The sequence below is a fragment of the Oncorhynchus clarkii genome, chromosome 24, assembly GCF_045791955.1.
Source record: "Oncorhynchus clarkii lewisi isolate Uvic-CL-2024 chromosome 24, UVic_Ocla_1.0, whole genome shotgun sequence".
NCBI lineage: Eukaryota > Metazoa > Chordata > Actinopteri > Salmoniformes > Salmonidae > Oncorhynchus > Oncorhynchus clarkii.
In genome coordinates, this window is record NC_092170.1 from 39,421,722 (window position 1) to 39,477,108 (window position 55,387).

At 42.5% G+C, this 55,387-nt stretch overlaps 1 protein-coding gene and 2 pseudogenes across 1 annotated transcript; 1 reads left to right on the forward strand and 2 right to left on the reverse strand.

Annotated features, from left to right (window-relative positions):
- Positions 1-1,302: 1,302 nt before the first annotated feature.
- LOC139382530 (extracellular calcium-sensing receptor-like) lies at positions 1,303-47,267 on the forward strand (annotated as a pseudogene).
- On the reverse strand, positions 9,093-14,600 carry LOC139382542 (extracellular calcium-sensing receptor-like). The gene is made up of 8 exons (XM_071126643.1): positions 14,535-14,600; positions 13,276-13,379; positions 12,617-12,911; positions 11,799-12,088; positions 11,287-11,567; positions 10,939-11,147; positions 10,224-10,569; positions 9,093-10,009 (listed from the first exon to the last, which is right to left on the reverse strand). The coding sequence occupies exons 1-8, from the start codon at positions 14,583-14,585 to the stop codon at positions 9,093-9,095; spliced, it is 2,493 nt and encodes an 830-aa protein (XP_070982744.1). The 5' UTR covers positions 14,586-14,600.
- On the reverse strand, positions 27,159-50,589 carry LOC139382529 (extracellular calcium-sensing receptor-like; annotated as a pseudogene).
- Between the last annotated feature and the right edge of the window lie 4,798 nt (positions 50,590-55,387).

Genomic DNA, 55,387 nt, shown 5'->3' on the forward strand with positions numbered 1-55,387 from the left:
CCATGAGCCTCTCTTATATTTCCCTTACTGTCTAGTCCTCTTGTCACGCTGACTCTACACAGAATGTCACAATTGTAATCCTAATGGCAGTCTGGCTCTACAGAGTATTTCCCCTTAAGTCTAGTCCTCTTGGCACGTTGCCTCACAGTTGAAGTCAGAAGTCTACATTCACCTTAGCCAAATCCATTTAAACTCTGTTTTTCAAAATTCCTGACTTTTAATCCAAGTTAAAATTCCCTGTTTTAGGTCAGTTAGGATCACCACTTTATTTTAAGAATGTGAAAAGCTTTTATTTCTTTCATCACAATCCCAGTGGGTCAGAAGTTTACATACACTCAATTAATATTTGGTATCATTGCCTTTAAATTGTTTATCTTGGGTCGAACGCTTTGGGTAGCCTTCCACAAGCTTCCCACAATAAGTTGGGTGAATTTTGGCCCATTCCTCCTGGCAGAGCTGGTGAAACTGAGTCAGGTTAGTCGGCCTCCTGGCTCGCACACGCTTTTCCAGTTCTGCCCACAAATGTTCTATTGCATTGAAGTCTGGGCTATGTGATGGCCACTCCAATACCTTGACTTTGTTGTCCTTAGGCCATTTTTGCCACATCTTTGGAATTATGCTTGGGGTCACTGTTCATTTGGAAGATCCATATTCGACCAAGCTTTAACTTCCTTACTGATGTTTTGAGATGTTGCTTCAATATATCCACATAATTTTTTCTCCTCATGATGCCATCTATTTTGTGAAGTTCACTAGTCCCTCCTGCAGCAAAGCAACCTAACAACATGATGCTGCCACCCCGTGCATTACGGATGGGATGGTGACTTCAGCTTGCAAGCCTCCCACTTTTTCCTCCAAACATAACGATAGTCACGATCTTTGTCCCCATATGCAGTTGCAAACCGTAGTCTGGCATTGTTAAGGCGATTTTGGAGCAGTGGCTTCTTCCTTGCTGAGTGGCCTTTCAGGTTATGTCGATATAGGACTCTTTTTACTGTGGACACAGATACTTTCGTACCTGTTTCCTCCAGCATCTTCACAAGGTCCTTTGCTGTTGTTCTGTGATTGATTTGCACTTTTCGCACCAAAGTACGCTAGTCTCTAGGAGACAGAATGCGTCTTCTTCCTGAGTGGTATGATGCCTGCGTGGTCCCATGGTGTTTATACTTGCAACCTATTGTTTGTACAGATGAACGTGGTACCTTCAGGCATTTGGAAATTGCTCCCAAGGATGAACCAGACTTGTGGAGGTCTACAAGTTTACTTCTGAGGTCTTGGCCGATTTCATTTGATTTTCCCATCATGTAAAGCAAGGAGGCACTGAGTTTGAAGGTAGGCCTTTAAATACATCCACAGGTACACCTCCAATTGACTTAAATAATGTCAATTAGCCTATCAGAAGCTTCTAAAGCCATGACATATTTATCTAGAATTTTCCAAACTGTTTAAAGGCACAGTCAACTTAGTATATGTAAACGTCTCACCCACTGGAAGTAAGAAACAGTGAATTATAAGTGAAATAAACAATCTGTAAACAATTGTTGGAAATATTACTTGTGTCATGCACAAAGCAGATGTCCTAATAGACTTGCCAAAACTATCATTTGTTAACAAGAAATGTGTGGAGTTGTTGAAAAATGAGTTGTAATGACTCCAACCTAATTGTATGAAAAACTGCGACTTCAACTGTGTATGAAAATGTTTATTATATTATTATAATACATAATATGATGCATTACAATATCAATTGAACACATGCACTTCAATGTTATATCAATTCAATAAGGAATAAAGCTTTTCTCCAACAACATGGAAGTGGTTCCACTCTGTAGGCTACTGCTAATCACATCATTTAGCAGGTCAAATTAGATTTTTAAATATATATATATATATTATCACTTTATTTCAACAAGGAACACAGTCTGAGACCAAGGTCTCTGTTACAGCTGGGCCCTGGGTATACATGTTTACACATACAGCTTATGTACAATGATTAAAACAAGACAAACAAAACTATCACAGATAACACAATAAACATACAGCAAGAGATTTAATTTACCGTAGGTTATTCTACTAACAGCACAAGAACTTGTCTTTCCTGAAACAGTTACAAGCAATTAAAAAATACAACTGCTCCAATAACTATTTAAAATGCAGCACAGTACTGTCTATTATCGAGGGCATTAGTAATATCATTTTAACAATCTAGATTTCACCAATCTCTCATAACATTGGAATATCTAAAGTGAACCTGTGTCATGTTACTAGTTACAATGTCACTAATGATTACCTGTTAAATTGTTGGTAATCTCTGTCAGAGTAGTCCTACCTAACTGTATGATAAACCATATAACTGAACGTTACAATGTTTTTTCCACTCAATCATTTCTTAATAACGTATATCATTGGATGTCTTCTCCATAAGGTGTTTCTTGGTGTTCTTCTCCGGCCGGAACAGAATAATAAAGCATTTAGGAACAAATAATAGAAAGAACAACCCAAAGCTAGAGGTGATGATGGCAAAGATCTCCACAGCTACAGTCAACTTCCCAGGAGAGCTGACATAAGCTGGGATAAAGGTGATCCAGACTGCACAGAATATGAGCATGCTGAAGGTGATGAATTTGGCCTCGTTGAAGTTATCAGGCAGCTTCCGAGCCAGAAAAGCCAGCACAAAGCACAAGAGAGACAGGAGTCCGATATAGCCCAACACAGCCCAGAAACCAATAGCTGAACCCACATCACACTCTAGAATGATCTTTTCCTTGTAGGTAGTGAGGTTTTTAATGGGGAAGGGAGGGGACAGGACCAACCACAGAGTGCATATCAAAGCCTGGACAAACGTGAAGGACACTACAGTCAATCTCTGCTGTGGAGGACCAAACCATTTCATGACATTACTGGCTGGAAGTGTAGCCCTGAAGGCCATCAACACCACTATTGTTTTCCCCAGAACACAAGAGATGCAGAGGACGAAGGTGATCCCAAATGCTGTGTGACGCAGCATACAGGACCACTCAGAGGGCTGGCCAATGAAAGTAAGAGAACACAGAAAACACAGAGCCAAGGAGAAGAGCAGCAGGAAGCTCAGCTCAGAGTTGTTGGCCCTGACGATGGCCGATGTTCTATGGCGGTAGAAGACAGTTGCCGTGGCGATGGCCAGACAAGCCCCGCCCACAGAGCAGGCGGTCAGGATGATTCCGAGGACCTCGTGGAAGGACAGGAACTCCACAGGCTTAAGGACACAGCGGTCTCTCTCAGCGTTGGGCCAGTACTCCTCGGGACAGATCAGACAGTCTGAAGAATCTGACCAGGACAATGTGACAGACATCAAATGTTAATAATAATAGATTCACTACTATGCCTTTGTTGTGCTGTTAATATGAATAAACCACTACTTAGTAAACCGTGATAGAAATTACTACACAACTGTTCCTATAGTCCTACCTGTGTTATTACTGATCTCTCCCTCTGCACATTGGATACAGTCATAACAGCATACAGGCTTTCCTTTCTGTACAGCCTTACGAGTGCCTGGGGGACAGCTCTCACTGCACACTGACACAGGTACTTGTGAACTGTTCTTTACCCAGGTGATTTCCCTCTCGATGTCAAGCCTCTGGTCAGGAGGCAGGGACCCATCATAGAGCCCCACTGTCACCAACTCCATCTTCCCACTCTCCCGTCTCTGCCAGTTGACCAGCTCATAGGTGGCCACTGGGTCCCCGTTGGCATCGAAAGACACCTGGTACCCGTTACGAGAGAAGTTCACCCTCCTCAATCTCTCCAGGACCTGGGGGTTGGAAGGTCAAGGGAGAGAGAGAGAAGGGATGTGAGAGAAGGAGAGAGGTGTAGGGAGATGGAGATAAGGGAAGAGAGAGATGAGTGAGGGGAAGAGAGATGGAGCGATAGATGGAGAGAGGGGAAGAGAGAGATGAGAAAGGGGAAGAAAGATGGAAAGAGAGAAATTGAGAAAAGGGAAGATAGATGGAGAGAGAAACAGAACATAAATTCAACTCAAATTTATCAGATGTGTTACTTCAGAAGAAGTTGTAAAGTATAATGAGAACTCTACGGCCTTCATACATGTAGTCTATATAAACATATTTATCAGGAAATTATACTACAGACTTGTCATTCACCTGTGTTGGCTTCACATTAAGGTTTTTGTCACAGTTCACAGTGGAGTTTTCTCTCTCTTCACAAACGATGCTGTGGATGGCGTGTGCTATGGCATAAACAGCTTTATACACCATGTTAGTGACACGCAGCTGGGATGTATCTGTGTAGGGGGCCTGTAGCTGCTGTATATCCTCACTGCCATCACACACCTTCTCTTCAACCCCAACACCTGTAGAGGTCCCTACAGACAGACAGACAGACAGACAGACAGACAGACAGACATGTAAATAGATAGATAGACTGATGGATGCATGGATGGATGGATAGATAGATAGATACATAGATACCTGTCTCCAGCCGACAGCCAAAGGCTCCCTCCCAGAACTCAGTGAGCGTGGGAGAGTTGGACACCTTCTGTGGGGAGAGGTCCAGGAGGAAGTCCCTAAGACCGGGGATGACAGAGCGTTGGATGCCAAATCCAATGGCCCCGGCACACAGACCGAAACGCAGCATATCTGGGTCAGTGACCCAGGACTCGCTCCCAATCCACTGGCGGGGCGGAGAGGGCAGGCGTTCCATTTCCCTCAACAGGATTTTCATGTCCCAAGAGGATACAAATGCAACCACCACCCGGGCTGTGGAGCTGGGGAACATGATTATATCATATGCTTATTATGCTGGTCATGATTGTCATTCACTGGAATGTCTCAGTGAAGTGAACATGAACATTAGTATTAATCAACACTTTTGACGTAATTAAGATATGCAAATCATGTTGGTCTCACAGGGTGTCAGGGTAGCCTAGTGGTTAGAGCGTTGGACTAGTAACTGGAAAGTTGCAAGTTCAAACCCCTGAGCTGACAAGGTACAATTCTGTCGTTCTGCCCCTGAACAGGCAGTTAACCCAATGTTCCTAGACCGTGAAAATAGGAATTTGTTCTGAACTGACTTGCCTAGTTAAAATAAAATCAGCTTTTGGAAAAGAGAGAAATTAATGAGAATAGTATTTTTTTTATAAATATGGTCTTGCATTTGTGTGAATGAAAAGTTCAGAAGTAGTCATGGATCACCTGCGGATCACGTCAGCCAACCTTTGCACTCTGCTGAGTGGGTTGGTACGGGAGAAGGCTTCAGAATACTCCACACAGATACCTTCCTCTTGTGCTGCCTGTAGGAAAGCAGCCATCCCGTAATTACCGTAGTCAGAGTCGGAACGGACCGCCCCAATCCAGGTCCAGCCGAAGTGCCTGATGAGGTGGGCCAGAGCGGCAGCCTGGAACTGATCACTGGGGATGGTTCTGAAGAAGGTTGGATACTGTTTCTTATCACTCAGACACGCACAGGTGGAAAAGTGGCTCACCTTGGTAAAAACAGACAGTCGAAAACATGAGAAAGAACATCATGTCGGCCAAACGAGTCTCAGGTATTGGTTACTTCCTACTTTTTTTGTTTAGCTGTGTGGTATGAGGTTAGGGAGACATTAATAATGTATTGTTTTTCATTGGGCCAGATTGAAAAGGATACACATTTCTACCCGTTTCTATCTTAGTTGTTCTATTCATATTGATAATAGTATTATAAGACATACTGGTGTTGTGAAAAACATGAGTAAAAGGTGTCCCATAACAACTGGTCTCCCATAACAACCTAGCCTATGAAAGATTGTCCTCAGACCATGTTTTAATGCCTCTAGATGTTCTCCAGACTCATAGTTCTCAGTATATGTTCAAATGCCTTTCTCCTCAAAATTTCACACAGAAATGTATATTCCTGAAAGAGAGGCGAATATACAGTAGGAATACAGTATGTTAAAAGTTTAACTCCTTCCTGAAGGAGAGGAGAATATAAAGTAGGAATACAGTAAATTTAAAATATGCTAAATGATTTCTTTCCACAGTAGTTTACCTGAGGAATTCCAAAAGGTCCGATGATGCGCAACATGCTGATGGTTGGCGTGGAGCCAGACTCGCCCACGATAGCTGTCACTGTAGGCGACCCCGAGCACTCTTCTCCGGTATCAAACATGGGATCCAGGCCGTTAGCCAGCTGGAAGGCCACATTCATGGCCATGGGGACCGTGGTGCACGAGTCGTGCACTTGATAACCGAGTGTGACACCTGGTAGAAGGTCTGAACTGTTGTTTATCTCCTCAACTGCGAAGACCATGGCGCGCGAGAAGCGCAACTCACGGGAATCCAAACTGTAAATAGAAGATAGGTGAGTGAGGACCACTTGACTAAATGGTAAACTAGCCTATAGATTATATGGTTAAATGAGGGCAAACATCTTAAAATCTAGCCTTATTTTCCACACTGTCTACTTGCCTTCACATTTGATAACTGTAATTGAGGACATTGTTGTATTGCCTGCATTTGAAAATGTGACACTTTGTAACAGTAGGCTTTATCTACTCTCTCAGACACAAACACTGTTTATCTGTCTTTAAACACGGTTTATCTGGCTTTAAAACACTGTTTACCTGTCATTAAACACACTGTTTATCTGTCTCTAAACAGTGTGTCTCCGTGTCTTTAAAACACAATTTATCTGTCTCCCCACACAGCCACAGTCCTGTCCCCTGCTCCCTCTTGCGCTCACTGACCTCCCTGTGCACTGCAGGGGCTCAGGCAGGCTGGTGTAGCTGTGTTCCACAGTGTGCATGTAGTTGTGGATGGAGAAAACACCCCCGATGACAAAGTCCCCGTCCTGGGAGAACGCCGGAGGACGAGGGGTGCCTTGGAGCCTGCATCTGACAGACTCCAGCCCAGAGGCAGAGGCAGATGAGAGCAAGGCAAGCCCAGCAGCAAAAACAGCTATATGTAGCAGAACCAGACTACCAACCAGACTTGGATCCAGAGCAGGAGCCGGAGAGAGCCTCATTCCCCTGATGTGTAGAAGGTATGGAGAAATACAGCACCACACAGAACCACATAGGTCAGGATACCTCTCTTCTCTGGGTTAAATACCTACTGTACCTCTGTGGGTATTCCTCTGGGGGCCACACTGTGGGTAATGACATGCCAAGGAGGGAGGGGCTAGAGGCTGATCTGCTCACTCAGTTAGGTCCTGCTTTTTTCAGCTATAGAGAGTGTATGCACCAGCATCAGAACTGACTGTAATGGTTTAGATAAACATACATTAGACACAATAACCATGAGCCTCTCTTATATTTCTTGCACTGTCTAGTGCTCTTGGCACGCTGGCACTGCACAGTATTTACCCAACAGTCTAGTCCTCTAGGCACCTTAGCTCTTCACAGTATTTCTGCTATAGTCTAGTCCTCTTGGTAAGCTTCCTCTCTTATATTTCCCCTACAGTCTAGTCCTCTTGGCACGTTGCCTCACTTACAGTTGAAGTCAGAAGTTTACATTCACCTTTGCCAAATACATTTAAACTCAGTTTTTCAAAATTCCTGACTTTTAATCCAAGTAAAAATCCCCTGTCTTAGGTCAGTTAGGATCACCACTTAATTTTAAGAATGTGAAAAGTCAGAATAATAGTAGATACAATTATTTATTTCAGCTTTAATTTCTTTCAGCAAATTCTCAGTGGCTCAGAAGTTTACATACACTCAATTAGAATTTGGTAGCATTGCCTTTAAATTGTTTAACTTGGGTCCACAATTTTGGGTAGCCTTCCACAAGCTTCCCACAATAAGTTGGGTGAATTGTAGCCCATTCCTCCTGACAGAGCTGGTGTAACTGAGTCAGGTTTGTCGGCCTCCTCGCTGGCACATGCTTTTTCAGTTCTGCCCGCATATGTTCTATTGCATTGAGGTCAGGGCTTTGTGATGGCCACTCCAATACCTTGACTTTGTTGTCTTTAGGCCATTTTTGTCACAACTTTGGAAGTATGCTTGGGGTCACTGTACATTTGGAAGACCCATTAGCATCCAAGCTTTAACTTCCTAACTGATGTCTTGAGATGTTGCTTCAATATATCCACATAATTTTATCTCCTCATGATGCCATCTATTTTGTGAAGTGCACCAGTCCCTCCTGCAGCAAAGCAACCCCACAACATGATGCTGCCACCCCGGGCTTCACGGTGGGGATAGTGTTCTTTGGCTTGCAAGACTCCCCCTTTTCCTCCAAACATAACGATGGTCACTTTGTCCCCATGTGCAGTTGCAAACAGTAGTCTGGCATTGTTATGGTGGTTTTGGAGCAGTGGCTTCTTCCTTGCTGAGCGGCCTTTCAGGTTATGTCGATATAAGACTTGTTTTACTGTGGATATAAATACTTTCGTACCTGTTTCCTCCAGCATCTTCACAAGGTCCTTTGCTGTTGTTCTGTGATTGATTTGCACTTTTCGCACCAAAGTACGTTAATCTCTAGGAGACAGAATGCATATTCCTCCTGAGCGGTACGACGCATGCGTTGGCCCATGGTGTTTTTACTGCGTACTTGTCACGGTTGTCGTAAGAACGGGACCAAGGCGCAGCTGATATTGAGTTCCACATATTTATTCCAAAGTGAAAATTAAACCAAAAACAATAAATCAAATAAACGAACAACGGAACGTGACTACATGACTACAAAACGAGTTGCAATGACTATAAACTAAGTGTATGTAAACTTCCGACTTCAACTGTGTATGAAAATGTTTATTATATTATTATACATAAATTGATGAACTACAATATCAATTGAACACATGCACTTCAATGTTATATCAATTCATTCAGGAATAAAGATTTTCTCCAAACAACATGGAAGTTGTTCCACTCTGTAGGCTACTGCTAATCACATCATTTAGCAGGTAAAATCAGATTTTAACACTCTAGATTTGAACAATCTCTCATAACATTGGAATATCTAAAGTGAACCTGTGTCACGTTCCTACAATGTTACAATGTTACCAATGATTATCTGCTAAATTGTTGTTCATCTCTGTCAGAGTAGTCCTCCCTAACTGTATAATAAACCATATAACTGAACGTTACAATGTTTTTTAACCTCAATCATTCCTTAATAACGTTTATCATTGGATGCCTTCTCCATAAGGTGTTTCTTGGTGTTCTTCTCCGGCCTGAACAGAATAATAAAGCATTTAGGAACAAATAACAGAAAGAACAACCCAAAGCTAGAGGTGATGATGGCAAAGATCTCCACAGCTACAGTCAACTTCCCAGGAGAGCTAAAATAAGCTGGGATAAAGGTGATCCAGACTGCACAGAATATGAGCATGCTGAAGGTGATGAATTTGGCCTCATTGAAGTTATCCGGCAGCTTCCGAGCCAGAAAAGCCAGCACAAAGCACAAGAGAGACAGGAGTCCTATATAGCCCAAAACAGCCCAGAAACCAATAGCTGAACCCACATCACACTCTAAAATGATCTTTTCCTTGTAGGTAGTGAGGTTTTTAATGGGGAAGGGAGGGGACAGGACCAACCACAGAGTGCATATCAAAGCCTGGACAAACGTGAATGACACTACAGTCAATCTCTGCTGTTGAGGACCAAACCATTTCATGACATTACTGGCTGGAAGTGTAGCCCTGAAGGCCATCAACACCACTATTGTTTTCCCCAGAACACAAGAGATGCAGAGGACGAAGGTGATCCCAAACGCTGTGTGACGCAGCATACAGGACCATTCAGAGGGCCGGCCAATGAAAGTAAGAGAACACAAAAAACACAGCGCCAAGGAGAAGAGCAGCAGGAAGCTCAGCTCAGAGTTGTTGGCCCTGACAATGGCAGAATTACGGTGGTGGTAGAAGACAGCTGCCGTGGCGATGGCCAGTAGAGCCCCGCCCACAGAGCAGGCGGTCAGGATGATTCCGAGGACCTCGTGGAAGGACAGGAACTCCACAGGCTTAAGGATACAGCGGTCTCTCTCAGCATTGGGCCAGTACTCTTCGGGACAGATCAGACAGTCTGAAGAATCTGACCAGGACAAAACAACAGACATCAAATGTTAATAATAATAGATTCAGGTTTTATTTATTTACAAATACAATGCTGCACTTTGTGAGTTTACAATAAAGAATGTTGAATTAATGTGCAGATTACATGAGATAATAAGAACAGGAACATGATTGACAGACACTACCTTTGTAGTGCTGGTAATATGAATAAACCACTATTCCTATCGTCCTACCTGTGTTATCACTGATCTCTCCCTCTGCACATTGGATACAGTCATAACAGCATACAGGCTTTCCTTTCTGTATAGCCTTACGAGTGCCTGGGGGACAGCTCTCACTGCACACTGACACAGGTACTTGTGTACTGTTCTTTACCCAGGTGATTTCCCTCTCGATGTCAAGCCTCTGGTCAAGAGGCAGGGACGCATCATAATGCCCCACTGTCACAAACTCCATCTTCCCACTCTCTCCTATCTGCCAGTTGACCAGCTCATAGGTGGCCACTGGGTCCCCGTTGGCATCGAACGACACCTTGTACCCGTTACGAGAGAAGTTCACCCTCCTCAATCTCTCCAGGACCTAGGGTTTGGAAGGGCAAGGGAAAGAGAGAGAGATGGGACGAGAGAGAAGGAGAGTGATGAAGAGAAATGGAAATAAGGGAAGAGATAGATGAGTGAGAGGATGAGAGATGGAGAGATAGATGGAGAGAGGGGAATAGAGAGATGAGAGATGGAGAAAGGGGAAGAAATATGGAAAGAGAGATAAGGAGAGAAGGGAAGAGAGATGGAGAGAGGGAGAGAGAGAAACAGAACATTAATTTGAATCATATTTATCAGATGTGTTACTTCAGAAGAAGTTGGAAAGTATATTGACAACTCCTAGGCCTTCATACATGTTGTATAAATAAACATATTTATCAGGAAATTATACTACAGACTTGTCATTCACCCGTGTTGGCTTCACATTAAGGTTTTTGTCACAGTTCACAGTGGAGTTTTCTCTCTCTTCACAAACGATGCTGTGGATGGCGTGTGCTATGGCATAAACAGCTTTATACACCATGTTAGTGACACGCAGCTGGGATGTATCTGTGTAGGGGGTCTTTAGCTGCTGTATATCCTCACTGCCATCACACATCTTCTCCTCAACCCCAACACCTGTAGATGAGGTCCCTACAGATAGACAGAAAGAGAGAGATAGAGACAGAGAGACAGAGAGACAGAGAGACAGACAGACAGACAGACGGATGGACGACGGACGGACGGACAAATAGATAGATACCTATACCCAGCCTACAGCCAAAGGCTGCTTCCCAGAACTCTGTGAGCAGGGGAGAGTTGGACACCTTCTGTGGGGAGAGGTCCAGGAGGAAGTCCCTGAGACCGGGGATGACAGAGCGTTGGATGCCAATTCCGATGGCCCCTGCACACAGGCCGAAGCGCAGCATCTCTGGTTCAGTGACCCAGGACTCGCTCCCGATCCACTGGCGGGGTGGAGAGGGCAGGCGTTCCATCTCCCTCAGCAGGATTCTCATGTCCCAAGAGGATACAAATGCAACCACCACCCGGGCTGTGGAGCTGGGGAACATGATTAATATGCTGTTCATGTTTGTCATTCATTGAAATGTCTCAGTGAAGTGAACATGAACATTAGTATTAATCAACACTTATGACATGTTTAAGATATGCAAATCATGTTGGTCTCACAGATCAGCTTTGGAAATGGGAGAATATACCAACAATAATATATTTTGTAAATCTAGTCTTGGACTTGTATGAATGAAAAGTTCACAAGTAATCATGGATCACCTGCGGATCACGTCGGCCACCCGTTGCACTCTGCTGAGTGGGTTGGTAAGGGAGAAGGCTTCAGAATACTCCACACAGATACCCTCCTCTTGTGCTGCTTGCAGGAAAGCAGCCATCCCGTTATTACCGTAGTCAGAGTCGGAACGGACCGCCCCAATCCAGGTCCAGCCGAAGTGCCTGATGAGGTGGGCCAGAGCGGCAGCCTGGAACTGATCACTGGGGATGGTTCTGAAGAAGGTTGGATACTGTTTCTTATCACTCAGACACGCACAGGTGGAAGAGTGGCTCACCTTGGAAAAAACAGACAGTCGAAAACATGAGAAAGAACATCATGTTGGCCTCACAACTCTAATGTATTAGCTACTTCCTGCTATTTTATTTAGCTGTGTAGTTTGATGTAGGCTTTATCTTGGCCAGTACCTGGTTAAATAAAGGTGAAATATAAAACATTTTAGGGAGGCGAGATATTAATAATAATAAGCCAATCTATTGTTTTTCATTAGGCCAGAATGAAAAGGATACACAAAACGGTGACACCAATCCCTGGTTTCCCATAACAACCTAGCATATGAAAGATAGTCCTCAGACCATGTTTTAATGCCTCTAGATGTTCTCCAGACTCATAGTCCTCAGTCTATGTTCAAATGCCTTTCTCCTCAAAATTTCACACAGAAATGTATATTCCTGAAAGAGAGGAGGTTAAACAGTAGGAATACAGTAAATTAAAAGTTTAACTCATTCCTGAAAGATAGGAGAATATACAATATAAATACAGTAAAATAAAAGAGGCTGAATGATTTCTTTCCATAGAAGTTTACCTGAGGAATGCCGAAAGGGCCAATAATGCGCAACATGCTGATTGTAGGCGTGGAGGCAGACTCGCCAACGATAGCTGTCACTGTAGCCGACCCTGAGCACTGTTCTCCGGTATCAAACATGGGGTCCAGGCCGTTAGCCAGCTGGAAGGCCACTTTCACGGCCATAGGGACCAAGTTGCAGGAGTCGTGCACTTGATAACCAAGCATGATACCCGGTAGAAGGTAGGAACTGTTGTTTATCTCCTCAACTGCGAAGATCATGGCGCGTGAGAAGCGCAACTCACGGGAATCCATACTGTAAATAGATGATGGGTCAGTGAGCACCTCCTGATGAATGATGAACTAGACTATAGAATGTTACCATGGCAAACAGCCTAATATCTAGTATCATTTTCCATACTGTCTATATGTCTATACTTTTGTTGTCTGTAATTGAGGACACTGTAGGTTAGCCTGCATTTGAAAATGTGATCCTTTGTAACAGTAGACTTTACCTACTCTCTGAGACACAAATACACTCTTTAAACACTGTAGATCTGTCTTTAAATATACTGTATCTCTGTCTTTAAACACGCTGCTTCTCTGTCTTTAAAACACAATTTATCTGTCTACCCACACAGCCACAGTCCTGTCCCCTGCTCCCTCTTGCGCTCACTGACCTCCCTGTGCACTGCAGGGGCTCAGGCAGGCTGGTGTAGCTGTGATCCACAGAGTGCATATAGTAATGAATGGAGAAAACACCCCCGATGACAAAGTCCCCATCCTGGGAGAACGCCGGAGGACGAGGGGTGCCTTGGAGCCTGCATCTGACAGAATCCAGCCCAGAGGCAGAGACAGAGGCAGTTGAGAGTAAGGCAAGCCCAACCGCCACCACAGCTAGATGTAGTAGAACCAGACTACCAGCCAGACTTGGATCCAGAGCAGGAGCCGGAGAGAGCCTCATTCCCCTGATGTGTAGAAGGTATGGAGAAATACAGCGCCACACAGACCCATATATGTCAGGATACCTCTCTTCTCTGGGTTAAATACCCACCGTACCTCGGTGGGGATTCCTCTGGGGGCCACACTGTGGGTTTGGCCATGCCATGGAGGGAGGGGCTAGAGGCTGCTCTGCTCACCCAGTCAGGTCCTGTTTCTTTCAGCTATAGAGAGTGTATGCACCAGTATCAGAACTATGTTGACTGTAATGGTTTAGATAGACATAAACATACAGTAGACACACAATAACCATGAGCCTCTCTTATATTTCCTCTACAGTCTAGACCTCTGGGCAAGCTGTATCTACACAGTATTTACCCAACAGTCTTGTCTTCTTGGTATGCTGGCTCTATACAGTTAATCCTCTGCAGTTAGTCCTCTTGGCACACTGGCAGTACACAGGATTTATTCTACAGTCTAGTCCTCTTGGTAAGCTTCCTCTCTTATATTTCCCATACAGTCTAGTCCTCTTGGCACGTTGCCTTTCAGTTGAAGTCGGAATTTTACATTTGCCTTAGCCAAATCTATTTAAAAACAGTTTTTCAAAATTCCTGACATTTAATTCCCTGTCTTAGGTCATTTAGGATCACCACTTTATTTTGAGAATGTGATACGGCCGAATAATAGTAGAGAAAATGATTTTTTTCAGGTTTTATTTCTTTCATCACATTCCCAGTGGGTCAGACGTTTACAAACACTCAATTAGTATTTGGTAGCATTGTCTTTAAATTGTTTAATTTGGGTCAAACATTTTGGGTAGCCTTCCACAAGCTTCCCACAATAAGTTGGGTGAATTTTGGCCCATTCCTCCTGACAGAGCTGGCCACTACAAAACCTTGATTTTTTGTCCTTAGGCCAATTTAGCCACAACTTTGGAAGTATGCTTGGTGTCACTGTCCATTTGGAAGACCCATTTGCGACCAAGCTTTAACTTCCTGACTGATGTCTTGAGATGTTGCTTCAATATATCCACATAATTTTTTCTCCTCATGATGCCATCTATTTTGTGAAGTGCACCAGTCTCTCCTGCAGCAAAGCAACCCCACAACATGATGCTGTACCCCCGTGCTTCACGAATGCAAGACTCCCCCTTTTTCCTCCAAACATAACGATAGTCACAATCTTTGTCCCCATGTGCAGTTGCAATCCGTAGTCTGGCATTTTATGTTGATTTTGGAGCAGTGGCTTCTTCCTTGCTGAGCGGCCTTTCAGGTTATTTCGGTATAGGTCTCGTTTTACTGTGGAAACAGATATACTTTCAGACCTGTTTCCTCCAGTATATTCACAAGGTCCTTTGCTGTTGTTCTGGGTTTGATTTGCACTTTTCGCACCAAAGTACGCTAATCTCTAGGAGACAGAACGCATCTTCTTCCTGAGCGGTATGACGCCTGTGTGTTACCATGTTGTTTATACTTGCGTACTATTGTTTGTATAGATGAACGTGGTACCTTCATTCATTTGGAAATTGCTCCCAAGGATGAACCAGACTTTTTTTTCTGAGGTCTTGGCTGATTTCATTTGATTTTCCCATGATGTCAAGCAAAGAGGCACTGAGTTTGAAGGTAGGCCTTGAAATACATCCACAGGTACACCTCCAATTGACTCAAATGATGTCAATCAGCCTGTCAGAAGCTTCTAAAGCCATTACATATTTTTCCTGAATTTTCCAAGCTATTGTCGTGTCTTTGGCATCATTAATACTGAAGACTAAATTTGATCAAATAACTCTCTTAATTATTATTACACGATTAAACAAATTAATCATGTTACTGTAATTAACTAAGAAGTCGGGGCACCAAAGAAAATATTCAGATTACAAACTTATAATTTTCCTAATATAACTTTCAGATATTTTAATATCTGATCAATTAGTATTCCAATGAATTAATTATTCTTTACCTCACGCTAGTCTCATTCCAAACATCTATACGGTAGCTGAAGGAGAAGAATATACAGACCAGACTTTAGGAGTGGACTACGGGCTTGAAGACTGGCCGGTTCTTTGCAAGGTTGTGTGTCCCGAACTGAAAGTTATGACAAAGGGGTATAGGTTGTTCACGGGTTACGAGACCCGTTGGGAAGATACCCCTGACTCTTCAGGAAAAGTATTTCACAGGGTGAAATTATAAAGAAAGAATGGACTTCCATGTGGATGCGTGGAGTTCCATATCAGCAACGAGGAAAACGCAGCCAAAACATTTGTGATTGTGGCCTGACTTGGGATTTTAGGTTGCACATGCTTATTAAAGTTGGGATCTAATGGAATTGAAAATGTTAGAGTTGTTGGACGTTCTTTTTGTACAGAGCCAACAGCGGCAGAGCATTGTTCATGTAAAGAAGTGCATAATATATACGAATCCTGAGGATTATGATTCAAAGGAACACCAAGAAGGTACATCCTCAGAAGGGACAGCCCCCGAAGAAAACTAAGTACACGGCTGCGAAAACCACGCCCTGATACCCAAAGGACTGCTTCAACAATAAGAGGAGTGCCCTTAAATTCTTAAGGTATATAAGGGGCAGCATTTTCACTTTTGGATAAATAGCGTGCCCAATTTCAACTTCCTGCTACTCAGGCCAAGAATATAAGATATGCATTGTTAGTAGATTTGGATATAAAGCACACTGAAGTTTCTAAAACAGTTTGAATCATGTCTGTGAGTATAACATAACTTATGTAGCAGGCAAAACCCCGAGGACTAACCTTTCAGATTTTTTTTTTTAGGTCTCTGTCTGTTCAGTGTTTTCTCATTGGGAAACGATATTTGTTAGGAACTTGTTTTCAGTTCCTACCACTTCCACTGGATGTCACCAGTCTTTTGAATTTGGTTGAGGTTATTCCTTTGTACAGTGAAACAGTATGGCCATCTAGGAACTGCGTAACACTGTTGAGAGTTGCGCAAGACTTGAAAAGTAGCTTGGTTTGTTGTCTTCCTGTATTGAACACAGATAGACCCGTCTTCAATTTGATCGAATATTAACGTTTAACAATACAAGTTGTATTACAAAAGTAGTTTGAAATGTTTTGGCAAAGTTTACAGGCAACTTTTGAAATATTTTGTAGTGACGTTGCGCAATTTGGAAGCTGTTTTTTCTGGATCAAACGTGCCAAATAAATGGACATTTTGGATATATATGGACGGAATTAATCAAACAAAGGGACCAATTGTGATGTTTATGGGACATATTGGAGTGCCAACAAAAGAAGCTCGTCGAAGGTAAGGCATGTTTTATATTTTATTTCTGCGTTTTGTGTAGCGCCTGCAGGGTTGAAATATGGTACTCTCTTTGTTTACTGTTGTGCTATCATCAGATAATAGCTTCTTATGCTTTCGCCAAAAAGCCTTTTTAAAATCTGACATGTTGGCTGGATTCACAACGAGTGTAGCTTTAATTTAGAATCTGTAATGTGTGATTTAATGAAAGTTTGATTTTTATATCATTTTATTTGAATTTGCCGCACAGCATTTTCCCTGGCTTTTGGCCAAGTGTATACCATAAGAAGTTTTTATACCCTCATGCATGATAAATACAGCATCATTCGCGTGTACACAGGAGTGCATCACGGAACACAGCGGCTTCTACCTGACTCTCCCCAGTAATGCGTCTGCACATATATATCGTAATAACCAAAGTTCGAATTATACAACCAATTTTCCAAAGCCTATAGAGTTATCAGACGCCTGGGAAGTAGGTCTCAGTGAGATTACATACCCCCATAGTTGGTATGATATCAAGGATAAGGACCGTGATTTTTATTGCAAAAGGATATCGGAACCTGCAAAACTTATTAAGGTTAAAAAAGGATTCTACAGAACCATCGACAGGATCGTCTCAGAGTTGAATTAACTCCTAACCCAGAACAATATGGAAATACTCTTGATCTACAACCCTATACATAAACATGTACAAATCTCAGGGGATGCTGGTGGGGGTATAAAAACCAGCGTAATTTAGCCTACATGTTGGGGATGGGTCCCAATTCAATGGACGTATGTAAATTATTCCCATTCCCTGCGGATATACATGCAGGATTTTACAACATATTTGTGTATACCGACATCATATCCTATCAAAGGGTCGGAGACAGCTGTGTGCCCCTCCTGAGAGCAGTTCATATAGACGTTAAGGATGGGGACATAATCACTGTCACCTACGACAAGCCACACTACGTACCTGTAAGCAAGAAATATATTGAAAACATTCTGGTTGACCTTAAACGGATCAGAACGAAAACATCAAATTTATTTATGGTAAAACGATTGTAAAACTCCACTTTAGACCCATAAAAACCTCTCTACATATATAGTATAATATTAGTATTATATATATATTTATATAAACATAATACAAATAAATTAAAAGGGTTATGGACCACCAACATCTCGACCCTAACCGCTATGTCATACTATGTTGCTCAAGTGGTTAATGGTTTACCCGGCTATTATGGATCCCCAACCATGTACGGTTCGGGGATAGGAGGTATATTTCGTAACCTCTTTAGGATGGTTTTACTGTTTATGTAGAGAGGCCTCAGCATAGCCAAACCACATTTAAAATCAGCGGCAAAAAATATAGTAAGTGAGGTTGTAGCCAATGCTATGACCAGAACGGCGTCACCAGATGCCGAGCATCAAGAAGGCTCGGGGCCTATGATGTTGTCTCGAAGACCAAAAAAGAGACCTCCGGGTATAATGCTCAGGCCTGCCCCTAAAAAGCGGAGGTTAACCGTTAAAAGAAACTCAGTAAGTCAAAGACGTGGTAAAGTGAGGAGGCCTGGACCAAAAACAACAAAAAAAATACTCTGAAGTATTTTCTAAAAGAACAAGCAACATGGCTCTTTTACACCACACGTCCTGTGAAGCCATAAAGACAGAGCTCAATCTTTCACGGCCCCTTAACTCTTGAGACTAGGGGGCATTATTTTGATGTTTGGATGAAAAATGTACCCAAATGATACTGCCTATTTCTCAGGCCCAGAAGCTAGAATATGCATACAATTGGCAGATTATGATCACATCGCGTCAGTGGGTGTCCTTAGATTTTTTCATGAGCAAGCAGCTTGGAGCAGACCTTTTCTCTCTCTCTCTCTCCTAATGAAAAAGCTACCGTCCTTTTAAAATATTATCAATTATTTATTGTAAAAACAACCTGAGGATTGATTATAAAAAACGTTTGACATGTTTCTACAAACTTTACGGATACTATTTGGAATTTCCATCTGCCCTTCTTGACCTGCACGAGCCTGTGGATTATTCAACATAACGCGCCAACCAAATGGAGGTTTTTGAACAAAACAAACATTTATTGTGTAACTGGGAGTCTCGTGAGTGCAAACATCCAAAGATCATCAAAGGTAAGCGATTAATTGTATTGCTTTTCTGACTTTCGTGACCAATCTACTTTGCTGCTAGCTGTTTGTAATGCTTACCATCGTCTGCTGAGAGAGCTGTCCTAACATAAACGCGTTGTTTGCTTTCGCTGTAAAGCTTTTTTGAAATCTGACATGCCATGTGAATTAACAACAAGCTAAGCTGTTTTTTGGTATATTGCACTTGTGATTTCATGACAAGTAAATATTTGTAGTAATTTAATTTGAATTTGGCGCTCTGCAATTCAATGGACGTTGACCCCGCTAAATGATCCTGCTAAAGGGATCGGTGCGCCAAGATAACCCAACATTCAATAGAGATGTCCAGTAATGCGGAGATAGCCCCACTCTCTGCCATTACAGACAACGGTCCTATAGAATGTTTCATACCAGGCCACGGTGACAACTATCTGGACCTCAACAACACCTTGGTGCATTTACGTCTAAACGTGACCAAAAGAGATGGTGCTAATATTGCAGACGATGCCAAAGTGAGTCTCATTAATTACCCAGTGGCCACCATCTTCTCCCAAGTGGATGTGACTTTGGGTGAATGCCTAATCAGTCAAAGCAGTGCCACATACCCTTATAGGGCCATCATGGAGTGTTTACTCAACTACTCCGAAGACACTCTCAAGAAACAATTCAGCGAGGGGCTGTTTGGCACGGATACTGCAAGTGTCTATGGAATCGACAGACCGTTCCACCGGTGCAAACAAAGGACTGGAGGCACGCGCTAGCTACTGTGCCGAATCTCGAGACTTTCATCTGCTAGGGCCTATAAACTCTGACATTTTCTTTCAAGAACGTTTACTCTTAAATTTGGTTGATTTAAGACTAAAATTAACCAGGGCCAAGGATGAGTTTTGCTTGATGTCTGCCCAGGACGGTGACTTTAGATTAAAAGTGTTGGGGGCAACGCTTTTTATTAAAAAAGTGTCTGTATTTCCGGCAGTTCGTCTGGGTCACTCACAGGCTTTGATGAAAGGAAATGCCCTTTACCCTCTCCAAAGAATTACCATGAAAACATTTAGCATACCTGTGGGCAGTAGATATCTGTAGTCAAGAAAACCTTTTTCTTGGCCCTTTACATTGTTATAGGTTTGGTTGATCACGCCTCTAAAACGGGCAGCTTACATAAAAACCCATTTAATTTTCAACACTTCAATGCAGAGTATGTAGCTCTCTGTCAGGATGGACGTCAGGTCCCTGCTAAGGCTTTCCAACCACAATTTAATAACATATCTGTGCGAGAATTTTACAATCTATTCCTGGCTACCGAGAGGCATCTAAAAGATCTCTCTTTACCTATTGACATAAATTATTTTGCAGAGGGTTACACATTGTATGCTTTCAATTTAATACTTGATGAAGACACCTCAGGAAATCTGTCTGTGGTGTCCCAAGGTAACCTCAGGCTGGGAATGCGTTTTGGTACACCTTTAGACTGTACAGGTAGCATGATTGTTTATGCCTGCTCTGATTCAATCTTGGAAGTGAATGCCCGTAGACAGGTCTTAGTGGATTATTATTAAGGATCGTTGAGCAAAGACATGAATACCCAAGAGTTGGAAGGGCTTATGAGCCGATTGATTGGAAAACAATGTTGTGGAATGTTGGCTTGTGATGAATTACCTATTGAGAAATGGCCGGAGTGGCCGGCCATGTTTATTGTCAATACCCATCCTAAACACATGCCGGGTGAACACTGGCTAGCTGTGACATTAGAAGACGAAGGAGGAAGAAAAATCTCATCTTTTTTTGATTCCTACGGCTTTCCCCCCAGTTTTTCACATTTCCCCAAATCTATTAAAGAATTTTTTGACCAAAGGCTATACTACAGCATCAAACAAGTGCAAGATAACCTTTCCACAACATGCGTTCAACACCGTGTATTCTACCTACGCCAAAGAGCCCGGGGAGTTTCTTTTGAAGATGTTATGTCTCTTTATAATGATGATTTAAGAAGTAATGACAACGTTGTTTCTTGTTTTGTTAGAAAATATAAAAAGTCTTCAAATATGTGTCCTTTAAATGTTAAATTGCTTAATTTTTCAAATAAAATGTGTTGAATTTAATCATAGTCATTCAAAATGAATCCAAAACGTCTAACCACCCTGAGAGATCGGGATTAGGAAAAGGTCTGGAGACTTTCAGGGGGGTAAATGAGTTATCATAATCCCTTTCATAGGGGGGGGGTTGTTGGGGCATCTTTAGGGGTGCTGTATCTCGTTTTTGTTTAAAAGCTTGAATCTGTTGATGAAGCTTATAGTTGGGTACACCCGAGAGGGGAATGTTGAGGATTGCCAGGGCCTTAAACCACCCAGATAGTTGCTAAGTGGGGGGTTCCAATCACCCTGTTTGCTTACATAGACCAGAGGGTCTGTGTCGTGGTAAAGAACCCGCCTCTGAAGCTGCTCCATCAGGGTGTACAGTTCAAGTCGGCCGTAGGCCATGGTAAATGCTGCAAGAAACACATTTACATTACATTGCACCAGGGCAATGTCTTGACTCAAGAATGAAAAATGTGAAATATCGTATTGGTCCGAAAAAACAAATTCCCAAAATTCTTTGGGGTCTTTAAGTACAATTTCGACACATTCCTTTTGGTTTTGTTGACCTCTATTCTGTCAGGGTCAAGAAGTATGCCTTCTCTGTCGCGATAGTCTTGAATGTACTTGTCTTTGCTCTCTTGATCTGTGACCGATGCAGGATAGCCTGAAGCCATTTGCTTGCATCTCAAGAATGTCTTGATGTACTCTTTAAAAATAGTGTCTGATTTCCTGGAAAAGTTCCACACTTCAAAGATTTGGGCCACACGATACCCCATCTCTAGAGCCTTAGAGAATTCAACTGTGACCCATACACCTGTCAGGGCTCTTTCTTGATCTGAGTGATCACAAGGCTTTTCCTAGTTGTTGTTTTCACTGCAGGTGCGACAAAGGGGAAAGAAAAGTTTTCCTTGAGGTCACTTGTAAGGCAACACTGGTACAAACAAACCCCTGGGATGGTAGACAGTTGCTTTGATCAGACCAAAATCGTTTTGGAGTCAGTCAAAGTAGCAGTAAATAATTTAAGAATGCCCCATAGGATAGCATGAGGAACTCATTACATGAGGATGAAGGGATGTAAAATCGACATATCCTATTGTCTTGTCGGGTTGCGCTACATAACTCAATGTCAAAGCATTGGTACGGCCTCCATACAAGGCCTGTCGTGGTTTCAAGGGTTCTGGCGTGTCATAGCTGGAAAGGAAGGCTCGAACATGAGGATCAGACTTTTTGAGTGCACTCCATTCATGCTCCCACATCACATTTACTTTTAACCCGTAAGTAGCCTGTATAGAATCCAATTTGTCTTGAAACTCTTGCTACATTTCCCCAAAAGTATTTTGGGTTAGCACACACATGTGTGCTGGGGCACAAAGCAAGATTTACAACCGAGGAAGAATCAACCATCATACTCAAACACGGTCTCAACACCGTCAATCGGTGTGTATCCATCTACATGATAAGGCCCAAACGCATTCTCACCCCTATTCAAAGCATGTTGAATAAAAATGTCTTTATCCTGGGCCAAGTACTCCAACCATTGAATGGACCCACTAGAGTATGACTTGAATTGGCGGCGGTAGTTGTCAGGCGAGGAGATAGCTATAGAGGATGTAGGCAGATAGTGTGTACGATAGGTTTTCATGCATGCCGATGCAATAGTTGTACAACTCCAGGGGTCAATGCTGCATCTTTGATTACCTCTTCTCTGAATCTCAGGCATACTTCTTGAACCACTTCAGCGTCTCTGCTTTTCAAAGGCACTTTAGGCAAAGGCAGATTGGGCAATGTATGATTCCACACACATGAGGTTTAGGGATGTATATTTTAAGGTTGTAATTGCAATGGCATATTGGACATTTCTTGGTAATATCACAACTGCAGTAAGTTCCCTGCCCAGTAGCACTTTTCGGGAGTGGGTGATTCTGTGCAATGTACTTGCGCCCGGGTTGTGCGTTGCTTGTTTGAGTCTGGAATATGGAGCGAGCGTGTGTGGGTTCCCGGGATAATTGATGGGTCGTTCAAATTCTCGGTTCTTGGTGTGTTTGAAAAAACATTCGTACAGAACGGGAGAATAGCATCTGTGACATCTGCTCCTCCGATGTTGTTCAGGGTCCATAAGGAGGCTGTTATCCTTCTTGGCGGTCTGTCAGCTGTAAACACAAAAATAGCTTTTAATATAGGGTGCACACTTTTTGTTTTTAATATATAAATATTCTTATGAATTTTATTATTGGACTTATGTCTACAGTAATGTGATGGGGACTGGCTGCATGCGTTTTTCTCCTCTGAACCCCCTTCTAATGAAGGCTGTTCCAAAACATTTATCCCCCGGAGCAACTGCGTAAATGAAGGATACCCTACAAACGTTAGAAAATATTAACATATATTTATCCGATATATATATACTTTTTTAAATGACAAGAACACGTGCATTTGACATATTACCTAAAAAAATCATTATCCCCTGTTTAAAAAACATATAACTCCTGTATAATATTCCAATAATATCAATAATATCCATATCATTCCCTGAAAAAATACCTAATATATTATTTTCACTAACTCACCTTCAGAAAGCTACATTAGGACGGATTCATAGATGGTCTTTTAGCTGTTGTAACAGGTTTCTTCTTCCTCCTCTGACGAGGAGGAGTAGTAGGAAAGATCGGAGGACCAATGCGCAGCGGGGTAAGTGTTCATGATATTTATTATGACTCAGAACACTAAAGAACAGAACAATAAAGTGACAACGAACGAAACGAAACAGTACTGTACGGTGAATACACAAAACACAGAAATCCCAAATTATAGAAAAAAGAACATAGACTGCCCACCCCAACTCAGGCCCTGACCATACTAAAACAAAGACAAAACAAAGGAACTAAGGTCAGAACGTGACAGCTGTTCTGGGTTGATATCTGGAGTTTCACTAGCCTCGCTCCGCGGTCTTGGCTCAAAGGAGAGATATTCTGTAATGAATCAAATCAAATCAAATCAAATCAAATCAAATCAAATCAATGATCTTACAGAACGGCGGTGATGTTTTTTCTGGTGGCAGGACCCCTGAATGTTTAGAGACCCCAAAACCACAGGTGGTTGTCTCGACATATTCTGTCTGCCGGTATTTCCTTTTCACTTCCGACAACATCATGGTTAGCAGCTTGGGGGGAGTGTCCATTATAAATTTATAGACCTGGGTTGTGGGCCGTTTGTATATGGGCTGATTGCAAATGACATTTGTTTTAAACCGTAAGAAGTTGTCTCGACAAGATATATTCTGCCGGGGATGTTTGACTTTTTAGCCTCCCACGTCCTTGGGGGTGAGATAAAATGTATTTGAAAGGCGTGTGTTAATGAATCGAAAGGGCACATTTTAAGAGACGCCCACCCAATCCTAAACAGTCCTCATACATATTTTTGGTTTCAAACGCCCCATGCAGAGACACACACCCCACACCCCCCTTTTGTTTTGAAACACACACCCGCGCACGCACACGTCTTTTCCGAAATACTTTTTCTCCCCGAAACATAATAGCATAATGATAGATCTAAATGACAGAGCCCCATCGTTAAATGTGAGGTACCTCTTTAAAACCATTTATTTAATTAATAATATTTAGTACAGACCTTTTTAAAACGTCTTATAATTCATCCAAAACATTTTTACTGCGCAATATTGAAACATGCACGAATGTTTAATTTATTAACAGTGGTTGTACAACAGTTATAAATCATTACCAGACAGTACTAAACTTTTAATAACCTTTAATGTTTATAACATACCGTTGTAGGAAAGACTGAATTCGTTTAAAATAAGACATTGCATTGCTCCGCGACAGACCGTACGAGAAAAAACGAGAGATTCCCGTTCGTTAAGGGTTGAGGTATAGCATTAATCCCCTTTAATTCTAAATCTTTAGTACAGACCTTTTAAAACATGTTATAATTATTTAAAACATTTTTACTATTCCTTTTTTACAGATAAAGGGGCAGGTTAGCCCTGACTGGCATCCGTCTCCAATTCACCAGCGTCAAGACATACTCTCTTGCTCGCAGGATATCCCACACATGCTCCGTCAAGGCTCCGTAAGTTTTCAATCCAGGGATAGATCAAACGTCTGGCATGGAGATCCTGGGTATGTCTTAAGGATAGACGCGGCCAGCGACGTAATTGTTCACGATTTTAGAAAAAACTGTCCAGCTTTTTCATCAGGGTTATGAATATAGGGTAATCAATCAATTTAAAGCTAAATACTGACATAAAAAAGTTTACATCCTTGCAGGCTTTGGAAAATACATATGAACTGACAGACTTCATCTTATTTGCGCTATCAAATTGTTCACATGCTAAAATTGTCACTTTGGAATCGGGGCTATACGCCATTGAAGCGAATCTTAGGGCCTTCAAATCACTGCGCCCGCACACAAGTTCTTCCATTGCATATCCTGGCAGGGTTGTACCACTCAGGGCCTGTTCAATTTGACAGAGCGCTAGCCTTATCTTAAGCCATTCTCTCATACACAGCACAGCGCAGGAGAAAAACTCCCAGCTTTTGCATAAAGGGGATTGGGTCCGCTGTCTGTGAATATCTTAACAGTAGAATCCTCAGGTTGGAATATGTAAGACATGTGTCCATCACTCGTATCCAAAACTCCTTTAAAACATTCAGGGGCCTAATACAGAATGTCCTCGTGCTTTTATCATTGGGTTCATGAAAAGAGATGCATAGCACCCCAAGAATTGGCCTAGGAGACATCATTTTCTGTTTAATGTTCTGGGTTAATGTCATGTCTTTGGCATCATTAAACCTGAAGACCTATTTATTAAATAACTCTCTGTAATTATTATTACGCGATGAAACTGATTACTCATGTAACTGTAATTAACTAGGAAGTAGGGGCAACAAGGAAATTATTCAGATTATAAAGTTATAATTTTCCTAATATAACTTTTCAGATATTTTCATATCTGACAAATTAGTCTTAGAATTAATTAAATATTATTTATCTCAAGTCAGTCTCATTCCAAACGTCGTAAATTCTTGGTTATCTGCACGAACCCAGTCTTCACTATGAGTCATCCATACATCAATTTTTTTTAAATCATTTATTTACTACCTAATTAATTCTCAGAAATGCATCACACAAACAATAAATAGTTAAAAGGAAATGATAGCGGAGTTTCCCTAGTGGAATAAACCGGCATCGCGGCTTGGTGGACAAAAGGGAAGTGGGGGTCGACTGAGAAAAGACACTACACAGTTGATAATTATAACAATTGAAATGCTAATCCTTTGCACATGAACGCTCACTTATTCGGGAATAATTGCATTCACTATATATATTTATGCTCAGTGTATCATCGGGATCTCTGTTGAAAAGTTTGTTTCTGTTGGAGAGTTTGTCCTCTCTCTCTCTCTGTCATGGTTAGAATAGATAGTTCAGAGTGACATTCATTCATGTCGTTATAGAATAGACATTTCGCCGGTTGTTGGTCTTCGCATTCAATGATACCGAATTCATAGCTGCAGACTAATAATTAATATCAAAGACTTGTTCTTATTCTGTCGGTATCAATAGTCTAAGAGTTTAACTCTTTTGGGACAGGGGGCAGCATTTTCACTTTTGGATGAATAGCGTGCCCAGAGTGAACTGCCTCCTACTCTGTCCCAGATGCTAATATATGCATGTAATTATTAGTATTGGATGGAAAACACTCTGAAGTTTAATAATTAATAATTGAGTATAACAGAACTCATATGGCAGGCGAAAACCTGAGAAAAATCCAACCAGGAAGTGGGACAACTGAGGTTTGTAGTTTTTCAAAGCTTGGCCTACCGAATACACTTTGAAATATGGATAAAGTTACATTTTCTCCAACAACATGGAAGTGGTTCCACTCTGTAGGCTCCTGCTAATCACATCATTTAGCAGGTAAAATCAGATTTTAACACTCTAGATTTGAACATTCTCTCATAACATTGGAATATCTAAAGTAAACCTGTGTCCTGTTACTACTTACAATGTTACCAATGATTAGCTGCTAAATTGTTGTTCATCTCTGTCAGAGTAGTCCTCCCTAACTCTATGAAAAACCATATAACTGAACGTTACAATGTCTGTTCCCGTCAATATTTTCTTAATAACGTATATCATTGGATGTCTTCTCCATGAGGTGTTTCTTGGTGTTCTTCTCTGGCCTGAACAGAATAATAAAGCATTTAGGAACAAATAATAGAAAGAACAACCCAAAGCTAGAGGTCATGATGGCAAAGATCTCCACAGCTACAGTCAACTTCCCTGGAGAGCTGACATAAGCTGGGATAAAGGTGATCCAGACTGCACAGAATATGAGCATGCTGAAGGTGATGAATTTGGCCTCATTGAAGTTATCAGGCAGCTTTCGAGCCAGAAAAGCCAGCACAAAGCACAAGAGAGACAGGAGTCCTATATAGCCCAACACAGCCCAGAAACCAATAGCTGAACCCACATCACACTCTAGAATGATTTTTTCCTTGTAGGTAGTGAGGTTTTTAATGGGGAAGGGAGGGGACAGGACCAACCACAGAGTGCATATCAAAGCCTGGACAAACGTGAAGGACACTACAGTCAATCTCTGCTGTGGAGGACCAAACCATTTCATGACATTACTGCCTGGAAGTGTAGCCCTGAAAGCCATCAACACCACTATTGTTTTCCCCAGAACACAAGAGATGCAGAGGACGAAGGTGATCCCAAACGCTGTGTGACGCAGCATACAGGACCATTCAGAGGGCCGGCCAATGAAAGTAAGAGAACACAGAAAACACAGAGTCAAGGAGAAGAGCAGCAGGAAGCTCAGCTCAGAGTTGTTGGCCCTGACAATTGCCGACGTTCGGTGGTGGTAGAAGACGGTTGACGTGGCGATGGCCAAACAAGCCCCGCCCACAGAGCATGCGGTCAGGATGATTCCGAGGACCTCGTGGAAGGACAGGAACTCCACAGGCTTAAGGATACAGAGGTCTCTCTCAGCGTTGGGCCAGTACTCTTCGGGACAGATCAGACAGTCTGAAGAATCTGAACAGGACAAAACAACAGACATCAAATGTTAATAATAATAGATTCAGGTTTTATTTATTTACAAATACATGTCCCACAATGCTGCACTTTTTCAGTTTACAATAAAGAATGTTGAATTAATGTGCAGCTTACATGAGATAATATGAACAGGAACATGATTTACAGACACTACCTTTGTAGTGCTGGTAATATGAATAAACCACTACTTTGTAAACCGTGATAGAAATTACTACACATTTTATGCCAACTATTCCTATAGTCCTACCTGTGTTATTACTGATCTCTCCCTCTGCACATTGGATACAGTCATAACAGCATACAGGCTTTCCTTTCTGTATAGCCTTACGAGTCCCTGGGGGACAGCTCTCACTGCACACTGACACAGGTACTTGTGTACTGTTCTTTACCCAGGTGATTTCCCTGTTGATGTCAAACCTCTGGTCAGGAGGCAGGGACGCATCATATCGCCCCACTGTCACAAACTCCATCTTCCCACTCTCCCTTGTCTGCCAGTTGACCAGCTCATAGTTGGCCACTGGGTCCCCGTTGGCATCGAAAGACACCTGGTACCCGTTACGAGAGAAGTTCACCCTCCTCAATCTCTCCAGGACCTGGGGTTTGGAAGGGCAAGGGAGAGAGAGAGACAGAGAGGATGTGAGAGAAGGAGAGAGGTGAGGAGAGATGGAGATAAGGGAAGAGAGAGATGAGTGAGAGGATGAGAGATGAGAGATAGATGGAGAGAGGGGAAGAGAGAGATGAGTGAGAGGATGAGAGATGGAGAGATAGATGGAGAGAGGGGAAGAGAGAGATGAGTGAGAGGATGAGAGATGGAGAGATAGATGGAGAGAGGGGAAGAGATAGATGAGTGAGAGGATGAGAGATGGAGAGATAGATGGAGAGAGGGGAAGAGAGAGATGAGTGAGAGGATGAGAGATGGAGAGATAGATGGAGAGAGGGGAATAGAAAGATGAGAGATGGAGAAAGGGGAAGAAATATGTAAAAAAAAGAAATGTAGAGAAGGGAAGAGAGATAGAGAGAGGGAGTTAGAGAAACAGAACATAAATTCAACTCAAATTTAACAGATGTGTTACTTCAGAAGAAGTTGTAAAGTATAATGAGAACTCCTAGGCCTTTATACATGTTGTCTATATAAACATATTTATCAGGAAATGATACTACGGACTGTCATTCACCTGTGTTGGCTTCACATTGAGGTTTTTGTCACAGTTCACAGTGGAGTTTTCTCTCTCTTCACAAACGATGCTGTGGATGGCGTGTGCTATGGCATAAACAGCTTTATACACCATGTTAGTGACACGCAGCTGGGATGTATCTGTGTAGGGGGCCTGTAGCTGCTGTATATCCTCACTGCCATCACACACCTTCTCTTCAACCCCAACACCTGTAGAGGTCCCGACAGACAGACAGACAGACAGACAGACAGACAGACAGACAGACAGACAGACAGACAGACAGACATGTAAATAGATAGATAGACTGATGGATGCATTGATGGATGGATAGATAGATAGATACATAGATACCTGTCTCCAGCCGACAGCCAAATGCTCCCTCCCAGAACTCAGTGAGCGTGGGAGAGTTGGACACCTTCTGTGGGGAGAGGTCCAGGAGGAAGTCCCTAAGACCGGGGATGACAGAGCGTTGGATGCCAAATCCAATGGCCCCGGCACACAGACCGAAACGCAGCATATCTGGGTCAGTGACCCAGGTCTCGCTCCCGATCCACTGGCGGGGTGGAGAGGGCAGGCGTTCCATCTCCATCAGCAGGATTCTCATGTCCCCAGAAGATACGAATGCAACCACCACCCGTGCTGTGGAGCTGGGGAACATGATTATATCATGTGCTTAATATGCTGGTCATGTTTGTCATTCATTGGAACGTCTCAGTCAAGTGAACATGAACATTTGTATTTTTTACATGCTTAAGTTTTTAACACTTTTGACATGCTTAAGATATGCAAATCATGTTGGTCTCACAGATCAGCTTTGGGAGAAGAGAGAAATTAAAAACAATAGTATTTTTTATAATTATGGTCTTGCATTTGTATGAATGAAAAGTTCACAAGTAATCATGGATCACCTGCGGATCACATCGGCCACCCGTTGCACTCTGCTGAGTGGGCTGGTACGGGAGAAGGCTTCAGAATACTCCACACAGATACCCTCCTCTTGTGCTGCCTGTAGGAAAGCCGCCATCCCGTTATTACCGTAGTCAGAGTCGGAACGGACCGCCCCAATCCAGGTCCAGCCGAAGTGCCTGATGAGGTGGGCCAGAGCGGCAGCCTGGAACTGATCACTGGGGATGGTTCTGAAGAAGGTTGGATACTGTTTCTTATCACTCAGACATGCACAGGTGGAAGAGTGGCTCACCTAGGAAAAAACAGACAATCGAAAACATGAGAAAGAACATCATGTTGACCAAACGAGTCTCAGTTATTGGCTACTTTCTGCTTTTTTTATTTTGCTATGTAGTTTGATGTTAGGGAGACATTAATAATAATAATCAATCTCATTGTTTTTCAGTAGGCCAGAATGAAAAAGGTACACAAAACTGTGACACAATTCCCTGGTCTCTCATAACAACCTAGCCTATGAAAGATAGTCCTCAGATCGTGACTCATAATCCTCGGTCTGTGTTCAAATGCCTAGAGAAGTTCTCCAGACTCATCGTCCTCAGTCTATGTTCAAATGCCTTTCTCCACATAATTTCACACAGAAATGTATATTCCTGAAAGAAAGTAGAATATACATTAGGAATACAGTAAATTAAAAGAAGCTGAATGATTTATTTTCACAGTAGCTTACCTGAGGAATGCCGAAAGGGCCTATGACGCGCAACATGCTGATGGTTGGTGTGGAGGCAGACTCGCCCACGATAGCTGTCACTGTAGCCGACCCCGAGCACTGTTCTCCGGTATCAAACATGGGGTCCAAGCCGTTAGCCAGCTGGAAGGCCACTTTCACGGCTATAGGGACCGAGGCACAGGAGTCGTGCACTTGATAACCAAGCATGATACCCGGTAGAAGGTAAGAACTGTTGTTAATCTCCTCAACTGCGAAGATCATGGCGCGCGAGAAGCGTAACTCACGGGAATCCATACTGTAAATAGAAGATGGGTCAGTGAGCACCTCCTGACAAATCATAAACTAGCCTATAGAATGTTTCCATGGCAAACAGCCTAATATCTAGTATTATTTGCCACACCGTCTATATGTCTACACTTTTGTTGTCTGTAATTGAGGACATTGTATTATAGCCTGCATTTGAAAATGCGATCCTTTGTAACAGGAGGCTTTACCTACTCTTTTAATCTGTCTTTAAAAACACAGTTAATCTGTCTTTAAAACACTGTTAACCTGTCTTGAAAACACTGTTTGTCTCTTTAAACACTGTTTGTCTGTCTTTAAACATACTGTTTGTCTCTTGAAAACAGTTTATCGTCTTTAAAAGCACTGTATCTCTGTCTTTAAACAAACTGTTTACCGGTCTTTAAACAAACTGTTTCTCTGTTTTTAAAACACAATTTATCTCTCTCCCCACACAGCCACAGTCCTGTCACCTGTTCCCTCTTGCGCTCACTGACCTCCCTGTGCACTGCAGGGGCTCAGGCAGGCTGGTGTAGCTGTGATCCACAGTGTGCATATAGTAATGAATGGAGAAAACACCCCCGATGACAAAGTCCCCGTCCTGGGAGAACGCCGGAGGACGAGGGGTGCCTTGGAGCCTGCATCTGATAGACTCCAGCCCAGAGGCTGAGACAGAGGCAGACGAGAGCAAGGCAAGCCCACCAGCCACCACAGCTAGATGTAGTAGAACCAGACTACCAGCCAGACATGGATCCAGAGCAGGAGACGGAGAGAGCCTCATTCCCCTGATGTGTAGAAGGTATGGAGTAATACAGCGCCACACAGACCCATACAGGTCAGGATACCTCTCTTCTCTGGGTTAAATACCCACCGTACCTCTGTGGGGATTCCTCTGGGGGCCACACTGTGGGTATGGCCATGCCAGGGAGGGAGGGGTTAGAAGCTGCTCTGCTCACTCAGGTCCTGCTTCTTTCAGATATAGAGACTGCATGCACCAGTGTAAGCCCTAAGTAGACTGTAATGGTTTATATAGACATAAACATACAGTAGACACACTATAACCATCTGGCTCTCTTATATTTCCCCTATTGTCTAGTTCTCTTGGCACGCTGGCTCTCTTATATTTCCTCTGCAGTCTAGTCCTCTAGGCACGCTGGCTCTACACAGTGTTTCCTCTACAGTCTAGTTTTCTTGGCTCGCTGGCTCTACACAGTATTTCCCCGACAGTCTAGTCCTCTTTGCACTTTGGCTCTCTTATATTTCCACTGCAGTCTAGTCTTCTGGTATGCTGGCTCTACACTGGAACCTAGAACTAAACCTGGAGATGAACCAGGCTCTGAGGGGAGGCCAGTCCTCTTCTGGCTGTGCCAGGTGGAGATTATAACAGTACAGGGCCAAGATGTTCAAACGTTAAGAGACAGCAGGTGTGGTAGAGTGAGAGAGTCAAAAACAGCAGGTCCGAGACAAGGGAGCACTTCCGGTGACCAGGTCAGGGTTCAGTTGAAACTGGATCAGCAGCACGACCAGGTAGATTGAGGACAGCAAGAAGTCATCAGGCCAGGTAGTCCTGAGGCATGGTCCCAGGCCTCAGGTCCGCCGAGAGAAGAGAAAGACAAAGAGAGAAAGACAGAGAATAGGAGGGAGCATACTTAAATTCACACAGGACACTGGATAAGACAGGATAAATACTCCAGACATAACAGTGAACCTAGCCCCCGGACACATAATCTATTGCAGCATAATTACTGCAGGCTGAGACAGGAGAGGTCGGGAGACACTGTGTCCCCATCCGACTATACCCCCTGACAGGGCCAATCAGGCAGATATAACACCACCCACTGTGCCAAAGCACAGCCCCCACACCACTAAATATCTTTAACCACCAGTTTGCTACCCTGAGACAAGACAGAGTATAGCCCACGAAGATCTCCTCCACGGCACAAACCCGAGGGGGCGCCAACCCGGACAGGAAGATCACGTCAGAGACTCAACACACTCAAGAGACGCACCCCTCCTAGGGACGGCATGGAAGAGCACAAGTAAGCCAGTGACTTAGCACCCGTAGTAGGGTTGGAGGCAGAGAATTCCTGTGTAGAGAGGGGAACCGGACAGGCAGAGACAGCAAGGGAGGTTCATCGCTCCAGTATCTTTCCGTTCACCTTCACACCACTGGGCCAGACTACACTCAATCATAGTCCCTACTGAAGAGATGAGTATTCAATAAAGCTTTAACTTCTTGGTGACTGGGGGGCAGTATTGAGTAGCTTGGATAAATAAGGTGCCCAGAGTAAACTGCCTGCTACTCAGGCCCAGTTGCTAATATATGCATATTATTAGTATATTTGGATAGAAAACACTCTGAAGTTTCTAAAACTGTTTGAATGATATCTGTGAGTATAACAGAACTCATTTGGCAGGCAGAAATTTGAGAAGAAATCCAACCAGGAAGTGGGAAATCTGAGGTTGGTTGTTTTTCAACTCATTCCCTATTGAATATACAGTGGGATATGGGTCATGTTGCACTTCCTAGGGCTTCCACTAGATGTCAACAGTCTTTAGAACCTAGTTTGATGCTTCTACTGTGAAGTCAGAGGTCTGGCAGAATGCTTTGAGCTCGTGACACGCTGTCATGTGAGATAGCTCGCGTTCCATTGCTTTTCTATAGACAAAGCAATTCTCCGGTTGGAACATTGTTGAAGTTTTATGTTAAAAACATCCTAAAGATTGATTCTATACTTAGTTTGACATGTTTCTACGGACTGTAACGGAACTTTTTGGACTTTTCGTCCGACCTTTCGGCTAGACTTGCATGCGCGTTTGGATTTGTTTACCTAACGATCTAACAAAGGAAGGCATTTGGACATAAATGATGAACCTTATCGAACAAATCAAACATCTATTGTGTAACTGGGATTCCTGGGAGTGCATTCTGATGAAGATCAAAGGTAAGTGAATATTTATAATGCTATTTCTGACTAATGTTGACTACACATCATGGCGGATTTTCTTTGGCTGTTTTGGTCTCTGATTATTGCATGGTCTGCTTTTTCCGTAGGTTTTTTTTAAATGTTTATTATGAGTATTTCTGTGAATTGATGTGGCTCTCTGCAAAATCAGTGCATGTTTTGGAACTACTGAACATAACAGGCCAATGTAAAATTAGATTTTTGGATATAAATATGCACTTTATAAACCGAAACATACATGTATTGTGTAACATGAAGTCCTATGAGCGTCATCTGATGAAGATCATCAAAGGTTAATGATTCATTTTATCTCTATTTGTGCTTTTTGTGACTCCTCTCTTTGGCTGGAAAAATGGCTGGGTTTTTCAGTGACTTGGTGGTGACCTAACATAATCGTTTGTGGTGCTTTCGCTGTAAAGTATTTTTGAAATCAGACACTGTGGGTGGATTAGCGAGAATTTTATCTTTAAAATGGTGTAAAATACTTGTATGCTTGAGGAATTTTAATTATGAGATTTATGTTGTTTTTAATTTGGTGCCCTGCACTTTCACTGGCTTGTTGGCTGGGTGGGACACTACTGTCCAACATATCCCAGAGAGGTTAAAGGTCGAGACCGAGTCTGCGTCTCTCAAAATGGATAGGCAGACCATTCCATAACATTTAAGCTCTATAGGAGAAAGCCCTGCCTCCAGCTGTTTGCTTAGAAATTCTAGGGACAATAAGGAGGCCTGCGTCTTGTGACCGTAGCGTATGTGTAGGTATGCACGGCAGGACCAAATCAGAAAGATAGATAGGAGCAAGTCCATGTAATGCTTTGTAGGTTAGCAGTAAAACCTTGAAATCAGCACTAGTCTTAACAGGAAGCCAGTGTAGAGAGGCTAGCACTGGAGTAATATGATCAAATTCTTTGGATCTAGTCAGGATTCTAGCAGCCGTATTTAGCACTAACTGAAGTTTATTTAGTGCTTTATCCGGGTAGCCGGAAAGTAGAGCATTGCAGTAGTCTAATCTAGAAGTGGCAAAAACATTTTTCTGCATCATTTTTGGATAGAAAGTTTCTGATTTTTGCAATGTTATGTTATGGAAAAAAGCTGTACTTGAAACAGTCTTGATATGTTCGTCAATAGAGAGATCAGGGTCCAGATTTACACCGAGGCGCTTCACAGTTTTATTTGAGACAACTGTACCACCATCAAGATTAATTGTCAGATCCAACAGAAGATCTCTTTGTTTCTTGAGACTTAGAACTAGCATTTCTGAGTTAAAAAGTAAAACCTGTGCCGCCATCCACTTCCTTATGTCTGAAACACAGGCTTCCAGGGAGGGCAAATTTGGAGCTTCACCATGTTTCATCGAAATGTATAGCTGTGTATCATCCGCATAGCAGTGAAAATTAACCAAGATGTAAAATAAATAGTGAAAACAATAGAGTTGATTTGTCAGAGGACAAACCATCCACAGAGAAAAACTGATATCTTTCTGACAGATAAGATCTAATCCAGGCCAGAACTTGTCCATGTAGACTAATTTGGGTTTCAAATCTCTACAAAAGAATGCTGTGATTGATGGTATCAAAAGCAGCACTAAGGTCTAGGAGCACGAGGACAGATGCAGAGCCTTGGTCTGACGCCATTAAAAGGTAATTGACCACCTTTACTAGTGCAGTCTCAGTGCTATGATGGGGTCTGGAAGCAGCTCTTTCAGTAGTTTAGTTGGAATTAGGTCCAGTATGCAGCTTGAAGGTTTAGAGGCCATTGCTATTTTCATCAATGTGTCAGGAGATTAAAAAACTTGAGTGTCTTCCTTGATCCTAGGTCAGTGTTGCGCAGACTCAGGACAACTGAGCTTTGGAGAAATACGCATATTTAAAGAAATGTCCGTAATTTGTTTTCAAATGAAGATGATCTTTTCATCAAAGAAGTTCATGAATTTATCCCTTCTGATGTAAAATCCATCCTCTCTTGGGGAATGCTGCTTTTTAGTTAGCTTTGCGACAGTATCAAAAATAAATTTAGGATTGTTCTTACTCTCCTCTATTAAATTGGAAAAATAGGATGATTTAGCAGCAGTGAGGGATCTTCGATACTGCACGGTACTGTCTTTCCATTCCAAGCTAATCAGAAGACTTCCAGTTTGGTGTAGTGCCACTTCCGTTCAAATTTTCTGGAAGCTTGCTTCAGGACTCGGTTATTTTCTGTATACCAGGGAGCTAGTTTATAATGACAAATATTTGTAGTTTTTAGGAGTGCGACTGAATCTAGTTATTATGTAAGGTTAAAATAAGTTCCTCAGTTACGTAAGTGGTTAACAGATTGTTGTACTCTGACGTCCTTGGGTAGGTGGAGGGAGTCTGGAAAGGCATCAAGGAATCTTTGGTTTGTTCAAGAATTTGTTGCACTACTTTTGATGATCCTTGATTGGGGTCTGAGCAAATTATTTGTTGCGATTGCAAACGTAATAAAATGGTCCAACAGGTCCCAGACGTGGTCAATGGGATTGAGATCTGGGCTAAACAGCGTTGAGATTGCCTGCAATAACAACAAGCTCAGTCCGATGATGCTGTGACACACCGCGCCAGACCATGACAGACCCTCCACCTCCTAATCGATCCCGCTCCAGAGTACAGGCCTCTGTGCAACACTCACTCCTTCGACAATAAACGCGGAACCAACCATCACCCATGGTGAGACAAAACCGTGACTCGTCAGTGAAGAGCACTTTTTGCCAGTCCTGTTTGGTCCAGCGACAGTGGGTTTGTGCCCATAGGCGACATTGTTGCCGGTGATGTCTAGTGAAGACCTGCCTTACAACAGGCCTACACGCCCTCAGTCCAGCCTCTCTCAGCCTAGTGCGTACAGTCTGAGAACAGATGGAGGGATTGTGCATTCCTGGTATAACTGGTGTAACTCGGGCAGTTGTTGTTGCCATCCTGTACCTGTCCCGCAGGTGTGACGTTCGGATGTACCGATCCTGTGCAGGTGTTGTTACATGTAGTCTGCAACTGTGAGGACAATCAGCTGTCCGTCATGTCTCACAGTACGGACATTGCAATTTATTGCCCTGGCCACATCTGCAGTCCTCATGCCTCCTTGCAGCATACCCAAGGCACGTTCACGCAGATGAGCAGAGACCCTGGGCATCTTTCTTTGGGTGTTTTTCAGAGTCAGTAGAAAGGCCTCTTTAGTGTCCTAAGTTTTCATAACTGTGACATTTATTGCCTACCATCTGCAAGCTGTTAGTGTCTTAACGACCGTTCCACAGGTGCATGTTCATTAACTATGTATGGTTCATTGAACAAGCATGGGAAACAATGTTTAAACACTTTACAATGAAGATCTGTGAAGTTATTTGGAATTTTACAAATTATCTTTGAAGTACAGGGTCCTGAAAAATTGACGTTTCTTTTTTGCTGAGCTTAGTAGGCTGCATAGATTTTATGACTATTTCATCTACAGTTTAGTCCTCTTGGCACGCTGGCTCTAAACAGTATTTCATCTACAGTCTAGTCCCCTTGGCACTCTGGCACTACACAGTATTTCCCCTACAAGGTGGGCTTTATTGGTGTCACACTTTTTCTCCATCCCTCCATCCCAAGACTTGAAAATGGCTATCTAACAATAATCAACAACCGACTTGAAGATTTTAAAAAATGTTTATAGGAAAATATTATACAATCCAGTTGTGCAAAGCTTTTAGAGACTTACCCAGAAAGACTCACAGCTGTAAAATCGCTTCCAAAGGTGATTCTTAATGTTTTTGTCACGACTCCAACCGAAGGTGGCTCCCCTTCCCGTTCGGGTGGCGCTCGGCGGACTTCGTCGCCTGCCTACTAGCTGCCACTGATTATTTTCTCCCCCTCCTTATGTGTTTATTGATTACACTTGTTTTGAGTTGGTTGTATTAGTGGGGCTTTATTAGTCAGCCGGCCCGCCCGTTTCTTTGTGCGGGATTGATCATTGTAACCCTGGTGTTTGCTACAGACTAACGTGTTTGTGTATTTAGTGCTGGACTGTTTTCGTTCCCTGTGTCTGGGACATTTTGTTTGAGCACCCAAAGTGGGGTGGCCGTGGTTCACCGTGTGTGCATTAAAGGAGCACTTTATTGAACTCCTGCGCCTGACTTCACCCTCACGATACCCAGTACCTTACAGTTTTGTATACACAGTGTATATTGTACATTATATGAGACGTACCATACGTTTTATGGAAGTGTATACAGTACCTTCAAAAAGTTTTCACTCAGGGGTGATTTCTGTATTTCAATTTCTATAAATTTGCTAAAATGTCTAAAAACATGTTTTTTTAAAACTTTTTCATTGTGGGGATTTGTGTGTAGATGGGTGAGAAAAAACATGTATTCATTCAGTTTGTAACAAAAAACTCAATGTGGAATAAGTCAAGTAGTATGAATAATTTCTGAAGGCACTGTATGCTTTTGTGTTACATAATATGTATAGTATATCCCATAAAATATACACTGAGTATAAAACACATTAAGAATACATATTTTCCCATGATAGTCTGACCAGGTGAATCAGGGTGAAAGATGTGATCTGTTATTGATGTCACTTGTTAAATCCATTTCAATCAGTATAGATGAAGGGGAATAGTTTTAAGCCTTGAGACAATTGGGACATGGATTGTGTATGTCAAATCAAATTAAATCAAATCAAATTGTATTGGTCACATACACATGGTTCGCAGATGTTAATGCAATTCTAGTGAAGTCCTTGTGCTTCTAATTCCGACTATGCAGTAAAATCTAGCAAGTAATCTAACAAATTCACAACATCTACCTTATTTACACAAATGTAAAGGGTGAATAAGAATATGTACCTATAAATATATGGATGAGCGATGGCCCTGCAGCATAGGCAAGATGCAGTAGATGGTATAGAATACAGTATATACAGTGGGGCAAAAAAGTATTTAGTCAGCCACCTATTGTGCAAGTTCTCCCACTTAAAAAGATGAGAGAGGCCTGTCATCATAGGTACACTTCAACTATGACAGACAAAATTAGATTTTTTTTTCTCCAGAAAATCACATTGTAGTATTTTTTTTAAATTAATTTGCAAATTATGGTGGAAAATACGTTTTTTAAAAAAGTTACAGATCCAGTTGCAGCGTGTTCAGACAAATCTTTTTGAATTGTGTTTCGGAGCTATGCGAGATTTCTGTGATTTTCTGTGATTTTCTGAAATAACACACACTCATTCAACAATCTGTAAATAAGTCAGTTCTTAACCTAAAGACTTAAAACTCAATATTCTATAAGTGCCTACCCCAAGGAGGATATGTGTTCACTTCCAGCGTCCTGAGTAAACCGGAAGTGCCTTAAAATGGTGTCATTTTAAAATGGTGCACTTAAAATGGTGCTGTTTCGAAGGGTTAAAAAGGTCTGATCTTAGGGCCTCCCGGGTGGCACAGTGGTTAAGGGCGCTGTACTGCAGCGCCAGCTGCGCCACCAGAGACTCTGGGTTCGCGCCCAGGCTCTGTCGTAACCGGCTGCGACCGGGAGGTCTGTGGGGCAACGCACAATTGGCCTAGCATCGTCCGGGTTAGGGAGGGTTTGGCCGGTAGGGAAATCCTTGTCTCATCGCGCACCAGCGACTCCTGTGGCGGGCCGGGCGCAGTGCACGCTAACCAAGGTTACCAGGTGCACGGTGTTTCCTCCGACACATTGGTGCGGTTGGCTTCCGGGTTGGATGGCGCTGTGTTAAGAAGCAGTGCGGCTTGGTTGGGTTTTCTGTATCGGAGGACACATGACTTTCAACCTTTGTCTCTCCCGAGCCCGTACGGGAGTTGTAGCGATGAGACAAGATAGTAGCTACTAAACAATTGGATACCATGAAAAAGGGGGAAAATTCACAAAAAAAAAAGGTCTGATCTTTTGTGTTATTGGCAACCCTCATCAGTAATTTCTGGCAACAGATGTCAAAGAAAAGCTCTCACAGCAAGGATAGAGTGACAAAGTGCAGTGCTTAAAGACACTCAGAGCCTGCAAGGGCATTACCATAATCTCTAGGCCATGTGGAGTTCAACAAGATGCCCCGCTAGACTGTAGCTTGCTCGGTCTGACCCTAAATTGCAGGTGCTTTTGGGTGACAGTGGGAGAACAGTTAGGGTGAGAAGCACAATGAGGAACATTCCTGAGGTCCTCCCGATCTGTGCAAACCATGTGGCATTAACCCGTAACAGTTAAAAGAAGGTGTTTACTTCAAACAGTTTTCAATGACTTCTCTCTCCATAGGAATACATTGCCTGCACCCCTAAATTCAACCTGAAGCCTAAGTGGGTTATGAATGTCTTATGAACTTGTGTTCGATGACAGTCCATCGGGCCACTCTGAGGTCTACCTGTGTTGATTTTAAGCTTCCTGGAGCAACCGGAAGTTGTTAAAATCACCTTAAAAGTGTTTTTCCAACCTGACGTTTGATAGAAATAGTGCATTCAACCCTGTGTAAATCAGTCAGTTCTTAACGTAAATACTTAAAACTCAGGATTCTGTAACAGCATACGCCAATCAGGATATGTGTTTACTTGTAGCTTCCTGTGCCAACCGGAAGTGCCATAACTGGTGTCACAGGGGCTGTTTCGAAGGGTTAAAAAAGTCAGATATTTCCAAAACTTCATATGTGTGATTAGGCAACCCTCATGAACTGTAAATCAGTCATGTCTCCCATAAAATTTCCAAGAAAAGTCACACACAGCTTGGACGGAGGGACACAGTATGGTGCGTAGAGACAGACAGAGCCTGCAATAGTTAACTTTGTTCGAACTATTAAAGAACCGTCAGACCTAGAGTTCTGAAACTTTTGAAACCTGTTCTAGAGCTCAGGTCGATAGTGCGTGGGGAGTTATGTGGCTCTAGAAGGTTCTCGGACCGAGAAACAGCCTCGTACATTTGCAATGACTTCAATTCGTTTTGACCATTACGAAACAGACAACATTTCGAAAAGTCCCAGAGTCGCAAGACTAGGTGCATTGAATCCGGCTCGGCCCATAGAGACGGACCCCAACGTTTCTGTCCGATTGCTCATTCAAGGTCCCCGTAGCAAGGCTTGGAAAAAAGTGGATTTTCAGCACCAATTAAAGTCTTGCTCGGGCATCGAGCCAAAACGTGGGATTCGGGGTCGCCTCAGCCAGGACTACAGATAATGTCAGAACTGGACCCGCAGCTAGAACGTAACTTCGTGTTTTATCTTTTTATTATGGTTTGAACAGAAGGAGCTGTGAATTTTGTTTAGTTGGCTACTAAAGTTGGAAAAAGTGGGTGTGGTGTCAGTTTGTATCAGTTTGGTTTCAAAATGATATCTAATTGACTGATGGACGGTGAGTTCCTGGCACACTTTTGTCCATTTGTAATATGTTTAAACAGTTAGGTACCATCCCCAAAATGACATTCTGAAATCAACACCAATGAGTGACGGAGAGGATCCAGAATCACTGCCCGGCCATCCCGAGTTCATCAGGCCAGTCAATTTGGTATTTTTGCAGGATTTTTGAGCATGACAAACTCGTGATGGTAAATGCACATTGATACATACTGCAAATGTACAGCCGTGCACCTGGTGATTGGAATGGGTTACCAGAGAGAAGTGGCTTCTTTACTGCCCTTCTTGACCCTTGGCCACCCTCCAAAAGTCCTCACCTCACTGTGCATGGAGATGCACTCACACCTGCTTGCTGCCATTCCTGAGCAAGCTCTGTACTGGTGGTGCCCCAATCCCGCAGCTGAATCCTGGCGCTTGCTGGACTGTCTTTGTCTACCTGAAGCCTTCTTCACAACAATTGAACTACTCTCATTGAAGTTCTTGATGATCCAACATTTTTTTTGATTTAGGTGCAATCATACTGGCAGCAATATCCTTGCCTGTGAAGCCCTTTTAGTTCAAAGCCATGATTACGGCAGGTAAACATGGTTGACAGAGGAAGAACAAAGATTCCAAGCACCACCCTCCTTTTGAAACTTCCAGTCTGTTATTCAAACTTAATCAGCATGACAGAGTGATCTCCAGCCTTGTCCTCGTCAACACGCACACGTGTGTTAACTAGAGAAACACTGACATGATGTCAGCTGGTCCTTTTGTGGCAGGGCTGAAATGCAGTGGAAATGTTTTTTGGAATTCAGTTCATTTGCATGGCAAGGAGGGATTCATCTGATCACTCTTCATAAGATTCTGGAGAATATTCAAATTGCTATCAAACAACCTGAGGCAGCAGACTTTGTGAAAATTTATATTTGTGTCATTCTCAAAACTTTTGGCCACGACTGTATAGTATGGGGACAGTTTAGTGCCAAATATAAGGATGAAACCGCCACATGTTAAAATAAAAAATTTATTAATACATTCTGATCTTTCTTATGTCTCGAACAAGCTTCCTTTAGAGCCAGCGTGCCAAGAGGACAAGACTGTGGAGGAAATATAAGAGAGCCAGATGGTTATAGTGTGTTTACTGTATGTTTACGTCTATCTAAACCATTACAGTCAACATAGGGCTGATGCTGCTGCATTTTCCCTCTATAGCTGAAAGAAGCAGGACCTGACTGGGTGAGCCTCTAACCCCTCCCTCCCTGGCATGGCTATACCCACATTGTGGCCCCTAGAGGAATCCCCACACAGGTTCGGTGGGTATTTAAATGAGATTAGAGAGGTAACCTGACCTATGTGGGTCTGTGTGGCGCTGTAGTACTCCGTACCTTCTACACATCAGGGGAATGAGGCTGTCTCCGGCTCCTGCTCTCGATCCAAGTCTCGCTGGTAGTCTAGTTCTATTCCATCTAGCTGTGGTGGCTGGTGGGCTCGCCTTGCTCTCGTCTGCCTCTGCCTCTGTCTCTGCCTCTGGGATGGAGTCTGTCAGATGCAGGCTCCAAGGCACCCCTCGTCCTCCGGTGTTCTCCCAGGACGGGGACTTTGTCATCGGGGGTGTTTTCTCCATGCACTACTACATGCACACTGTGGAACACAGCTACACCAGCCTGCCTGAGCCCCTGCAGTGCACAGGGAGGTCAGTGAGCGCAAGAGGGAACAGGGGACAGGACTGTGGCTGTGTGGGGAGACAGATAAATTGTGTTTTAAATACAGAGGAACAGTGTTTTGAAGACAGATAAACAGTGTGTTTAAAGACATGAAAAGCATTTAAAGACAAATAAACAGTGTTTTTAAGACAGATAAACAGTGTGTTTGTGTCTGAGAGAGTAGATAAAGCCTACTGTTACAAAGGGTCACATTTTCAAAATACAGGCAATACTACTATGTCCTCAATTACTGATAACAAAAGTGTAGGCCTATAGACAGTAAAATATGGCTAGATACTAAGATGTTTGCCCTTGTATAACCATATATTCTATAGGCTAGTTTACCATTTAGTCAAGTGGTGCTCACTTACCTCCCTTCTATTTACAGTTTGGATTCCCGTGAGTTGCGCTTCTCGCGCGCCATGGTCTTCGCAGTTGACGAGATAAACAACAGTTCAGACCTTCTACCAGGTGTCACACTCGGTTATCAAGTGCACGACTCCTGCTCCTCGGTCCCCATGGCTGTAAAAGTGGCCTTCCAACTGGCTAACGGCCTGGATCCCATGTTTGATACCGGAGAACAGTGCTCTGAATCGGCTACGGTGACAGCTATCGTGGGCGAGTCTGGCTCCACGCCAACCATCAGCATGTTGCGCATCATCGGCCCTTTTGGCATTCCTCAGGTAAACTACTGTGGAAAGAAATCTAATATTCTCCTCTCTTTCAGGAAATAAATCCTCTTTTAACTTCCTCTATTCCAACTGTATTCTCTCTTTCAGGAACATACATTTCTGTGTGAAATTATGTTGAGAAAGTTTGGAGAACTTCTATGGGCATTTTAACATGATCTGAGGAATATGAGTCTGGAAAATGTCTGGAGGCATTTAAACATGATCTGATATTTCATAGGCTAGGTTGTTATGGGAGACCAGGGATTAGTGTCACACCTTTTACTCATGTTTTTCACAGCACCAGTATGTCTTATAATACTATTTTCAACATGAATAGAATGACCAAGGTCTTGGGTCGAAACATGTACATCCTTTTCATTCTTGCAAAACGAAAACACAATAAATCGGCTTATTTTTATTATCTCCCTAACATCAAACTACATAGCTAAAGAAAAAAAATAGAAAGTAGCCAATAACTGAGACTCGTTTGGTCAACATGATGTTCTTTCTCATGTTTTCGATTGTCTGTTTTTAACTAGGTGAGTCACTTTTCCACCTGTGCGTGTCTGAGTGATAAGAAACAGTATCCAACCTTCTTCAGAACCATCCCCAGTGATCAGTTCCAGGCTGCCGCTCTGGCCCACCTCATCAGGCACTTCGGCTGGACCTGGATTGGGGCGGTCCGTTCCGACTCTGACTACGGTAATAATGGGATGGCTGCTTTCCTAAAGGCAGCACAAGAGGAGGGTATCTGTGTGGAGTATTCTGAAGCCTTCTACCGTACCAACCCACTCAGCAGAGTGCAACGGGTGGCTGACGTGATACGCAGGTGATCCATGATTACTTGTGAACTTTTCATTCACACAAATGCAAGACCATAATTCTAAAAGCTGCAATTATTAATTTCTCTCTTTTCCCAAAGCTGATCCGTGAGACCAACATGATTTGCATATCTTAAGCATGTGAAAAGTGTTATTTAATGCTAATGTTCATGTTCACTTCACTGAGACATGCCAATTAATGACAAACATAAGCATATTTTATGATATAATCATGTTCCCCAGCTCCACAGCCCGGGTGGTGGTTGCATTTGCAGCCACTGGGGACATGAGGATCCTGCTGAGAGAGTTGGACCGCCTGCCCTCTCCGCCCCGCCAGTGGATTGGAAGCGAGACCTGGGTCACTGACCCAGATATGCTGCGCTTTGCAATGTGTGCCGGGGCCATCGGATTTGGCATCCAACGCTCTGTCATCCCCGGTCTTAGGGACTTCCTCCTGGACCTCTCCCCACAGAAGGTGTCCAACTCTCCCCTGCTCACTGAGTTTTGGGAGGGAGCCTTTGGCTGTCAGCTGGGTATCTATCTATCTATCTATCTATCTATCTATCTATCTATCTATCTTCCTATCATTCTGTCTCTCTCTATCTGTAGAGACCTCTAAAGGTGTTGGGGTTGAAGAGAAGGTGTGTGATGGCAGTGAGGATATACAGCAGCTACAGACACCCTACACAGATACATCCCAGCTGCGTGTCACTAACATGGTGTATAAAGCTGTTTATGCCATAGCACACGCCATCCACAGCATCGTTTGTGAAGAGAGAGAAAACTCCACTGTTTACTGTGACAATCACCTCCATGTGAAGCCAACACAGGTGAATGACAAGACGATAGTATAATGTCCTGATATATATGTTTATATTGACTACAAGTATGAAGGCCTAGGAGTTCTCATTATACTTTACGGCTGGTTTTGAAGTAACACCTTTGAGAAATATACAAGGTAAATGAAAGTTCTGTTTCTCTCTCTCTTTCTCTCATCCCCTTACTCCATCTCTCTTCCCCTCTCTCCTTCCCTCTCGTCCCCTCTCTCTTCCTTGCCCTTTTAACCCCCAGGTCCTGGAGAGATTGAGGAGGGTGAACTTCTCTCGTAACGGGTACCAGGTGTCTTTCGATGCTAACGGGGACCCAGTGCCCACATATGAGCTGGTCAACTGGCAGATAGGAGAGAGTGGGAAGATGGAGTTTGTGACAGTGGGGCGCTATGATGCGTCCCTGCCTCCTGACCAGATGTTTGACATGGAGAAGGATATCACCTGGGTAAAGAACAGTACACAAGTACCTGTGTCAGTGTGCAGTGAGAGCTGTCCACCAGGCACTCGTAAGGCTGTACAGAAAGGAATGCCTGTATGCTGTTATGACTGTATCCAATGTGCAGAGGGAGAGATCAGTAATAACACAGGTAGGACTATAGGAACAGTTGGCAAAAATGTGTAGTAATTTCTATCACAGTTTACTAAGTAGTGGTTTATTCCTATTACCAGCACTACAAAGGTAGTGTCTGTAAATCATGTTCCTGTTCATATTATCTCATGTAAGCTGCACATTAATTCAACATTCTTTATTGTAAACTGAAAAAGTGCAGCATTGTGGGACATGTATTTGTAAATAAATAAAACCTGAATCTATTATTATTAACATTTGATGTCTGTTGTTTTGTCCTGGTCAGATTCTTCAGACTGTCTGATCTGTCCAGAAGAGTACTGGCCCAACGCTGAGAGAGACCTCTGTATCCTTAAGCCTGTGGAGTTCCTGTCCTTCCACGAGGTCCTCGGAATCATCCTGACCGCCTGCTCTGTGGGAGGGGCTTGTCTGGCCATCGCCACGGCAACCGTCTTCTACCGCCACCGAACTTCGGCCATCGTCAGGGCCAACAACTCTGAGCTGAGCTTTCTGCTGCTCTTCTCCTTGACTCTGTGTTTTCTGTGTTCTCTTACTTTCATTGGCCGGCCCTCTGAGTGGTCCTGTATGCTGCGTCACACAGCGTTTGGGATCACCTTCGTCCTCTGCATCTCTTGTGTTCTGGGGAAAACAATAGTGGTGTTGATGGCCTTCAGGGCTACACTTCCAGCCAGTAATGTCATGAAATGGTTTGGCCCTTCACAGCAGAGATTGACTGTAGTGTCCTTCACGTTTGTCCAGGCTTTGATATGCACTCTGTGGTTGGTCCTGTCCCCTCCCTTCCCCATTAAAAACCTCACTACCTACAAGGAAAAGGTCCTTCTCGAGTGTGACTTAGGCTCTGTAGGGGCATTCTGGGCTGTGTTGGGTTATATAGGTCTCCTGTCTCTCTTGTGCTTTGTGCTGGCTTTTCTGGCTCGGAAGCTGCCTGATAACTTCAATGAGGCCAAATTCATCACCTTCAGCATGCTCATATTCTGTGCAGTCTGGATCACCTTTATCCCAGCTTATGTCAGCACTCCTGGGAAGTTCACTGTAGCTGTGGAGATCTTTGCCATCATCACCTCTAGCTTTGGGTTGTTCTTTCTATTATTTGTTCCTAAATGCTTTATTATTCTGTTCAGGCCGGAGAAGAACACCAAGAAACACCTCATGGAGAAGACATCCAATGATAAACGTTATTAAGAAATGATTGAGGTTAAAAAACATTGTTCAGTTATATGGTTTATCATACAGTTAGGGAGGACAACTCTGACAGACATGAACAACAATTTAGCAGATAATCATTGGTAACCTTGTAACTATTAACGTGTAACAGGGTCACTTTAGATATTCCAATGTTATGTGAAATTGTTCAAATCTAGAGTGTTAAAATCTAATTAGACCTGCTACATGATGTGATTAGCAGTAGCCTACAGAGTGGAACAACTTCCATGTTGTTTGGAGAAAAGCTTTATTCCTATATGAATTGATATAACATTGAAGTGCATGTGTTCAATTGATATTGTAGTTCATCATAGTGTATATTATAATAGTTAGTTAATATAATATTATAATAGTATAATATAATAAACATTTTCAGATATATTGGTGTCTTGTCAATGATTGCTTGGCCTGTCAATCCACAATTGTTAGATACCTTGTTTTTTATAGTCATTGCATTTTATTAATTACATATCACAAATATGCCAACCTTATTCACATTATTTCAAACACTTCAACCCACTTCAACCCAGTGTCCAGTGTTGGGCAGTCTTCTCATGCTTACATCACCTACCAGAGCAGTTAATTAAGACACACACTGTTCAAGAAGCCAAATAGTTTCTAGTGCAATGTAGAGTGCAATACAATGTAGAGTACTTCATTGCATTTAATACCAATTCTTATTTACAATTACAGACCGAGCCAGACCCTAACACGGACGACCCTGGGCCAATTGTGCATCGCACTACGGGTCTCCCAATCACGGCCGGTTGTGCTGCAGCCCGTAATCAAACCAGGGTCTGTTGTGACGCCTCTAGCACTGATATGCATTTCCTTTGACCGCTGCACCACTCTGGATCACAAGTACTGCAGTGGGCAGCAACCATTATGAGTTGTGGTTATGAGAAACACTTAACACTAAGTTGTTCTTTACTTGCAGTACCAGTCAAAAGTTTGGACACGCCTACTCATTCAAGGGTTTTCTTCATTTCTATTATTTTCTACACTAGAATAATAGTGAAGACAAAACTATTTAAAAACACATTTGGATTCATTTAGTAACCAAAAAAGCGTTAAACAAATCTAATTATATTTTAGATTTTAGATTATTCTGCAATGATGACAGCTTTACACACTCTTGGCATTCTTTCAACCAGCTTCATGAGGTAATCACCTGGAACGCTGTCACGATCGTAAGAATGATTGGACCAAAGCGCAGCACATGTTTTAATCAAAGAAAATCAACAAAACAAATACAGAAAACAAATGAATCCTGAAGTAATTGCAGTGTTAACAGGCACTACACAAAAACAATATCCCACAAACAACAGGTGCCCTGTGTCTGCATCTGGGTCTTATCCTGAGCCGTGACACACGTGACACATTAGATTCAATTCTCTCTGTGTCAGTCAGATCTTTTGAACCAGTACGTACATATGTCAGCTGAGGATGAAGAATTAAACAGTTGGTATTGTATGTTGCTTATCCACGTTCTCAGAGAGTTTCTACATCGTTTTATTTAGCACAATAAAACTAGAAGAAAGGAAGATAAATTAATCCAAATGAAGTAAATACCTGACAGAATATTTTAAAGAGGAGAACTCACCTCAGAGAGAAACTCCAGCAGCTGGCCTTCTGTAGCGAAGGCTACCACCACGCGAGCCCTGGAGCTCTGCAGGGTGTCGGCCATGGCACGTAGCCCAGCTGGGAAGGGTGAATTGGGGATGGTAAGGTGGAACGCCAGGCAGCCTCCCTGGTCCTTCAGCTGCTGGGTAAAGGCCTGGATGCCATAGCGACTGTAGTCATCGGAGGTTCCCAGGATTCCAACCCAGCGCCAGCCGAAGTGGCTCACCAACTGGACTAAAACCCGAACCTAGGATGAGATAAATAAGTGAAGGATTAGACTGAGAGCATGGCATAAGATAAATTATGGGACATATTTTCATAGCAGCAAAAGCAATGTGTTCAGAGAAACATTTACTATAAACCTCATTGTAATCTGGCACCGTGATTAAATTTAAATTATTTTTTTCAACAATTTGCATTGTATGGAGGTGATTATTTAACTAGAGTTTATTCAACTGAGCAATACATGAATACTTAAAAGTGTACTTACCACATTGATTTTGCACTACTTATATCTAACACTTTCTCATCTTCCTTCACACCTGGAACAGGTCACTGGGCACAGTCCGCAGGAACGAGGGGTAGGAGAGTTTATCTGTCAGACAGGTACAGGTCGCAAAGTAGCTCACCTGTGGGGAGAACAATACATTATACATCTTAAACTATCTATCTCTGTCTCTGTCTCTCTCAATTCAAGAGGCTTATTAACATGAGAAACATACAGTTGAAGTCGGAAGTTTACAAACATCTGAGCTAAATACATTTAAACTCAGTTTTTCACCATTTCTGACATGTAATCCTACTGCAAATTCCCTGTCTTAGGTCAGTTAGGATCACCACTTTACTTTAAAAATGTGAAATATCAGAATAATAGTAGAGAGAAAATTGTATTTCACATTTGATTTCTTTCATCACATTCCCAGTGGGTCAGAAGTTTACATACACTCAATTAATATTTGTTAGCATTGCCTTTAAATTGTTTAAATTTGGTCAAACGTTTTGGGTAGCCTTCCACAAGCTTCCCACAATAAGTTGGGTGAATTTTGGCCCATTCCTCCTGACAGAGCTGGTGTAACTGAGTAAGGATTGTAGTCCTCCTTGCTCGCGCACACATTTTCAGTTTTGCCCACAAGTTTTCTATAGGATTGAGGTCAGGGCTTTGTGATGGCCACTCCAATACCTTGACTTTGTTGTCCTTAAGCCATTTTGCCACAACTTTGGAAGTATGCTTGGGGTCATTGTCCATTTGGAAGAACCATTTGCGACCAAGCTTTAACTTATGACTGATGTCTTGAGATGTTGCTTCAATATATCCACATATTTTTATAATTTATAGCCATCTATTTTGTGAAGTGCACAAATCCCTCCTGCAGCAAAGCACCTCCACAGCATGCTGCTGTCACCCCAGTGCTTCACGGTTGGGATAGTGTTCTTCAGCTTGCAAGCCTCCCCCCTTTTCCTCCAAACATAACGATGATCATTATGGCCAAACAGTTCTATTTTTGTTTCATCAGACCAGAGTACATTTCTCCAAAAAGTACGATCTTTGTCCCCATGGGCAGTTGTAAACCGTAGTCTGGCTTATTTATGGCGGTTTTGGAACAGTGGCTTCATCCTTTCTGAGCGACCTTTCAGGTTATGTCGGTATAGATACTTTTGTACCTGTTTCCTCCAGCATCTTCACAAGGTTTTTTGCTGTTGTTCTGGGATTCATTTGCACTTCTCGCACCAAAGTATGTTCATCTCTAGGAGACAAAACGCATCTCCTTCCTGAGCAGTATGACGGCTGCGTGGTCCCATGGTGTTTATACTTGCGTTCTATTGCTTGTACAGATGAACGTGGTACCTTCAGGCATTTGGAAATTGCTCCCAAGGATGAACCAGACTTGTGGGAGTCTACACATTTTTTTCTGGGGTCCTGGCTGATTTCTTTTGATTTTCCATGATGTCATGCAAAGAGGCACTGAGTTTGAAGGTAGGCCTTGAAATATATCCACAGGCGCACCTCCAATTGACTCAGAAGCTTTTAAAGCCATGACATAATTTTCTGGAATTTTCCAAACTGTTTAAAGGCACAGTGAACTTAGTGTATGTACACTTCTGACCCACTGGAATTGTGATACAGTGAATTATGGGTGAAATAATCTGTCTGTAAACAATTGTTGGAAAAATACTTGTCTCATGCACAAAGTAGACGTCCTAACCGACTTGCCTAAACTAGAGTCTGTTAACAAGAAATTTGTGGTGTGCTTGAAAAATGAGTTTTAATGATTCCAACCTAAGTGTATGTAAACTTCAGACTTCAACTGTATGTTTACATTGACAAAGTGAAAGGGATGAACAAAAGTAAAATAAACAACTATGTTTTACACTCACAGGTTCAAAATAGTAGCAACATTTCAAATGTCAAATTATGTCTTAACATAAATATGGGTTGTAATTTACAATGGTATTTGTTCTTCACTTGTTGGCCATTTCAACAGGTCACATATTGCTGCTATGGATGCACACTGTAGTATATAAACATTGGACTTGTTTTTTGTATTGTTTGTGGGTCTGTGGAATCTGAGGGAAATATGTGTCTCTAATATGGTCATACATTTGGCAGGAGGTTAGGAAGTGCAGCTCAGTTTCCACCTCATTTAGTGGGCAGTGTGCACATAGCCTGTCTTCTCTTGAGAGCCATGTTTGCCTACGGCGGCCTTTCTCAATAGCAAGACTATGCTCACTGAGTCTGTACATAGTCAAAGCTTTCCTTAATTTTGGGTCAGTCACGGTGATCAGGCATTCTGCCATTGTGTACTCTCTGTTTAGGGCCAAATAGCATTCTAGTTTGCTTAGTTTTTTTGTTCATTCTTTCCAATGTGTCAAGGAATATATTTCTTTATCATGATTTGGTTGGGTCTAATTGTTTTGTTATACGGGGGCTCTCTGGGGTCGGTTTGTGTTTGTGAACAAAGCCCCAGGACCAGATTGCTTAGGGGACTCTTCTCCAGGTTCATCTCCCTGTAGGTGATGGCTTTGTTGTGGAAGGTTTGGGAATCGCTTCCTTTTAGGTGGTTGTAGAATTTAACGGCTCTTCTCTGGATGTTGATAATTAGCGGGTATCAGCCTAATTCTGCTCTGCATGCATTATTTGGTGTTTTATGTTGTACACTGAAGATTTTTTTGCAGAATTCTGCATGCAGAGTCTCAACTTGGTCTTGTCCTATTTTGTGAATTCTTGATTGGTGAGCGGACCCCAGACCTCACAACCAGAAGGAGAATGGGTTCTATAACTGATATATTTTTAGAAAGATCCTAATTGGTATGTCAAATTTTATGTTCCATTTGATGCCATAGAAGGCCATTCTTGCCCTGTCTCTGTGCTTAAACTTATAAATGTATACTTATATATACTTGTATACTGTGTAGAGCCAGCGTGCCAAGAGGACTTTACTGTAGGCAATATAATGTGCAGAGGACTAGACTGTAGTGGAAATATAAGAGAGGCAGCGTGCCAAGAGGACTACAATGTAAATATGGTGTAGAGCCAGCATGGAAAGAGGACCAGACTGTAGAGAAAAAAATAAGAGAGGCAATGTGCCAAGAGGACTAGACTGTAGGGGAAATCCTGTTTAGAGCCAGCTTGCCAAGAGGACTAGACTGTTAGACTGCTAGATCGAATCCCAGAGCTGACGAACATCTGTCGTTCTGCCCCTGAACAAGGCAGTTAGGCCACAGTTCCTAAGCCGTCATTGTAAATAAGAATTTGTTCTTCACTGACTTGCCTAGTTAAATAAAGGTTAAATAAATAAATAAATAAATGAAATAAAAATGTTGGATAGGCTTCCATTAAACAACACTCTCTGTGTTCTGTTAGACAGGTAACTCTTTGCCCACAATATAGCAGGGGGTGTAAAGCCATAACAGATACATTTTTCCAGCAGCAGACTATGATGGGGCGGCAGGGTAGCCTAGTGGTTAGAGCGTTGGACTAGTAACCGGAAGGTTGCAAGTTCAAACCCCCGAGCTGACAAGGTACAAATCTGTCGTTCTGCCCCTGAACAGGCAGTTAACCCACTGTTCCTAGGCCGTCATTGTAAATAAGAATTTGTTCTTAACTGACTTGCCTAGTTAAATAAAGGTAAAATAAAAAAAAAATGATCAATAATGTCAAAGCCCTCACTGAAGTCTAACAAAACAGTCCCCACAAACTTTTGCTCATATATTTTTTCTCATATATTTTTCTCAGCCAGTCCTTTGTAAAAGTGCTGTGCTTGTTGAATGTCCTTCCATATAAGCGCGCCGAAAGACTGTTGTCAATTTGTTTACTGTAAAATAGCATTGTATCTGGTCAAACAATATTTTTTCCAAAAGTTTACTAAGGGTTGGTTGCTACTTGAGCCAGTTAAGGGGGCTTTACTATTTTTAGTTAAGGGAATGACTTTTGTTTCCCTAACCCCAAGGGAACACACACTTTCTAGTAGCCTTAAATTGAATAAATGGAAAATAAGAGTGGCAATATCATCCGCTATTATCCTCAGTAATTTTCCATCAGTTGTCAGACCCCGGTAGCTTGTCATTGTTGATAGACAACAATAATTTTTTCACCTCTTCCACACTCACCTTACCGAATTCAAAATTACAATGCTTGTCTTTCATCATTTGGTCAGATATACTTGGATGTGTAGTGTCAGCGTTTGTTGCTGGCATGTCATGCTTAAGTTTGGTAATCTTGCCAATGGAAAAAATCCTTAAAGTAGTTGACAACATCAGTAGGTTTTGTGATGAATGAGCCATTTGATTCAATGGATGATGGAGCCGACTTTTTGTCCAAAATGCCATTTAAAGTGCTCCAAAGCTTTTTACTATCATTCTTCAAGTCATGTTTCTTTGTGTCATAGTGTAGTCACACTCTGACCATGATTTGCGTTGTTTGATTCTATGTTTTGTTTGGTCAGGGTGTGATAGGATTGGGCATTCTATGTTGTATGTCTAGTTTTCTATTTCTATGTGTTTTGGCCTGATATGGTTCTCAATCAGTGGCAGGTGTTTGTCGTTGTCTCTGATTGGGAACCATATATAGGTAGCCCGTTTTGTATTGTGGTGCGTGTGTTATTGTCTATGTGATTTTGCATGTTAGCACTCAGTTTCGATAGCGGTCACGGTCCTTTTGTTATTTTGTTATTTTGTTTGTTTGTTTAGTGTACTTCGTGTTTTTTCGTCATTCATTAAAAGTATGTATTCACACCACGCTGCGCTTTGGTCTCCTCACTACGACGATCGTGACACTCTTATTTTTATTCTGTTTAGTCACATGATTTCTCAATTTGCAGTATTGGTTGTGCAGCCAGACTTATTTGTCATTTCTTTTGCCTCATCCCTCTCAACCATACAATATTTCCATTCCTCATCATTCCACAGGTATTGAACAGTTTTTACAGTTATTTTCATAATGAATGCATGCTTATTAGTAACTGGGATAAGCAATTTCATACATGTGTCAAGTGCAGCATCTGGTTGGTTGTCATTACACACCACGGACCAACAAATATTACTTACATCAACAACATACTGTAGGAATCTCTACAAAACGTATTGTATGACCTCTTATACACTATATTAGTGTCACGACTTCCGCCGAAGTCGGTTCGTCTCCTTGTTCGGGCGACGTTCGGCGGTCGACGTCTCCGGCCTTCTAGCCACCGCCGATCCACTTTTCATTTTCCATTTGTTCTGTCTTTGTCTTAATCACACCTGGCTTCACTCAACCAATTACTTGTTTATTATTTAACCCTCTGTTCCCCATGTTGTGTTGGTGAGTGATTGTTTATTGTATTTCGGTCCGTGTTTGTGAGCTATCACTGTTGCTTTGTATATTTCTATTTTATGAGTAAATGACTTTATAACTCGTATCTGCTGTCCTGCGCCTGACTCCCTACACCAGCTACACATAGGACCGCTGCAATTAGACCCATCCTTTGAAACATTGTTTTTCCTAGATATGTCTACTATAACGTGATCACTACATTCCATGGATTTGGTTACTGCTTTCAAGCAAACATATGCAGCATTAGTACATTTGTGATTAAATCATGCTGATTTCAGTCCTGTTCTGTTTTTAACCACCCTGGTAGGTTGACTGATAACCTGAACCAGGTTGCAGGCAATGGTGTAAATATTTTAAAGTACTACTTAAGTTGTTTTTTGGGGTATATGTCCTTTACTATTTATATTTTGAACAACATATACTCCACTACATTCCTAAACAAAATAATGTACATTTTACTCCAAAAGTACATTTAGAATACTTAGCAGGACAGGAATATGGTCAAATACACACACATCAAGAGAACATCCCTGGTCATCCCTACTGCCTCTTATCCGGTGGACTCAATAAACATACATGCTTCATTTGTAAATGATGTCTGAGTGTTAGTGTGTGCCCCTGGATGTCGTAAATACAATAAAATAAATACAATTGTGATGTCTGG

Excerpts from the sequence above, each read along its gene's own strand:
- LOC139382542 (XM_071126643.1), bottom strand. The coding sequence starts at position 14,585 with ATGAGGAGAAAAAATTATGTGGATATATTGAAGCAACATCTCAAGACA. Across the intron at positions 12,912-13,275 it reads CCCCTGCAGTGCACAGGGAG|TATGGATTCCCGTGAGTTGC; the intron begins GTCAGTGAGCGC and ends ATCTATTTACAG. Across the intron at positions 10,570-10,938 it reads TTAATGTGAAGCCAACACGG|GTCCTGGAGAGATTGAGGAG; the intron begins GTGAATGACAAG and ends TCCAAACCCTAG.